The sequence below is a fragment of the Eucyclogobius newberryi genome, unplaced genomic scaffold, assembly GCF_026437365.1.
Source record: "Eucyclogobius newberryi isolate DKJ021-1_F unplaced genomic scaffold, fEucNew1.0.hap1 SCAF_292, whole genome shotgun sequence".
NCBI lineage: Eukaryota > Metazoa > Chordata > Actinopteri > Gobiiformes > Gobiidae > Eucyclogobius > Eucyclogobius newberryi.
This window is the reverse complement of record NW_027315937.1, coordinates 32,501-97,217: the sequence shown is the minus strand read 5'-3', so window position 1 is coordinate 97,217 and position 64,717 is coordinate 32,501. Positions and strand designations below refer to the sequence as shown.

At 49.7% G+C, this 64,717-nt stretch overlaps 1 protein-coding gene across 1 annotated transcript; it reads left to right on the top strand.

Moving 5' to 3' along the window:
• Positions 1–8,608: 8,608 nt before the first annotated feature.
• On the top strand, positions 8,609–55,157 carry LOC140373435 (uncharacterized). Its single transcript, XM_072459903.1, has 16 exons — positions 8,609–8,938; positions 13,165–13,500; positions 20,953–20,990; positions 21,078–21,219; positions 21,256–21,318; positions 21,448–21,537; positions 34,414–34,533; positions 34,798–34,939; positions 35,481–35,653; positions 37,920–38,100; positions 38,615–38,775; positions 40,267–41,843; positions 43,500–43,681; positions 46,847–47,022; positions 47,105–47,244; positions 54,959–55,157. The coding sequence occupies exons 1-16, from the start codon at positions 8,609–8,611 to the stop codon at positions 55,059–55,061; spliced, it is 3,954 nt and encodes a 1,317-aa protein (XP_072316004.1). The 3' UTR covers positions 55,062–55,157.
• Positions 55,158–64,717: the final 9,560 nt, after the last annotated feature.

Below are 64,717 nucleotides of genomic sequence, written 5' to 3'. Positions count from 1 at the left end.
GGGCACGGGGCCAGTGCAGACATCCAGCACAATCCTCTCACTTTGAGTTTCAAAGCTCTTTTACGGTTACTGGTTGAGTGACCAATAGGAGGAGAGGGTTGGTCACAGTGAGGGGATTGACTCTATATAAACCTGATCTTACAGTTAATGTGTCGTTTGTCTTAAGACGCATGCAGCACCGAGGGAAGCCAGTTGTCATGGAGATAAGTGCGGTAGTCAGCTGATGCCTGTCACATGGCTCATCCTGCCGGGTTTGGGGAGAAGGAAGAGGCCCGACATGTGGCCCGACCCAAAAGTGAAGCAACCAGAACTAAGTCCAGTGCGCACAGGGGCCGGCACAGGGGCCGGCACAGGGGCCGGCACAGAAGGGGACACTGTGGACCTGAGCTGACCTCGTAGATGGACGTGTGGCCGAGCGGTGCATCTTGGACAAAGCAGATGAGACGAGAGAACTAAGAACAGAGGCGGGAAAACTGTAGGTGGAGAACGAGGCTATGAAGAAAAAGCTTTGAGATTTGGAATCCAGATCTCACAGAAACAATCGAAGACTCGTGGGGATCCCTGAGGTGGAGAAGGACATTGAAGGCTTCCTTGGGGCGGTTGTCCAAGTGATACACAAAGATAAAACGTGAAATCATTGATCTGACCTCACAGAAATAAACTAAAAATGCAAGTGGAAACAAGCTGAAAGAACATAAAAAAAAGAAGAAATATAAAGTCATTTTAAACTCTGTTCCAAGGCCACGCCCCTCTGATGCTTGTATGAGGAATTGTAAAGTCAAGTACACTGTTGATATTTTAAGTTATTTTATTGGGTTTCTTGTAGGTAGATAATATCTATTTCTTCTTTTCTCATCTTTGTTAGTATCTTTGACCGCTTCATTGGACTCGAAACTCTGGTCGAGCCCAATACGAGAACATAATGAAACGGAAAAGGAAGGTAGTTAGTAGAACATTTTCACCCAGGTATTTAGAAGCTAAAGGGGAACCTCAGCCTACATTGGGCAAATACTCAGATGTCTCGGTCCATGTCCCTTCAGTTGAAGAGAGGACATAAGGGGATGAATGTCATATTGTTCATGGGTCTGTTAAAGATGCTTCCTCCAATGTTGCAGGATTAATCAGAGCATAATCCACTGTCTTCTCTCTCAGGAAGTTGATCCAATGCTTTGGGCTTCTTCTCTGAGTCGTTGAAGAATGAGACGTGGGATGGGTCCACAGTGAGAATGGGGTGGGTCCACAGTGAGAATGGGGTGGGTCCACAGTGAGAATGGGGTGGGTCCACAGTGAGAATGGGGTGGGTCCACAGTGAGAATGGGGTGGGTCCACAGTGAGAATGGGGTGGGTCCACAGTGAGAATGGGGTGGGTCCACAGTGAGAATGGGGTGGGTCCACAGTGAGACGTTTAGAAGCCGCCATGACATGCTGTTTATCACTGAAGTTGTGTAACTTTAGTATAATAGGTCTTGGACATTAGTTCGGAGCTGGTTTGAGATGCACATGGTAAATCTGTATTTTCGAGGATCCAAGTCTCTGTAAATCTGACCCGTTCTTTCCCTTCAGAGTCCCCTTTAAGGCCGACCATCAGCAAATGACCTCTGTGATTACAATTATCCACGTCGTCCGCTTGATCGATCACAACACTGACCTTGCCCGTGAAATTTGCCATGTTAATCTGTAAATGCATGATCAGGGAGTATTGTGACGGCGCAGCACCTCCTGGGGTCATCTGGGGTCATCTGGGGTCATCTGGGGTCATGGTATTTGCAAATAAGAAGTTATTATAATCAAAAAATGATATTCCTCTGACTGACTGTAAATTCATATAAATAAGAACTTTCAAGGGGAAGAATATCTAAATTGTTTAAAAGTATTGACAATTTGGACAGCCACTCTACTATTTAGAGAACCCTGTATTTGGGCCTCAAAACTCCTGTGATGTACACAATACATGGATACCTCTATATTCTTCAAGCCAGAGCGAAAAAGACCATCACAAAAAAATGATGACAAACTTCTGCATATTTAGGACTTGAAATAGTTTGAACTCTCTCTGTGTCTGTGCCTCGCTCAGGCTTTTCTCTTCCTTCAGGAAACACTCTGTAACATTTATACTTCACTTGTAGTAGATCCTGGCAGCGCAAATAAATAATAACGATTCAGCCTCAGAATAATACAAAACAAATGCATTTATGTATTTGACATTGGCACATTTGAACAGTTACTCCCGCTTCAGTGTAACTGGGACAAACTGTCAAAGATAAAAGTCTGTATCATCATTTTGAGGTAAAACCACATGTCAACGGTCACGACGTGACGAGGAAGCAGAACGGACCGAGCCAGAGCTGTTTCCTGAACCATTATCTCCGACCGCAAGAACTGTCAACGCAGTACTCTGACAATAATGCAGTATTCTTACACAATAATGCAGTATTCTTACACAATAATGCAGTATTCTTACACAATAATGCAGTATTCTTACACAATAATGAAGTATTCTCACAATAATGCTGTATTCTTACACAATAATGCAGTATTCTTACACAATAATGCAGTACTCTCACAATAATGCAGTATTCTTACACAATAATGCAGTATTCTTACACAATAATGCAGTATTCTTACACAATAATGCAGTATTCTTACACAATAATGCAGTACTCTCACAATAATGCTGTATTCTTACACAATAATGCAGTACTCTCACAATAATGCAGTATTCTTACACAATAATGCAGTATTCTTACACAATAATGCAGTATTCTTACACAATAATGCAATATTCTTACACAATAATGAAGTATTCTTACACAATAATGCAGTACTCTTACACAATAATGCTGTTCTCTTACACAATAATGCTGTTCTCTTACACAATAATGCTGTTCTCTTACACAATAATGCAGTACTCTTACACAATAATGCTGTTCTCTTACACAATAATGCAGTATTCTTACACAATAATGCAGTATTCTTACACAATAATGCAGTACTCTTACACAATAATGCTGTTCTCTTACACAATAATGCTGTTCTCTTACACAATAATGCAGTATTCTTACACAATAATGCTGTTCTCTTACACATTATGCAGTATTCTTACACATAATGCAGTACTCTTACACAATAATGCTGTTCTCTTACACAATAATGCTGTTCTCTTACACAATAATGCAGTATTCTTACACAATAATGCAGTACTCTTACACAATAATGCTGTTCTCTTACACAATAATGCAGTATTCTTACACAATAATGCAGTATTCTTACACAATAATGCAGTACTCTTACACAATAATGCCGTATTCTTACACAATAATGCAGTACTCTTACACAATAATGCAGTACTCTTACACAATAATGCTGTTCTCTTACACAATAATGCTGTTCTCTTACACAATAATGCAGTATTCTTACACAATAATGCAGTATTCTTACACAATAATGCAGTACTCTTACACAATAATGCTGTTCTCTTACACAATAATGCTGTTCTCTTACACAATAATGCAGTATTCTTACATAATAATGCAGTATTCTTACACAACAATGCTGTTCTCCTACACAATAATGCTGTTCTCTTACACAATAATGCAGTACTCTCACAATAATGCTGTATTCTTACACAATAATGCAGTATTCTTACACAATAATGCAGTACTCTCACAATAATGCAGTATTCTTACACTATAATGCAGTATTCTTACACTATAATGCAGTACTCTTACACAATAATGCTGTTCTCTTACACAATAATGCTGTTCTCTTACACAATAATGCAGTATTCTTACACAATAATGCAGTATTCTTACACAATAATGCAGTACTCTTACACAATAATGCTGTTTTCTTACACAATAATGCAGTATTCTTACACAATAATGCAGTATTCTTACACAATAATGCAGTATTCTTACACAATAATGCAGTACTCTTACACAATAATGCTGTTCTCTTACACAATAATGCTGTTCTCTTACACAATAATGCAGTATTCTTACACAATAATGCAGTATTCTTACACATAATGCAGTACTCTTACACAATAATGCTGTTCTCTTACACAATAATGCTGTTCTCTTACCCAATAATGCAGTACTCTTACACAATAATGCAGTATTCTTACACAATAATGCAGTACTCTTACACAATAATGCTGTTCTCTTACACAATAATGCAGTATTCTTACACAATAATGCAGTATTCTTACACAATAATGCAGTACTCTTACACAATAATGCTGTTCTCTTACACAACAATGCTGTTCTCCTACACAATAAAGCAGTATTCTTACACAATAATGCAGTATTCTTACACAATAATGCAGTATTCTTACACAATAATGCTGTTCTCCTACACAATAATGCTGTTCTCTTACACAATAATGCTGTTCTCTTACACAATAATGCAGTATTCTTACACAATAATGCTGTTCTCTTACACAATAATGCTGTTCTCTTACACAATAATGCAGTATTCTTACACAATAATGCAGTACTCTTACACAATAATGCAGTACTCTTACACAATAATGCAGTACTCTTACACAATAATGCTGTTCTCTTACACAATAATGCTGTTCTCTTACCCAATAATGCAGTATTCTTACACAATAATGCAGTACTCTTACACAACAATGCTGTTCTCCTACACAATAATGCAGTATTCTTACACAATAATGCAGTATTCTTACACAATAATGCAGTACTCTTACACAATAATGCTGTTCTCTTGCACAATAATGCAGTATTCTTACACAATAATGCAGTATTCTTACACAATAATGCTGTTCTCTTACACAATAATGCAGTATTCTTACACAATAATGCAGTTCTCTTACACAATAATGCTGTTCTCTTACACAATAATGCTGTTCTCTTACACAATAATGCTGTTCTCTTACACAATAATGTTGTTCTCCTACACAATAATGCTGTTCTCTTACACAATAATGCAGTATTCTTACACAATAATGCAGTATTCTTACACAATAATGCAGTACTCTTACACAATAATGCTGTTCTCTTACACAATAATGCTGTTCTCTTACACAATAATGCAGTATTCTTACACAATAATAATGTTCTCTTACACTATAATGCTGTTCTCTTACACAATAATGCAGTATTCTTACACAATAATGCAGTATTCTTACACAATAATGCAGTACTCTTACACAACAATGCTGTTCTCCTACACAATAATGCAGTATTCTTACACAATAATGCAGTATTCTTACACAATAATGCAGTACTCTTACACAATAATGCTGTTCTCTTACACAATAATGCTGTTCTCTTACACAATAATGCAGTACTCTTACACAATAATGCTGTTCTCTTACACAATAATGCAGTACTCTTACACAATAATGCAGTATTCTTACACAACAATGCTGTTCTCCTACACAATAATGCAGTATTCTTACACAATAATGCAGTATTCTTACACATAATGCAGTACTCTTACACAATAATGCTGTTCTCTTACACAATAATGCAGTATTCTTACACAATAATGCTGTTCTCTTACACAATAATGCTGTTCTCTTACACAATAATGCAGTATTCTTACACAATAATGCAGTATTCTTACACAACAATGCTGTTCTCCTACACAATAATGCAGTATTCTTACACAATAATGCAGTATTCTTACACATAATGCAGTACTCTTACACAATAATGCTGTTCTCTTACACAATAATGCTGTTCTCTTACACAATAATGCAGTATTCTTACACAATAATGCAGTACTCTTACACAATAATGCAGTACTCTTACACAATAATGCAGTATTCTTACACAATAATGTTGTTCTCCTACACAATAATGCTGTTCTCTTACACAATAATGCTGTTCTCTTACACAATAATGCAGTATTCTTACACAATAATGCAGTACTCTTACACAATAATGCTGTTCTCTTACACAATAATGCAGTATTCTTACACAATAATGCTGTTCTCTTACACAATAATGCAGTATTCTTACACAATAATGCAGTATTCTTACACAATAATGCAGTACTCTTACACAATAATGCTGTTCTCTTACACTATAATGCTGTTCTCTTACACAATAATGCAGTATTCTTACACAATAATGCAGTACTCTTACACAACAATGCTGTTCTCCTACACAATAATGCAGTATTCTTACACAATAATGCAGTATTCTTACACAATAATGCAGTACTCTTACACAATAATGCTGTTCTCTTACACAATAATGCTGTTCTCTTACACAATAATGCAGTACTCTTACACAACAATGCTGTTCTCCTACACAATAATGCAGTATTCTTACACAATAATGCAGTATTCTTACACAATAATGCAGTACTCTTACACAATAATGCTGTTCTCTTACACTATAATGCTGTTCTCTTACACAATAATGCTGTTCTCTTACACAATAATGCTGTTCTCTTACACAATAATGCAGTACTCTTACACAATAATGCTGTTCTCTTACACAATAATGCTGTTCTCTTACACAATAATGCTGTTCTCTTACACAATAATGCTGTTCTCTTACACAATAATGCTGTTCTCTTACACAATAATGCTGTTCTCTTACACAATAATGCAGTACTCTTACACTATAATGCTGTTCTCTTACACAATAATGCAGTATTCTTACACAATAATGCAGTATTCTTACACAATAATGCAGTATTCTTACACAATAATGCTGTTCTCTTACACAATAATGCTGTTCTCTTACACAATAATGCTGTTCTCTTACACAATAATGCAGTATTCTTACACAATAATGCAGTATTCTTACACAATAATGCAGTATTCTTACACAATAATGCTGTTCTCTTACACAATAATGCTGTTCTCTTACACAATAATGCTGTTCTCTTACACAATAATGCTGTTCTCCTACACAATAATGCTGTTCTCTTACACAATAATGCTGTTCTCTTACACAATAATGCTGGTTGGTGATCTATCTTGGATTAACACATTCCCACCCTATTGGACTGTGAAGTAGCTTCTGGAATTTTAATCAAATTATCAATACTTAATTAGAGTTGAGTTGGTTTTAAAAAGAGAAAATCAGGGTTCAGTCTGCAACGCACCTTTAAAGTCAAGTAAAGCCACAGTTTCAGTCCTGGTTTAGTCCTGGTTTAGTCCCATGTTCTAGATTTTGATTTTTTACATTGAAATTTAAGTATTTTCTGACTCACTTTGAGTAAAAAATGTATATTAATTCTTCTTCAAATTTGTTTATAAAGTTATAAAGGAGATAAAACATGTCCAAATGCTCTCTCCACACGGGCTCTCAACAAAGTTAAAAGAGAGATAGAGAAGGTTTATAGCCATTAACAAAATTCACAAACAGAGGAACTTGGTCCGACATAAAACAATGAACAATGATAAAACAACGTTATAAACTATTTGAATCTACTATCTGATCAAAATAAAAATAGGCTTAATATGTACACAAAATGTACAGTTGAATTTACATATGTAGTGTACAAAGTGAACAGTGAGAGATTCAATGAGTTAAAGTGACAGTGTTTAAGAAGTGTTCATGATCCAACAGCGGAGGGAAAGAAACTGTTCTAGTGGAGGAGGTTCTGGAGCCTCCTGCCTGAGGGGAGTGGCCTCCTGCCTGAGGGGAGTGGCCTCCTGCCTGAGGGGAGTGGCCTCCTGCCTGAGGGGAGTGGCCTCCTGCCTGAGGGGAGTGGCCTCCTGCCTGAGGGGAGTGGCCTCCTGCTCTGGAGACGTACAGGTCCTGCAGAGATGGTCTGCAGCCGATCACCTTCTCAGGTCATCCTCTGCTGGACCTTCTGGAGCTGATGGTGGCTCCTCCCACTTGAGGTCCTGGTGATGGTGGTGCAGTTATATTATATACAATATAATATACTTTAGTAGAAAAAGCTTCAGTTGTAGTCATCTGGACTCAGTTTGAAAAATTAGACGTTTCGACTCTCATCCAAGAGTCATTGTCAATAACAGAATTTAGATCGAGAACTCCGATATTTATACTGTTCTGTGGTAAGACCCGCCCATTGGGAGGAGCCTTCCTGAAGTAGAAAGAGTTGTTTGTTTCAACAGAAACTCCCCCTTGTATCTACCGAGCCTATTCAGAATCTTAATGGGCTATTAGAATCCTCTTTGTCTTTGTGAGACCCTGGCTCAACCACCCTGAGTACCTACCCAAATAATATACTGAATATTCTAATATTGCAGCTCTCCAAAACAACAATTGCCATATTTGGATATTTTTCCCACCTCTAAATTCTTTATTTTCTATATAATTTAACTTTATCTCCAAATTGTATTTCTCTACTGCCTCTACTGACAAATATGTGAACAAAAACTAGAAAGTGTTATATTGTGCATACTAACTTTAATTTAATATTGAGGAATGAAATGTCCTCATGCAGTGTCTAATACTTATTGTGGTACTGTAGTAAAACACATGATATTGTAGAAAAGTCCTACTTCTCTAAAACTGTCCTGACCTGCTCCTACAGTTTGGTCTGTTTCAAATACACAAATGCCTTGTTTTTTCATGAAATCAGAGCGTGAAGACATGAGATGTTGTGTTGTTACTTGAACACATTTGGAAAAGCCGTTGTCAGTGCCATGTTCACACGTGCGCCCTGTTCTCTGCTGCAGGACTTTGTCATCTATCTCCTGACCAGTACCAACGTCTCAGTGGGTCAAACGTGTGACCTGACCCAGGAGACAAAAGTTGACGTCGTGCTTTCTGCTGGAGACATCCTCCCGACACACTGCCATTTTCATCGACATCAGAGCGACTGCCTGACAACCCTGCGCCCGAGTCCAGGCGCCGTGGTGACGAGGAACGGGGAAACGCTGAGTAAAGAAGTGACTCTCCTCTCTGGAGACGTGATCGGCCTGGGACACAGCTACATGTTCATGTTTAAAGACCCGACAGGACAAAGTCATCAGGTAAAGAGAGTAAAAGCACACTACTGTGTATTTACCTGTCACCATGGAGATGTTATTGCTTTTCCTGGAATATTTTACAGTATGACATTCAACTTGTCCATCTCCACCCGAGACAAACATGTGACACCCCCAGGCCCAGGTAAAGGTCAGCTCTATGGAGGGGCGAGTGGATACGTCACATTCTTAAAGAGGCGTACGTGGTGGACCCTCCCTAGAGCTGACCTTTACTTAGTGCAGTGAATATGATCACATGTTTTTCATTAGTTCAGCTTTGATCTCATTAATCACAATTAAGCTTTTCAATTATTTTTTTCTTTATTTTTTCCAAAAGCAAACAGAATGTAATAAAAGGTGTCGAACATGTTGGATATAAACACATATTCTTCCATTCTTCATCAGACAAAACATAAATAGCCTCTCTTAACCATTTATCTTTTTGCAGTTGGGTTCATTGATCAATCATTGGCTCCAAACTCTGGTCAAATATAACAAACAAACAAACAAACAAACAAACAAACAAACAAACAAACAGACAAACAAACAAACAAACAAACAAACAAACAAACAAACAAACAAACAAACAAACCACAAACACATAAAACAGAATAACATAGAAAACAAAAGGGTTCATGCTCAAAACAAAGTGCACCGAACCCAAAACCCGATCGTGAACATGACTGAGAAGCTCCTGGCTCCAAACCCCCAAACACTGCCTCCCCTGACCACCACGTCCCCCTTGCTGCCCTGACCACCACGTCCCCCTTGCTGCCCTCCACCACGTTCCCCTCGCTGCCCTGACCACCACGTCCCCCTTGCTGCCCTCCACCACGTCCCCCTCACTGCCCTCCACCACGTCCCCCTCACTGCCCTCCACCACGTCCCCCTCGCTGCCCTCCACCACGTCCCCCTCGCTGCCCTCCACCACGTCCCCCTCACTGCCCTCCACCACGTCCCCCTCGCTGCCCTCCACCACGTCCCCCTCACTGCCCTGACCACCACGTCCCCCTCGCTGCCCTCCACCACGTCCCCCTCGCTGCCCTCCACCACGTCCACCTCGCTGCCCTCCACCACGTCCCCCTTGCTGCCCTGACCACCACGTTCCCCTCACTGCCCTCCACCACGTCCCCCTCACTGCCCTCCACCACGTCCACCACGTCCCCATCGCTGCCCTCCACCACGTCCCCCTCGCTGCCCTCCACCACGTCCACCACGTCCACCTCGCTGCCCTCCACCACGTTCCCCTCGCTGCCCTGACCACCACGTCCCCCTCGCTGCCCTCCACCACGTCCCCCTCGCTGCCCTCCACCACGTCCCCCTCGCTGCCCTCCACCACTGCCCTCCACCACGTCCCCTCGCTGCCCTGAACACCACGTCCACCTCGCTGCCCTCCACCACGTCCCCCTCGCTGCCCTCCACCACGTCCCCCTCGCTGCCCTCCACCACTGCCCTCCACCACGTCCCCCTCGCTGCCCTCCACCACGTCCCCCTCGCTGCCCTCCACCACTGCCCTCCACCACGTCCCCTCGCTGCCCTGAACACCACGTCCACCTCGCTGCCCTCCACCACGTCCCCCTCGCTGCCCTCCACCACGTCCCCCTCGCTGCCCTCCACCACGTTCCCCTCGCTGCCCTCCACCACGTCCCCCTTGCTGCCCTCCACCACTGCCCTCCACCACGTCCCCTCGCTGCCCTGAACACCACGTCCACCTCGCTGCCCTCCACCACGTCCCCCTCGCTGCCCTCCACCACGTCCCCCTTGCTGCCCTGACCACCACGTTCCCCTCACTGCCCTCCACCACGTCCCCCTCACTGCCCTCCACCACGTCCCCCTCGCTGCCCTCCACCACGTCCCCCTCACTGCCCTCCACCACGTCTCCCTCGCTGCCCTCCACCACGTCCCCCTCGCTGCCCTCCACCACGTCCCCCTCGCTGCCCTCCACCACGTCCCCCTCGCTGCCCTCCACCACTGCCCTCCACCACGTCCCCCTCGCTGCCCTCCACCACGTTCCCCTCGCTGCCCTGACCACCACGTCCACCTCGCTGCCCTCCACCACGTCCCCCTCGCTGCCCTCCACCACGTCCCCCTTGCTGCCCTGACCACCACGTTCCCCTCACTGCCCTCCACCACGTCCCCCTCACTGCCCTCCACCACGTCCCCCTCGCTGCCCTCCACCACGTCCCCCTCGCTGCCCTCCACCACGTCCCCCTCGCTGCCCTCCACCACGTCCCCCTCACTGCCCTGACCACCTGTCCCCCTCGCTGCCCTGACCACCACGTCCCCCTCGCTGCCCTCCACCACGTCCCCCTCGCTGCCCTCCACCACGTCCACCTCGCTGCCCTCCACCACGTCCACCACGTCCCCATCGCTGCCCTCCACCACGTCCCCCTCGCTGCCCTGACCACCACGTCCACCTCGCTGCCCTCCACCACGTCCACCACGTCCCCATCGCTGCCCTCCACCACGTCCCCCTCGCTGCCCTGACCACCACGTCCACCTCGCTGCCCTCCACCACGTCCACCACGTCCCCCTCGCTGCCCTCCACCACTGTCCTCCACCACGTCCCCCTCGCTGCCCTCCACCACGTCCCCCTCGCTGCCCTCCACCACGTCCCCCTCGCTGCCCTCCACCACGTCCCCCTCGCTGCCCTCCACCACGTCCCCCTCGCTGCCCTCCACCACTGCCCTCCACCACGTCCCCCTCGCTGCCCTGACCACCACGTCCACCTCGCTGCCCTCCACCACGTCCCCCTTGCTGCCCTCCACCACTGCCCTCCACCACGTCCCCTCGCTGCCCTGAACACCACGTCCACCTCGCTGCCCTCCACCACGTCCCCCTCGCTGCCCTCCACCACGTCCCCTCGCTGCCCTGAACACCACGTCCACCTCGCTGCCCTCCACCACGTCCCCCTCGCTGCCCTCCACCACGTCCCCCTCGCTGCCCTGACCACCACGTCCCCCTCGCTGCCCTCCACCACGTCCCCCTCGCTGCCCTGACCACCACGTCCCCCTCGCTGCCCTCCACCACGTCCCCCTCGCTGCCCTCCACCACGTCCCCCTCGCTGCCCTCCACCACGTCCACCTCGCTGCCCTCCACGAATGTGCAAGACACAGAGTCCATGTGCTAAGGCAGACGCTCTCGTCTCGTCTTCCTCTGTCGTCCTTCGGTCACTTTTGTCCTTGGCGGTCCAAAGCTGGAGCTACACTGAAGGAACTCGCCGTTAGCTTCACTGAACACACAGCAGCATATCAACCACACATGTGCAGCCAGGGAAACATGCTGCTATGGGAACCAGGCTGCAGGTGTGCAGTAGCACGCAGGGAATGATTGACATGTGGGATAACTACTGTCCACGCCACCAGGAAATGAGACTCAGATTGAGCGCCAAAAATCCTCTCATTTCAAATAGCCTCATGATTACATTGAGAAAGGTTTGGGTTTGGGGGGAAAGTGGCGCTTCACTGGACACGGCGCTGACCCCTCTTGAGCTCTGACCCCTCATGAGCTCTGACCCCTCATGAGCTCTGACCCCTCATGAGCTCTGACCCCTCATGGGCTCTGACCTCATGAGCGCTGACCCCTCATGAGCTCTGACCCCTCATGAGCTCTGACCCCTCATGAGCTCTGACCTCATGAGCTCTGACCCCTCATGAGCTCTGACCCCTCATGAGCTCTGACCCCTCATGAGCTCTGACCCCTCATGAGCTCTGACCTCATGAGCTCTGACCCCTCATGAGCTCTGACCCCTCATGAGCTCTGACCCCTCATGAGCTCTGACCTCATGAGCTCTGACCTCATGAGCTCTGACCCCTCATGAGCTCTGACCTCATGAGCTCTGACCTCATGAGCTCTGACCTCATGAGCTCTGACCTCATGAGCTCTGACCTCATGAGCTCTGACCCCTCATGAGCTCTGACCTCATGAGCTCTGACCCCTCATGAGCTCTGACCCCTGAATGTTGTTCATTTGGATGGTCAGAATATATAAAAGTCAAGTACAGAGGATTAAAACTCATCCCATTTATAAGACACATTTTAGGCATTAGAGATATTTCAAGCTTGTTGCAGCACGTGTTCACCTGTCCCCTGTCCCCGCCCACATCCCTGTCCCCTGTCCCCGCCCACATCCCTGTCCTCTGAGACATGCTCAGGCTTCAAAACTCTACACATTAAACACACATTATTAACATCTGCTGCTCGCTGTTGTCGCTTGTGTTCTTCTGTGTTCAGGATTCCTTCACAGCTGAGCGCCGGCTGCTGACCAGTCCAGAGGGAGTGACCGCCAGCGCCTGCCTCTCCACGGCGACCGCTCACGCTCCACCTCCACGCTTCAGAAGCCCAGACGGACACGAGCTCACCGTCCACTTCTCCGCACACACTTTGGACATTGTGGCGAGGGAGATCGTGGCCATGGGACAACACGGCGCTGACCGCACAGATCGACCACCACTGACGGTGGCCTTTCTGCTCAGCACGTGTGTCCAGCACTGTGCCACAAGCCTGCAGGCCTCACAGCTGCGCAGGCTGCTTCTGCTCACAGCCGGTCATCTTCAGAGCAGCGTGTGGGTAAGATCAGGAACAGATCATGGTTTGAACCAAATGTCCAGCACTGACAGAGACAAACATGGGAGGCTTTACAACTGTGTGTTACTGAAGAGAGAAGCTGTTTAAAATGAATCGTACTTGTAATGACTTAATTTACTATCGAAATAATCGTTGCTGACTCGTTGATACTGAAATGAGTTCCATCGCTGTTTCCAGTGTCGTCACGTGTCTTTGACCTGCTCCACAAACACCTCAGTATTTACAACCTTCAACCCTCACAGCAACGGTTTATAGCCTTATTTACACTGCCAGCGTCACCAGCAGAGTCTCATGCACTGCAGAGTTTCACAAAGCCAGGATAAACTGTACAATGATATTTAATTCATCTTTTCTGATAGAATATGGAGCAAAATGTATAACGACCTGAAAAGGCTGAAGCACATTGTTTCAGGACTGATGCCTCAGTGTCAGAAGGAGACCGCTGTGTGCAGGAAGCCATGTTGTTTGTGTCCTAAACTAAACTAAACTAATCCTGCTCCTGTCGTCAGTGGAGTGGCACAGACACATCCTGCTCCTGTCGTCAGTGGAGTGGCACAGACACATCCTGCTCCTGTCAGTGGAGTGGCACAGACACATCCTGCTCCTGTCGTCAGCGGAGTGGCACAGACACATCCTGCTCCTGTCGTCAGCGGAGTGGCACAGACACATCCTGCTCCTGTCGTCAGTGAAGTGGCACAGACACATCCTGCTCCTGTCGTCAGTGGAGTGGCACAGACACATCCTGCTCCTGTCGTCAGTGGAGTGGCACAGACACATCCTGCTCCTGTCAGTGGAGTGGCACAGACACATCCTGCTCCTGTCGTCAGTGGAGTGGCACAGACACATCCTGCTCCTGTCGTCAGCGGAGTGGCACAGACACATCCTGCTCCTGTCGTCAGTGGAGTGGCACAGACACATCCTGCTCCTGTCAGTGGAGTGGCACAGACACATCCTGCTCCTGTCGTCAGTGAAGTGGCACAGACACATCCTGCTCCTGTCGTCAGTGGAGTGGCACAGACACATCCTGCTCCTGTCAGTGGAGTGGCACAGACACATCCTGCTCCTGTCGTCAGCGGAGTGGCACAGACACATCCTGCTCCTGTCGTCAGTGGAGTGGCACAGACACATCCTGCTCCTGTCGTCAGCGGAGTGGCACAGACACATCCTGCTCCTGTCAGTGGAGTGGCACAGACACATCCTGCTCCTGTCGTCAGTGGAGTGGCACAGACACATCCTGCTCCTGTCAGTGGAGTGGCACAGACACATCCTGCTCCTGTCGTCAGCGGAGTGGCACAGACACATCCTGCTCCTGTCGTCAGTGGAGTGGCACAGACACACCCTGCTCCTGTCGTCAGTGGAGTGGCACAGACACATCCTGCTCCTGTCAGTGGAGTGGCACAGACACATCCTGCTCCTGTCGTCAGTGGAGTGGCACAGACACATCCTGCTCCTGTCGTCAGCGGAGTGGCACAGACACATCCTGCTCCTGTCGTCAGTGGAGTGGCACAGACACATCCTGCTCCTGTCAGTGGAGTGGCACAGACACATCCTGCTCCTGTCAGTGGAGTGGCACAGACACATCCTGCTCCTGTCGTCAGTGGAGTGGCACAGACACATCCTGCTCCTGTCGTCAGCGGAGTGGCACAGACACATCCTGCTCCTGTCGTCAGTGAAGTGGCACAGACACATCCTGCTCCTGTCGTCAGTGGAGTGGCACAGACACATCCTGCTCCTGTCGTCAGTGGAGTGGCACAGACACATCCTGCTCCTGTCGTCAGTGGAGTGGCACAGACACATCCTGCTCCTGTCGTCAGTGGAGTGGCACAGACACATCCTGCTCCTGTCGTCAGTGGAGTGGCACAGACACATCCTGCTCCTGTCAGTGGAGTGGCACAGACACATCCTGCTCCTGTCGTCAGTGAAGTGGCACAGACACATCCTGCTCCTGTCGTCAGTGAAGTGGCACAGACACATCCTGCTCCTGTCAGTGGAGTGGCACAGACACATCCTGCTCCTGTCGTCAGCGGAGTGGCACAGACACATCCTGCTCCTGTTGTCAGTGGAGTGGCACAGACACATCCTGCTCCTGTCAGTGGAGTGGCACAGACACATCCTGCTCCTGTCAGTGGAGTGGCACAGACACATCCTGCTCCTGTCGTCAGCGGAGTGGCACAGACACATCCTGCTCCTGTCGTCAGTGGAGTGGCACAGACACATCCTGCTCCTGTCGTCAGCGGAGTGGCACAGACACATCCTGCTCCTGTCAGTGGAGTGGCACAGACACATCCTGCTCCTGTCGTCAGTGCAGTGGCACAGACACATCCTGCTCCTGTCAGTGGAGTGGCACAGACATATCCTGCTCCTGTCGTCAGCGGAGTGGCACAGACACATCCTGCTCCTGTCGTCAGTGGAGTGGCACAGACACACCCTGCTCCTGTCGTCAGTGGAGTGGCACAGACACATCCTGCTCCTGTCAGTGGAGTGGCACAGACACATCCTGCTCCTGTCGTCAGTGGAGTGGCACAGACACATCCTGCTCCTGTCGTCAGCGGAGTGGCACAGACACATCCTGCTCCTGTCGTCAGTGGAGTGGCACAGACACATCCTGCTCCTGTCAGTGGAGTGGCACAGACACATCCTGCTCCTGTCAGTGGAGTGGCACAGACACATCCTGCTCCTGTCGTCAGTGGAGTGGCACAGACACATCCTGCTCCTGTCGTCAGCGGAGTGGCACAGACACATCCTGCTCCTGTCGTCAGTGAAGTGGCACAGACACATCCTGCTCCTGTCGTCAGTGGAGTGGCACAGACACATCCTGCTCCTGTGGTCAGTGGAGTGGCACAGACACATCCTGCTCCTGTCGTCAGTGGAGTGGCACAGACACATCCTGCTCCTGTCGTCAGTGGAGTGGCACAGACACATCCTGCTCCTGTCGTCAGTGGAGTGGCACAGACACATCCTGCTCCTGTCAGTGGAGTGGCACAGACACATCCTGCTCCTGTCGTCAGTGAAGTGGCACAGACACATCCTGCTCCTGTCGTCAGTGAAGTGGCACAGACACATCCTGCTCCTGTCAGTGGAGTGGCACAGACACATCCTGCTCCTGTCGTCAGCGGAGTGGCACAGACACATCCTGCTCCTGTTGTCAGTGGAGTGGCACAGACACATCCTGCTCCTGTCAGTGGAGTGGCACAGACACATCCTGCTCCTGTCAGTGGAGTGGCACAGACACATCCTGTTCCTGTCGTCAGTGAAGTGGCACAGACACATCCTGCTCCTGTCGTCAGTGGAGTGGCACAGACACATCCTGCTCCTGTCGTCAGTGGAGTGGCACAGACACATCCTGCTCCTGTCGACAGTGGAGTGGCACAGACACATCCTGCTCCTGTCGTCAGTGGAGTGGCACAGACACATCCTGCTCCTGTCGTCAGTGGAGTGGCACAGACACATCCTGCTCCTGTCAGTGGAATGGCACAGACACATCCTGCTCCTGTCGTCAGTGAAGTGGCACAGACACATCCTGCTCCTGTCGTCAGTGGAGTGGCACAGACACATCCTGCTCCTGTCGTCAGTGGAGTGGCACAGACACATCCTGCTCCTGTCGTCAGTGGAGTGGCACAGACACATCCTGCTCCTGTCGTCAGTGGAGTGGCACAGACACATCCTGCTCCTGTCGTCAGTGGAGTGGTACAGACACATCCTGCTCCTGTCAGTGGAGTGGCACAGACACATCCTGCTTCTGTCGTCAGTGAAGTGGCACAGACACATCCTGCTCCTGTCGTCAGTGAAGTGGCACAGACACATCCTGCTCCTGTCAGTGGAGTGGCACAGACACATCCTGCTCCTGTCGTCAGCGGAGTGGCACAGACACATCCTGCTCCTGTCGTCAGTGGAGTGGCACAGACACATCCTGCTCCTGTCAGTGGAGTGGCACAGACACATCCTGCTCCTGTCAGTGGAGTGGCACAGACACATCCTGTTCCTGTCGTCAGTGAAGTGGCACAGACACATCCTGCTCCTGTCGTCAGTGGAGTGGCACAGACACATCCTGCTCCTGTCGTCAGTGGAGTGGCACAGACACATCCTGCTCCTGTCGTCAGTGGAGTGGCACAGACACATCCTGCTCCTGTCGTCAGTGGAGTGGCACAGACACATCCTGCTCCTGTCGTCAGTGGAGTGGCACAGACACATCCTGCTCCTGTCAGTGGAGTGGCACAGACACATCCTGCTCCTGTCGTCAGTGAAGTGGCACAGACACATCCTGCTCCTGTCGTCAGTGAAGTGGCACAGACACATCCTGCTCCTGTCAGTGGAGTGGCACAGACACATCCTGCTCCTGTCGTCAGTGGAGTGGCACAGACACATCCTGCTCCTGTCAGTGGAGTGGCACAGACACATCCTGCTCCTGTCAGTGGAGTGGAACAGACACATCCTGCTCCTGTCGTCAGTGGAGTGGCACAGACACATCCTGCTCCTGTCGTCAGCGGAGTGGCACAGACACATCCTGCTCCTGTCGTCAGTGAAGTGGCACAGACACATCCTGCTCCTGTCGTCAGTGGAGTGGCACAGACACATCCTGCTCCTGTCGTCAGTGGAGTGGCACAGACACATCCTGCTCCTGTCGTCAGTGGAGTGGCACAGACACATCCTGCTCCTGTCGTCAGTGGAGTGGCACAGACACATCCTGCTCCTGTCGTCAGTGGAGTGGCACAGACACATCCTGCTCCTGTCAGTGGAGTGGCACAGACACATCCTGCTCCTGTCGTCAGTGAAGTGGCACAGACACATCCTGCTCCTGTCGTCAGTGAAGTGGCACAGACACATCCTGCTCCTGTCAGTGGAGTGGCACAGACACATCCTGCTCCTGTCGTCAGCGGAGTGGCACATACACATCCTGCTCCTGTCGTCAGTGGAGTGGCACAGACACATCCTGCTCCTGTCAGTGGAGTGGCACAGACACATCCTGCTCCTGTCAGTGGAGTGGCACAGACACATCCTGCTCCTGTCGTCAGTGGAGTGGCACAGACACATCCTGCTCCTGTCGTCAGCGGAGTGGCACAGACACATCCTGCTCCTGTCGTCAGTGAAGTGGCACAGACACATCCTGCTCCTGTCGTCAGTGGAGTGGCACAGACACATCCTGCTCCTGTCGTCAGTGGAGTGGCACAGACACATCCTGCTCCTGTCGTCAGTGGAGTGGCACAGACACATCCTGCTCCTGTCGTCAGTGGAGTGGCACAGACACATCCTGCTCCTGTCGTCAGTGGAGTGGCACAGACACATCCTGCTCCTGTCAGTGGAGTGGCACAGACACATCCTGCTCCTGTCGTCAGTGAAGTGGCACAGACACATCCTGCTCCTGTCGTCAGTGAAGTGGCACAGACACATCCTGCTCCTGTCGTCAGCGGAGTGGCACAGACACATCCTGCTCCTGTCGTCAGCGGAGTGGCACAGACACATCCTGCTCCTGTCGTCAGTGGAGTGGCACAGACACATCCTGCTCCTGTCGTCAGCGGAGTGGCACAGACACATCCTGCTCCTGTCGTCAGTGGAGTGGCACAGACACATCCTGCTCCTGTCAGTGGAGTGGCACAGACACATCCTGCTCCTGTCAGTGGAGTGGCACAGACACATCCTGCTCCTGTCGTCAGTGGAGTGGCACAGACACATCCTGCTCCTGTCGTCAGTGAAGTGGCACAGACACATCCTGCTCCTGTCGTCAGTGAAGTGGCACAGACACATCCTGCTCCTGTCGTCAGCGGAGTGGCACAGACACATCCTGCTCCTGTCGTCAGTGGAGTGGCACAGACACATCCTGCTCCTGTCGTCAGTGGAGTGGCACAGACACATCCTGCTCCTGTCGTCAGTGGAGTGGCACAGACACATCCTGCTCCTGTCGTCAGTGGAGTGGCACAGACACACCCTGCTCCTGTCGTCAGTGGAGTGGCACAGACACACCCTGCTCCTGTCGTCAGTGGAGTGGCACAGACACATCCTGCTCCTGTCGTCAGTGGAGTGGCACAGACACATCCTGCTCCTATCATCAGTGAAGTGGCACAGACACATCCTGCTCCTGTCGTCAGCGGAGTGGCACAGACACATCCTGCTCCTGTCGTCAGTGGAGTGGCACAGACACATCCTGCTCCTATCATCAGTGAAGTGGCACAGACACATCCTGCTCCTGTCGTCAGCGGAGTGGCACAGACACATCCTGCTCCTGTCGTCAGCGGAGTGGCACAGACACATCCTGCTCCTGTCGTCAGTGGAGTGGCACAGACACATCCTGCTCCTGTCAGTGGAGTGGCACAGACACATCCTGCTCCTGTCGTCAGTGGAGTGGCACAGACACATCCTGCTCCTGTCAGTGGAGTGGCACAGACACATCCTGCTCCTGTCGTCAGTGGAGTGGTACAGACACATCCTGCTCCTGTCGTCAGTGGAGTGGCACAGACACATCCTGCTCCTGTCGTCAGTGGAGTGGCACAGACACATCCTGCTCCTGTCGTCAGTGGAGTGGCACAGACACATCCTGCTCCTGTCGTCAGTGGAGTGGCACAGACACATCCTGCTCCTGTCGTCAGTGGAGTGGCACAGACACATCCTGCTCCTGTCGTCAGTGGAGTGGCACAGACACATCCTGCTCCTGTCGTCAGTGGAGTGGCACAGACACATCCTGCTCCTGTCGTCAGTGGAGTGGCACAGACACATCCTGCTCCTGTCGTCAGTGGGGCGAGGAGGAGGGGGAAGGCATCCAGTTTTAGTCTTGGTGCATTGTGGGAGTCAGTGCTTTTTCACAGTTGTAAAGGTGCCACAGGGGCAAATGTTTGGTGCTGATGCTTGACCAGCGCCTCACAAAAGCACAGAATCCTCACAGTGACACACCGCGTGTAATTACACATGTACTTGGAGAAACTGTACCGTGTACAAGCCACTGCTGTACCGTGTACAAGCCGCTGCTGTACCGTGTACAAGCCGCTGCTGTACCGTGTACAAGCCGCTGCTGTACCGTGTACAAGCCGCTGCGTGTACTCTAGGACAACATACACGTCCTTCATAAGCGCCGCAGTGCGAGTCCAGCGTAGGTCTCCCACAGCGGCTCAGATGAAGCCAAACTCGCTCTCACTCGTAACACGTTCTAATAAAAGGTCCTAAATGTCGGCTGCAGTGCAGGATCTCCCACTGGAGTGACGGGCTCGGGTGGCACGTGCCACGGGGCTTTAGGCTCGTCTCTAAAGTGCATTTTTATAAAACAGCAGTGATACATGAGTCTGAGTGAGTCTGACAGATTGTTGAATCCACATTGTGAAATCATGATTCATTAAATAGATATCTTTAAAGTTAAGATTTAAATGTTCCTAAAATGATTTCTTGACATAATTGTGCTTTTAATTAATTAATTGTACATTTAATCATTTCCTTGTTTGTGGTGCTCAGGAGCTCACGAAGGATCTCGCTGCTGTCCAACCTGAAGAGTAAGTCTGAGCCACGCCCGTCCACGCCCGAGCCACGCCCGAGCCTCTGGGAATACTCCTGTCGTTTAACGTCTTCTTCTGTCACAGTTTGGAATCAGAGTCTCTCCACCTGGAGGCTGTGATCTCAGGCCTGCGCCCCCTGGTGGTGTGGATGGCCAACAGCCTGGAGCTCCTGCACTTCATCCAGTTCCAGATGCCCGTGCTTCTGGACTGGAGGAGCGGTCAGGAGGCAGGGAGCGGTCAGGAGGCGGGGAGCGGTCAGGAGGCGGGGCATGTGGAAGGCACTGAACACAACTTGGGTAATACAAGTTTAAAAGTTATTATTTATGTTGATAATGATAATAATGCTGCAGATGTGTCTTGTTTGTGTTCAGCCGTGGAGGAGACGATGGAGGAGACGATGGAGGAGACGATGGAGGAGACGACGGAGGAGACGACGGAGGAGACAACGGAGGAGACGATGGAGGAGACGATGGAGGAGACGATGGCGGTCCTGGAGGAGGTCGTCATGATGGCGTTTCAACAGACGGTTTATTATGTCACTAAGGTACGTTTCACCACGTTTCAACCAGAAATGAGCAAAATTTCAAAACATGAAGATCTTGATTGTATTTTCATTGTGCTTGGGCGTGTGTAATGAGGCCGTGTTTGAGAAGATAAAATATCCAAATCTAACAATACAATATTGTCGCAATAATATTCCTTTCCTATATTATAACGTTGTAGAAATGACATGTTTTCTTTTTCTCCAGTCGTGTTCCAAAGAAGTACAATCTAAACGTGCTCAGTAACGTGCTCAGTAACGTGCTCTGTAACGTGCTCAGTAACGTGCTCAGTAACGTGCTCAATAACGTGCTCAGTAACGTGCTCAGTAACGTGCTCTGTAACGTGCTCTGTAACGTGCTCAGTAACGTGCTCAGTAACGTGCTCAGTAACGTGCTCAGTAACGTGCTCTGTAACGTGCTCTGTAACGTGCTCAGTAACGTGCTAAGTAACGTGCTCTGTAACGTGCTCTGTAACGTGCTCAGTAACGTGCTCTGTAACGTGCTCTGTAACGTGCTCAGTAACGTGCTCAGTAACGTGCTCTGTAACGTGCTCAGTAACGTGCTCAGTAACGTGCTCTGTAACGTGCTCAGTAACGTGCTCAGTAACGTGCTCAGTAACGTGCTCAGTAACGTGCTCTGTAACGTGCTCTGTAACGTGCTCAGTAACGTGCTCAGTAACGTGCTCTGTAACGTGCTCTGTAACGTGCTCAGTAACGTGCTAAGTAACGTGCTCTGTAACGTGCTCTGTAACGTGCTCAGTAACGTGCTCTGTAACGTGCTCTGTAACGTGCTCAGTAACGTGCTCAGTAACATGCTCAGTAACGTGCTCAGTAACGTGCTCTGTAACGTGCTCTGTAACGTGCTCAGTAACGTGCTCTGTAACGTGCTCAGTAACGTGCTCAGTAACGTGCTCTTTAACGTGCTCTGTAACGTGCTCAGTAACGTGCTCAGTAACGTGCTCAGTAACGTGCTCTGTAACGTGCTCAGTAACGTGCTCAGTAACGTGCTCAGTAACGTGCTCTGTAACGTGCTCTGTAACGTGCTCAGTAACGTGCTAAGTAACGTGCTCTGTAACGTGCTCTGTAACGTGCTCAGTAACGTGCTCTGTAACGTGCTCTGTAACGTGCTCAGTAACATGCTCTGTAACGTGCTCTGTAACGTGCTCAGTAACGTGCTAAGTAACGTGCTCTGTAACGTGCTCTGTAACGTGCTCAGTAAAGTGCTCTGTAACGTGCTCTGTAACGTGCTCAGTAACGTGCTAAGTAACGTGCTCAGTAACGTGCTCTGTAACGTGCTCAGTAACGTGCTCAGTAACGTGCTCAGTAACGTGCTCTGTAACGTGCTCTGTAACGTGCTCAGTAACGTGCTAAGTAACGTGCTCTGTAACATGCTCTGTAACGTGCTCAGTAACGTGCTCTGTAACGTGCTCTGTAACGTGCTCAGTAACATGCTCTGTAACGTGCTCTGTAACGTGCTCAGTAACGTGCTAAGTAACGTGCTCTGTAACGTGCTCTGTAACGTGCTCAGTAAAGTGCTCTGTAACGTGCTCTGTAACGTGCTCAGTAACGTGCTAAGTAACGTGCTCAGTAACATGCTCTGTAACGTGCTCAGTAACATGCTCAGTAACGTGCTCTGTAACGTGCTCAGTAACGTGCTCTGTAACGTGCTCAGTAATGTGCTCTGTAACGTGCTCAGTAACATGCTCAGTAACGTGCTCTGTAACGTGCTCAGTAACGTGCTCTGTAACGTGCTCAGTAATGTGCTCTGTAACGTGCTCAGTAACATGCTCAGTAACGTGCTCTGTAACGTGCTCAGTAACGTGCTCTGTAACGTGCTCAGTAATGTGCTCTGTAACGTGCTCAACACATTTGTTTCCCAGGAAACCTTTTTGACAAAGTAACAGAGTAACTTTACTTTACAGATTACACATGGATTCTTATTTTCAATCTGCTCTTTTTACTAACTGGAAATTCCAATGTTGTTTCTTTCTCCAAACGATTAGAATATTATACATTTTTACCTCCAGTTTCAACTTTCTGTGTGAGATGATGCTTCAAGTGGAATTAGAACTGCATATGAAATATAAAAGTGTGTTGGAAACTGTGTTTCGCTGCTGCATCTGGGCTCCTGCTGCATCTGGGCCCCTGCTGCATCTGGGCCCCTGCTGCATCTGGGCCCCTGCTGCATCTGGGCCCCTGCTGCATCTGGACCCCTGCTGCATCTGGGTCTCTGCAGCATTTGGGCCCCTGCAGCATCTGGGCCCCCGCTGCATCTGGGCCCCTGCTGCCTCTGGGCCCCTGCTGCATCTTGGCCCCTGCTGCATCTTGGCCCCTGCTGCATCTTGGCCCCTGCTGCATCTGGGCCCCTGTTGCTGGTTATGTACATAAAGAAAAGAAAATAATCCGAGACCAGCCGAGGACAAGGGGCCTATAGGACTCTAATGGGCCGACCACAGTGGGCCATTCTGACACCAGAGGGGGGCCCTCTGTCGGGGCCCTTAATGGTTGCCAGGATCACATTTTTAGCTGTTGGTGGAAGGAATTAGCGCAGATGTTTTACAAGAGACAATTAAGGTGTTGCCCCAAAACGAAGCAGTAAAGACGAGATCGTGCAGAGCGGAGCAAAAGTGTCCTCAATGACCTCGTAGTGGAGACATGAGAAAAGTGTCCTCAATGACCTCGTAGTGGAGACATGAGAAAAGTGTCCTCAATGACCTCGTAGTGGAGACATGAGAAAAGTGTCCTCAATGACCTCGTAGTGGAGACATGAGAACAGTGTCCTCAATGACCTCGTAGTGGAGACATGAGAACAGTGTCCTCAATGACCTCGTAGTGGAGACATGAGAAAAGTGTCCTCAATGACCTCGTAGTGGAGACATGAGAACAGTGTCCTCAATGACCTCGTAGTGGAGACATGAGAAAAGTGTCCTCAATGACCTCGTAGTGGAGACATGAGAAAAGTGTCCTCAATGACCTCATAATGGAGACATGAGAAAAGTGTCCTCAATGACCTCGTAGTGGAGACATGAGAAAAGTGTCCTCAATGACCTCGTAGTGGAGACATGAGAAAAGTGTCCTCAATGACCTCGTAGTGGAGACATGAGAAAAGTGTCCTCAATGACCTCGTAGTGGAGACATGAGAAAAGTGTCCTCAATGACCTCGTTGTGGAGACATGAGAAAAGTGTCCTCAATGACCTCGTAGTGGAGACATGAGAAAAGTGTCCTCAATGACCTCGTAGTGGAGACATGAGAAAAGTGTCCTCAATGACCTCGTAGTGGAGACATGAGAAAAGTGTTCTCAATGACCTCGTAGTGGAGACATGAGAAAAGTGTCCTCAATGACCTCGTAGTGGAGACATGAGAAAAGTGTCCTCAATGACCTCGTAGTGGAGACATGAGAAAAGTGTCCTCAATGACCTCGTAGTGGAGACATGAGAAAAGTGTCCTCAATGACCTCGTAGTGGAGACATGAGAAAAGTGTCCTCAATGACCTCGTAGTGGAGACATGAGAAAAGTGTCCTCAATGACCTCGTAGTGGAGACATGAGAAAAGTGTCCTCAATGACCTCGTAGTGGAGACATGAGAAAAGTGTCCTCAATGACCTCGTTGTGGAGACATGAGAAAAGTGTCCTCAATGACCTCGTAGTGGAGACATGAGAAAAGTGTCCTCAATGACCTCGTAGTGGAGACATGAGAAAAGTGTCCTCAATGACCTCGTAGTGGAGACATGAGAAAAGTGTCCTCAATGACCTCGTAGTGGAGACATGAGAAAAGTGTCCTCAATGACCTCGTAGTGGAGACATGAGAAAAGTGTCCTCAATGACCTCGTAGTGGAGACATGAGAAAAGTGTCCTCAATGACCTCGTAGTGGAGACATGAGAAAAGTGTCCTCAATGACCTCGTAGTGGAGACATGAGAACAGTGTCCTCAATGACCTCGTAGTGGAGACATGAGAAAAGTGTCCTCAATGACCTCGTAGTGGAGACATGAGAACAGTGTCCTCAATGACCTCGTAGTGGAGACATGAGAAAAGTGTCCTCAATGACCTCGTAGTGGAGACATGAGAAAAGTGTCCTCAATGACCTCGTTGTGGAGACATGAGAAAAGTGTCCTCAATGACCTCGTAGTGGAGACATGAGAAAAGTGTCCTCAATGACCTCGTAGTGGAGACATGAGAAAAGTGTCCTCAATGACCTCGTAGTGGAGACATGAGAAAAGTGTCCTCAATGACCTCGTAGTGGAGACATGAGAAAAGTGTCCTCAATGACCTCGTAGTGGAGACATGAGAAAAGTGTCCTCAATGACCTCGTAGTGGAGACATGAGAAAAGTGTCCTCAATGACCTCGTAGTGGAGACATGAGAACAGTGTCCTCAATGACCTCGTAGTGGAGACATGAGAAAAGTGTCCTCAATGACCTCGTAGTGGAGACATGAGAAAAGTGTCCTCAATGACCTCGTAGTGGAGACATGAGAAAAGTGTCCTCAATGACCTCGTAGTGGAGACATGAGAACAGTGTCCTCAATGACCTCGTAGTGGAGACATGAGAAAAGTGTCCTCAATGACCTCGTAGTGGAGACATGAGAAAAGTGTCCTCAATGACCTCGTAGTGGAGACATGAGAAAAGTGTCCTCAATGACCTCGTAGTGGAGACATGAGAAAAGTGTCCTCAATGACCTCGTAGTGGAGACATGAGAAAAGTGTCCTCAATGACCTCGTAGTGGAGACATGAGAAAAGTGTCCTCAATGACCTTGTAGTGGAGACATGAGAACAGTGTCCTCAATGACCTCGTAGTGGAGACATGAGAAAAGTGTCCTCAATGACCTCGTAGTGGAGACATGAGAAAAGTGTCCTCAATGACCTCGTAGTGGAGACATGAGAAAAGTGTCCTCAATGACCTCGTAGTGGAGACATGAGAAAAGTGTCCTCAATGACCTCGTAGTGGAGACAAGAGAAAAGTGTCCTCAATGACCTCGTAGTGGAGACATGAGAAAAGTGTCCTCAATGACCTCGTAGTGGAGACATGAGAAAAGTGTCCTCAATGACCTCGTAGTGGAGACATGAGAAAAGTGTCCTCAATGACCTCGTAGTGGAGACATGAGAACAGTGTCCCAATGACCTCGTAGTGGAGACATGAGAAAAGTGTCCTCAATGACCTCGTAGTGGAGACATGAGAAAAGTGTCCTCAATGACCTCGTAGTGGAGACATGAGAAAAGTGTCCTCAATGACCTCGTAGTGGAGACATGAGAAAAGTGTCCTCAATGACCTCGTAGTGGAGACATGAGAAAAGTGTCCTCAATGACCTCGTAGTGGAGACATGAGAAAAGTGCAAATCCAGATGGAAAACTGTGTCCTAACCCAGAGACGTTTCAGCGCGACTCACAACATGTGTTTCTCATTTGTCTCTGTTCTTGTTTCACTCAAATTGACTTTCTACTGTAAAATATAAGGGAAAGTAGTTTGGGTTAGCTTGTTTGGCAATGACATGGGGAGATAAAGGACACTTCAACTCTTCTCAAAGCAACAAAGAAACAGCTTCTTCAAAGAGAGAACGAGAAAGTTTGTGTCAGTGACAAATGTGATGCTCCTTCACCTTTTCCTCCCTCATCGTCGTCACGTCTGGAGCAGTGAAGGGCCCGGTGAAGGGCCCGGTGAAGGGCCCGGTGAAGGGCCCGCGGTGAAGGTGAAGGGCCCGGTGAAGGGCCGAGAAGGGCCCGGTGAAGGGCCTGGTGAAGGGCCCGGTGAAGGGCCTGGTGAAGGGCCCGGTGAAGGGCCTGGTGAAGAGCCCGGGGCCCGTCCCCAGATCTTCAACTATATTATATATTCCTGCATTTTCACATTGGTGGTTGAGTTTCTATTTCCCCCAAAGTAAAATGAATAAGTATTTGACTGCGGACAGCAAAAGGCGCCGCACCCTTGGCATGGGCCGGTGGCGTGTGGGCGTGGCATGTGGGCGTGTGGGCGTGGCATGTGGGCGTGTGTCAAAACTGTGTCCAAACTTTCAGTCTTAATGAAGCGAGGGCCCTATTTTTACTCCTAAGTGACATGTCCCCTCCAGGGCCCCGAGCGCTGACGAACACAGCCAATCAGAACACAGTATAATGTGACACGCGGTGGCAGAGGAGTCAGATCCTCACATGTGCTGCCAGTCCAGTGGAAGGTCAGGGACGGTCAGAGGAAACTCACAGAACTCCTGAGCAGTTGCTGTAGCTGCGGTGATTAAAGCACTTCCAGATGTCGCTCCCTCAAATACTTCGATACAGGATAATTACTGTAGTAACAAGACAGAAAACAGATCTTTATTGTGTTTGGGGTTTTGCAGAACACAAATATTTGTACATGGCTGAGGTTAGGATGGTTTTCCCCCTTCGGGCGAGACATGTCTCCACAGAACTGACTCATACATGCAGCGAAGGCTCAGGAGCTGCTGCTGTTCGCCTTCACACACACGTCATCCTCCTGCGGAGTGAGCCGCAGAGTGAGCCGCAGAGTGAGCCGCAGAGTGAGCCGCAGAGTGAGCCTTAGAGTGAGCCTTAAAGTGAGCCGTAGAGTGAGCCTTAGAGTGAGCCGCAGAGTGAACCGCAGAGTGAGCCGCAGAGTGAGCCGCAGAGTGAGCCGCAGAGTGAGCCGCAGAGTGAGCCGCAGAGTGAGCCGCAGAGTGAGCCGCAGAGTGAGCCTTAAAGTGAGCCGTAGAGTGAGCCTTAGAGTGAGCCGCAGAGTGAACCGCAGAGTGAGCCGCAGAGTGAGCCGCAGAGTGAGCCGCAGAGTGAACCGCAGAGTGAGCCTTAGAGTGAGCCTTAGAGTGAGCCGCAGAGTGAGCCGCAGAGTGAACCGCAGAGTGAGCCTTAGAGTGAGCCTTAGAGTGAGCCTTAGAGTGAGCCTTAGAGTGAGCCGTAGAGTGAGCCTTAGAGTGAGCCTTAGAGTGAGCCGCAGAGTGAGCCGCAGAGTGAGCCTTAGAGTGAGCCTTAGAGTGAGCCTTAGAGTGAGCCGCAGAGTGAGCCGCAGAGTGAGCCGCAGAGTGAGCCGCAGAGTGAGCCGCAGAGTGAACCGCAGAGTGAGCCGCAGAGTGAGCCTTAGAGTGAGCCTTAGAGTGAGCCGCAGAGTGAGCCGCAGAGTGAGCCGCAGAGTGAGCCGCAGAGTGAGCCGCAGAGTGAGCCGCAGAGTGAGCCGCAGAGTGAGCCTTAAAGTGAGCCGTAGAGTGAGCCTTAGAGTGAGCCGCAGAGTGAACCGCAGAGTGAGCCGCAGAGTGAGCCGCAGAGTGAACCGCAGAGTGAGCCGCAGAGTGAGCCTTAGAGTGAGCCGCAGAGTGAGCCGCAGAGTGAGCCGCAGAGTGAGCCGCAGAGTGAGCCGCAGAGTGAGCCGCAGAGTGAGCCGCAGAGTGAGCCTTAGAGTGAGCCTTAGAGTGAACCGCAGAGTGAGCCGCAGAGTGAGCCTTAGAGTGAGCCGCAGAGTGAGCCGCAGAGTGAGCCGCAGAGTGAGCCGCAGAGTGAGCCGCAGAGTGAGCCGCAGAGTGAGCCGTAGAGTGAGCCGCAGAGTGAGCCGCAGAGTGAGCCGCAGAGTGAGCCGTAGAGTGAGCCGCAGAGTGAGCCGCAGAGTGAGCCTTAGAGTGAGCCTTAAAGTGAGCCGTAGAGTGAGCCTTTGAGTGAGCCGCAGAGTGAACCGCAGAGTGAGCCGCAGAGTGAGCCGCAGAGTGAGCCTTAGAGTGAGCCGCAGAGTGAGCCTTAAAGTGAGCCGTAGAGTGAGCCTTAGAGTGAGCCGCAGAGTGAACCGCAGAGTGAGCCTTAGAGTGAGCCTTAGAGTGAGCCTTAGAGTGAGCCGCAGAGTGAGCCGCAGAGTGAGCCGCAGAGTGAACCGCAGAGTGAGCCTTAGAGTGAGCCGCAGAGTGAACCGCAGAGTGAGCCTTAGAGTGAGCCGCAGAGTGAACCGCAGAGTGAGCCTTAGAGTGAGCCTTAGAGTGAGCCTTAGAGTGAGCCTTAGAGTGAGCCTTAGAGTGAGCCTTAGAGTGAGCCTTAGAGTGAGCCTTAGAGTGAGCCTTAGAGTGAGCCTTAGAGTGAGCCTTAGAGTGAGCCTTAGAGTGAGCCTTAGAGTGAGCCTTAGAGTGAGCCTTAGAGTGAGCCTTAGAGTGAGCCGCAGAGTGAGCCTTAGAGTGAGCCTTAGAGTGAGCCTTAGAGTGAGCCGCAGAGTGAGCCGCAGAGTGAGCCGCAGAGTGAACCGCAGAGTGAGCCGCAGAGTGAGCCGCAGAGTGAGCCGCAGAGTGAGCCGCAGAGTGAGCCGCAGAGTGAGCCGCAGAGTGAGCCGCAGAGTGAGCCGCAGAGTGAGCCTTAAAGTGAGCCGTAGAGTGAGCCTTAGAGTGAACCGCAGAGTGAGCCTTAGAGTGAGCCGCAGAGTGAGCCGCAGAGTGAGCCGCAGAGTGAGCCGCAGAGTGAACCGCAGAGTGAGCCTTAGAGTGAGCCTTAGAGTGAGCCTTAGAGTGAGCCTTAGAGTGAGCCGCAGAGTGAGCCGCAGAGTGAGCCGCAGAGTGAGCCGCAGAGTGAACCGCAGAGTGAGCCGCAGAGTGAGCCTTAGAGTGAGCCGCAGAGTGAGCCGCAGAGTGAGCCGCAGAGTGAGCCGCAGAGTGAGCCGCAGAGTGAGCCGCAGAGTGAGCCGCAGAGTGAGCCGTAGAGTGAGCCGCAGAGTGAGCCGCAGAGTGAGCCGCAGAGTGAGCCGTAGAGTGAGCCGCAGAGTGAGCCGCAGAGTGAGCCGCAGAGTGAGCCGCAGAGTGAGCCGCAGAGTGAGCCTTAGAGTGAGCCTTAAAGTGAGCCGTAGAGTGAGCCTTAGAGTGAGCCGCAGAGTGAACCGCAGAGTGAGCCTTAGAGTGAGCCTTAGAGTGAGCCGCAGAGTGAGCCGCAGAGTGAGCCGCAGAGTGAGCCGCAGAGTGAACCGCAGAGTGAGCCTTAGAGTGAGCCTTAGAGTGAGCCTTAGAGTGAGCCTTAGAGTGAGCCTTAGAGTGAGCCTTAGAGTGAGCCGCAGAGTGAGCCGTAGAGTGAGCCGCAGAGTGAGCCGCAGAGTGAGCCGCAGAGTGAGCCTTAGAGTGAGCCTTAGAGTGAGCCTTAGAGTGAGCCGTAGAGTGAGCCGCAGAGTGAGCCGCAGAGTGAGCCGCAGAGTGAGCCTTAGAGTGAACCGCAGAGTGAGCCTTAGAGTGAGCCTTAGAGTGAGCCTTAGAGTGAGCCGTAGAGTGAGCCGCAGAGTGAGCCGCAGAGTGAGCCGCAGAGTGAGCCGCAGAGTGAGCCGCAGAGTGAGCCTTAGAGTGAGCCTTAAAGTGAGCCGTAGAGTGAGCCGCAGAGTGAGCCGCAGAGTGAGCCGCAGAGTGAGCCGCAGAGTGAGCCGCAGAGTGAGCCGCAGAGTGAGCCGCAGAGTGAACCGCAGAGTGAGCCTTAGAGTGAGCCTTAGAGTGAGCCTTAGAGTGAGCCTTAGAGTGAGCCTTAGAGTGAGCCGCAGAGTGAGCCGCAGAGTGAGCCGCAGAGTGAGCCTTAGAGTGAGCCTTAGAGTGAGCCGCAGAGTGAGCCTTAGAGTGAGCCGCAGAGTGAGCCGCAGAGTGAGCCGCAGAGTGAACCGCAGAGTGAGCCGCAGAGTGAGCCTTAGAGTGAGCCTTAGAGTGAGCCGCAGAGTGAGCCGCAGAGTGAGCCGCAGAGTGAGCCGCAGAGTGAACCGCAGAGTGAGCCGCAGAGTGAGCCTTAGAGTGAGCCGCAGAGTGAGCCGCAGAGTGAGCCGCAGAGTGAGCCGCAGAGTGAGCCGCAGAGTGAGCCGCAGAGTGAGCCGCAGAGTGAGCCTTAGAGTGAGCCTTAGAGTGAACCGCAGAGTGAGCCTTAGAGTGAGCCGCAGAGTGAGCCGCAGAGTGAGCCGCAGAGTGAGCCGCAGAGTGAGCCGCAGAGTGAGCCGCAGAGTGAGCCGCAGAGTGAGCCGTAGAGTGAGCCGCAGAGTGAGCCGCAGAGTGAGCCGCAGAGTGAGCCGTAGAGTGAGCCGCAGAGTGAGCCGCAGAGTGAGCCTTAGAGTTAGCCTTAAAGTGAGCCGTAGAGTGAGCCTTTGAGTGAGCCGCAGAGTGAACCGCAGAGTGAGCCTTAGAGTGAGCCTTAGAGTGAGCCGTAGAGTGAGCCTTAGAGTGAGCCTTAGAGTGAGCCGTAGAGTGAGCCTTAGAGTGAGCCTTAGAGTGAGCCTTAGAGTGAGCCGCAGAGTGAGCCGCAGAGTGAACCGCGGAGTGAGCCTTAGAGTGAGCCTTAGAGTGAGCCTTAGAGTGAGCCGCAGAGTGAGCCGCAGAGTGAGCCTTAGAGTGAGCCGCAGAGTGAGCCGCAGAGTGAGCCTTAGAGTGAGCCGCAGAGTGAACCGCAGAGTGAGCCGCAGAGTGAGCCGCAGAGTGAGCCGCAGAGTGAGCCGCAGAGTGAGCCGCCGAGTGAGCCGCAGAGTGAGCCGTAGAGTGAGCCGCAGAGTGAGCCGCAGAGTGAGCCTTAGAGTGAGCCTTAAAGTGAGCCGTAGAGTGAGCCTTAGAGTGAGCCTTAGAGTGAGCCTTAGAGTGAGCCTTAGAGTGAGCCGCAGAGTGAGCCGCAGAGTGAACCGCAGAGTGAGCCTTAGAGTGAGCCTTAGAGTGAGCCTTAGAGTGAGCCTTAGAGTGAGCCTTAGAGTGAGCCATAGAGTGAGCCGCAGAGTGAGCCGCAGAGTGAGCCGCAGAGTGAGCCGCAGAGTGAGCCGCAGAGTGAGCCGCAGAGTGAGCCGCAGAGTGAGCCTTAGAGTGAGCCTTAGAGTGAGCCTTAGAGTGAGCCTTAGAGTGAGCCGCAGAGTGAGCCGCAGAGTGAACCGCAGAGTGAGCCTTAGAGTGAGCCTTAGAGTGAGCCGCAGAGTGAGCCGCAGAGTGAGCCGCAGAGTGAGCCGCAGAGTGAGCCGCAGAGTGAGCCGCAGAGTGAGCCGTAGAGTGAGCCGCAGAGTGAGCCGCAGAGTGAGCCGCAGAGTGTGCCGCAGAGTGAGCCTTAGAGTGAACCGCAGAGTGAGCCTTAAAGTGAGCCGTAGAGTGAGCCTTTGAGTGAGCCGCAGAGTGAACCGCAGAGTGAGCCTTAGAGTGAGCCTTAGAGTGAGCCGTAGAGTGAGCCTTAGAGTGAGCCTTAGAGTGAGCCGTAGAGTGAGCCTTAGAGTGAGCCTTAGAGTGAGCCGTAGAGTGAACCGCAGAGTGAGCCTTAGAGTGAGCCTTAGAGTGAGCCGTAGAGTGAGCCGTAGAGTGAGCCGCAGAGTGAGCCGCAGAGTGAGCCGCAGAGTGAGCCGCAGAGTGAGCCTTAGAGTGAGCCTTAAAGTGAGCCGTAGAGTGAGCCTTAGAGTGAGCCGCAGAGTGAACCGCAGAGTGAGCCTTAGAGTGAGCCGTAGAGTGAGCCTTAGAGTGAGCCTTAGAGTGAGCCGTAGAGTGAACCGCAGAGTGAGCCTTAGAGTGAGCCTTAGAGTGAGCCTTAGAGTGAGCCTTAGAGTGAGCCGTAGAGTGAGCCTTAGAGTGAGCCTTAAAGTGAGCCTTAAAGTGAGCCGTAGAGTGAGCCTTAGAGTGAGCCTTAGAGTGAGCCGCAGAGTGAACCGCAGAGTGAGCCGCAGAGTGAGCCTTAGAGTGAGCCGCAGAGTGAACCGCAGAGTGAGCCGCAGAGTGAGCCGCAGAGTGAGCCTTAGAGTGAGCCGCAGAGTGAACCGCAGAGTGAGCCGCAGAGTGAGCCGCAGAGTGAGCCGCAGAGTGAACCGCAGAGTGAGCCTTAGAGTGAACCGCAGAGTGAGCCGTAGAGTGAGCCTTAGAGTGAACCGCAGAGTGAGCCGCAGAGTGAACCGCAGAGTGAGCCGTAGAGTGAGCCGCAGAGTGAGCCGCAGAGTGAGCCGCAGAGTGAGCCGTAGAGTGAGCCGCAGAGTGAGCCGCAGAGTGAGCCTTAGAGTGAGCCTTAAAGTGAGCCGTAGAGTGAGCCTTTGAGTGAACCGCAGAGTGAACCGCAGAGTGAGCCTTAGAGTGAGCCTTAGAGTGAGCCGTAGAGTGAGCCTTAGAGTGAGCCTTAGAGTGAGCCTTAGAGTGAGCCGTAGAGTGAGCCTTAGAGTGAGCCTTAGAGTGAGCCGTAGAGTGAGCCGTAGAGTGAGCCTTAGAGTGAGCCTTAAAGTGAGCCTTAAAGTGAGCCGTAGAGTGAGCCTTAGAGTGAGCCTTAAAGTGAGCCTTAAAGTGAGCCGTAGAGTGAGCCTTAGAGTGAGCCTTAGAGTGAGCCGCAGAGTGAACCGCAGAGTGAGCCGCAGAGTGAGCCTTAGAGTGAGCCTTAAAGTGAGCCTTAAAGTGAGCCGTAGAGTGAGCCTTAGAGTGAGCCTTAAAGTGAGCCTTAAAGTGAGCCGTAGAGTGAGCCTTAGAGTGAGCCTTAGAGTGAGCCGCAGAGTGAACCGCAGAGTGAGCCTCAGAGTGAGCCTTAGAGTGAGCCGCAGAGTGAACCGCAGAGTGAGCCTTAGAGTGAACCGCAGAGTGAACCGCAGAGTGAGCCGCAGAGTGAGCCTTAGAGTGAACCGCAGAGTGAGCCGTAGAGTGAGCCTTAGAGTGAACCGCAGAGTGAGCCGTAGAGTGAGCCTTAGAGTGAGCCGCAGAGTGAGCTGTGAAGTTGTACGACTCAAAGAGCCACAGGAAAAGTATTTTCCGTGTATTTTAAAACGACTTCATGTTTTTACTTTTGGGACGAGATGATTTGTTTAAACGATAATCATAATTATTAGTGAGAGTTTTAGAGTTCAGTCTGTGTTTATGTCACCGTCACTTTTACACCGCGTATTTGAATGTAACATTTCAAATCGTGAACAAAGGTTAAATCGTGATGACCAACTCCAGACTTGACTTTTCTTCTTCTCGCTCTGGTCAGGTGTTGTACCCTCTCCTGCCCGCTCTTCTGGACTGTAACCCGTTCAGGGGGAGTGTGGACGCTCCAGTGGTGCTGGACGCTCCTGCTCCTGTCCCACCACCTGCTCCTGTCCCAGAGGAGGTCCAGCAGGTGGTGGAGGCTCCTGTCCCAGAGGAGGTCCAGCAGGTGGTGGAGGCTCCTGTCCCAGAGGAGGTCCAGCAGGTGGTGGAGCAGGTGGTGGAGGCTCCTGTCCCAGAGGAGGTCCAGCAGGTGGTGGAGGCTCCTGTCCCAGAGAAGGTCCAGCAGGTGGTGGAGGCTCCTGTCCCAGAGGAGGTCCAGCAGGTGGTGGAGGCTCCTGTCCCAGAGGAGGTCCAGCAGGTGGTGGAGGCTCCTGTCCCAGAGGAGGTCCAGCAGGTGGTGGAGGTCCTCACACAAACATGGCGCCTGCTGCAGGACGCTCAGCTGCATCCGGAGGTATCGGCTCAGCTCATGGCGTACCTCTTCTACTTCATCAACGCGTCGCTCTTCAACTCGCTCATGGAAAGAGGTTTGTGGAGATATAACGATGTTTCCATGACAACACTAATGCACAATTACAGGTTTGGCTCTGAATAGTTCATTGGCAGAGACATGTCCCACGTGTCTTCTCTCTGTGTGGAGGACATGATTGTGGCTGGACATATTCACAATAACAATAGTGATATTGAGAGAATAAAAGTGCTAAAATGTGTCTGTAAATGTCATAAATGGACCATGAAAGTGTAGAAATATCACTTTATACGTTTGGGAGATGTTTCTGTCTCTTTTTGAGCTCATTTTACATTGAATTACAATCTCACTGTTTCATATTTCAGACACTTTTTAAATTTTTATTTGAATCTGTACTTTTGCAGCATTTTTCTCTGTAATCATATACTTGATATTCAGCTTTCATTCTCAAAACAACATTCTCACTGGGAGTGCAGTTATTCTTGTGGCGATACTGCCCTCCACTGGTGACAAAGGGAACTGCATCCTTCAGGTTTATGGCTCCTGGGGTCACATGGCTCCTGGGGTCACATGCCGGGTCACACGTGTGCTTCTTGTAGGTTCTGAGGCGGGTTTCTACCAGTGGTCCAGAGGGGTGCAGCTCCGGGCCAGTCTGGACCTGATCCTGGACTGGGCTCATGAGAACGGCCTGGGACAAGTGTCCCTGGAGCAGAGCCTGAAGCTGTCCTGTGCCCTCAACCTGCTGGCCACGCCCCCCAAGACTCTGCTCAAGGTCAAACATCTCATGCACCGAGACTTCCACTTCACACGTGACTGTCCCGGGACACGGCTCCTCAACAGACTTTTCAAGTATTTTATATTCAATTTATTTTAGTAACGCCCAAAATCACAACAGCAATCGCCTCGAAGAAATGTAACGTTAATAATACGAACTTGGTGTTATTGTTATACATTTAGTTTGTTGTGATTCTGATTATATGAATAAATCTAACAGAGATTTATTCACCTGAATCTAGACAAAAAACCTACTACATAAATGCTAAATAAGAATTATCTTTAAGCTAACAGTAAAATCCACTGGCAGATGATTTCACTTCATTCAAGGACATTTTGCCTAGTGTATTCCTCTAGTTGTAAGGTGTAATTCTGCAGTGCAGTACCACAGACTGACCACTGGTCAGTGGCAGGTTTGACCTCTGGTGACCTTCAGAATAAAGTCACTTTTGTCAACTTTGCCATTTAATCCAGATAGATGAATATTTTGTATACTTTCAAAACTCAGATCGATGGCGCAGATGCAGTGGAACAAAGAAGATTAGTTTAAGATAAACTGTGTAAACAAATAGATCAAAAGGAGGCTCCGCCCACTGAGAAGGCCTTATTCAGAGGAGGATATAATATATCTTTTTTCACACTAGATCCACAGATTGAGAAGGATATATATATTTTTTTTCTTAAAACAATGTTTAACAAATATTGTTCTACTTCTACTCACCTCACACTCAGTACTTTACACATCTGACAGTTATGTTTACATTATGACAGTTATGTTTACATTATGACAGTTATGTTTACGTTATGACAGTTATGTTTACATTATGACAGTTATGTTTACATTATGACAGTTATGTTTACGTTATGACAGTTATGTTTACATTATGACAGTTATGTTTACATTATGACAGTTATGTTTACGTTATGACAGTTATGTTTACATTATGACAGTTATGTTTACGTTATGACAGTTATGTTTACGTTATGACAGTTATGACATTATGACAGTTATGTTTACATTATGACGGTTATGTTTACATTATGACAGTTATGTTTACGTTATGACAGTTATGTTTACGTTATGACAGTTATGTTTACATTATGACAGTTATGTTTACGTTATGACAGTTATGTTTACATTATGACAGTTATGTTTACGTTATGACAGTTATGTTTACATTATGACAGTTATGTTTACATTATGACAGTTATGTTTACGTTATGACAGTTATGTTTACATTATGACAGTTATGTTTACGTTATGACAGTTATGTTTACATTATGACAGTTATGTTTACATTATGACAGTTATGTTTACGTTATGACAGTTATGTTTACATTATGACAGTTATGTTTACGTTATGACAGTTATGTTTACATTATGACAGTTATGTTTACGTTATGACAGTTATGTTTACGTTATGACAGTTATGTTTACATTATGACAGTTATGTTTACATTATGACAGTTATGTTTACGTTATGACAGTTATGTTTACGTTATGACAGTTATGTTTACATTATGATAAACACATTGCAATAAAAGAGCAAAGTAAACCTCATTAAAAGAAAAAGATGCATCGTACATAGAACAGTTACACATCTCTGACCCGTTGTGTTGTCTTGTGTGTGTCTCATGTGTGTGTCTCATGTGTGTGTCTCATGTGTGTGTCTCGCGTGTGTGTGTGTCTCGTGTGTGTGTGTGTGTCTCGTGTGTGTGTGTGTGTCTCGTGTGTGTGTGTGTGTGTCTCGTGTGTGTGTGTGTGTCTCGTGTGTGTGTGTGTGTCTCGTGTGTGTGTGTCTCGTGTGTGTGTGTCTCGTGTGTGTGTGTGTCTCGTGTGTGTGTGTGTCTCGTGTGTGTGTGTGTGTCTCGTGTGTGTGTGTGTGTCTCGTGTGTGTGTGTCTCGTGTGTGTGTGTGTGTCTCGTGTGTGTGTGTGTGTCTCGTGTGTGTGTGTCTCGTGTGTGTGTGTGTGTGTCTCGTGTGTGTGTGTGTCTCGTGTGTGTGTGTGTGTCTCGTGTGTGTGTGTGTGTCTCGTGTGTGTGTGTCTCGTGTGTGTGTGTGTGTCTCGTGTGTGTGTGTGTGTCTCGTGTGTGTGTGTGTGTCTCGTGTGTGTGTGTCTCGTGTGTGTGTCGCGTGTGTGTGTGTGTCTCGTGTGTGTGTCTCATGTGTGTGTCTCGTGTGTGTGTGTGTGTCTCGCGTGTGTGTCTTGCGTGTGTGTCTTGCGTGTGTGTCTCATGTGTGTGTCTCGTGTGTGTTTGTGCAGACGTGTTGGGCCTCTCTGCGCTCGCTCTTTCCTGCACTACATCCTGCACAGCTGCACCACCTGCTGAGCCTGTATGGGCCCCTGTATGGGCCCCTGCATGGGCCCCTGCATGGACCCCTGTCCCAGCCCCAGAGCATGTGGAGCCCATCGGCCCCTGACCAAGCGGCAGCTCTGCACACGTGTAAGAGCCACATTTCAAATCTCTGAAAAACAACATGACGAGACAGAAGAGATGCTTTAGATTCAGAACTGATATTTTGAATTGTTTCGTGTTCACTTCACTTTCCTGAGGGTCAGAAGGGAAGTGGCCCTCAGGCTGTTATGCTTTAACAACAACCAATACTGAACCTGGATTAAACCAGGACTAGACCAGTCCCAACCGGGTCTGAACCAGGACTAGACCAAACCAAAGCAGTAAACTGGGCACCTGCTGACCCTAAGACAAGGTCAGGGGTTTTTCGAGCAGTTGGATCCTCACTAGGTTTACATCTAGAGCTGTTTGTGCCACCTCAGATTTACCTGGATTACTGCAGCAGGTGAGAAGCCTAACAAGAGACAGAGACCACACATGTTTAGGATCTTAGGGTCTTTAGAGTCTTACCATCATGTTTGCTCTTTGACCTGCTGTAACTGGGACAGTGGGGTTCTGTGCGTTAACGTGATTTTAGTCTCAGTAAACCTGTCTGGCTGCTCAGGTGACGTGTTGGAGAGTTTCGACACCCACCACCCTTTGGTGCTGCCGGACGGGGGCTTCCACTTCCACTTGGACTCACCCGTGGCTGAGTGTGGACTGAGCGAGCAGCTGGACGAGCTCAGACACTTCATTTGGAACATTTGTGAATCCAGCGAGCACCAGGTAAACGGGACAATCCTTCTAAACTCTTCCGAACACGTTTGAGAAGCGCAGGAAGATCTCCACCTCCTGTCCACACGGAACAGTCTGACAGCTGCAGCGACAAGATCAATATTAGGTTGGAAATGATGAGTAATGGGAGTTTGAGCGAGGTGGGAATGTTGTCACAGGTTGACTTTGTTTTTATGAGCCTCAAATAAAAAGATGTTGTGAAGTTAATGTGATTTTCCCACAGTCACACGCAAATCCAGCACCAAAAGAGAATCCAACTGTAACTGTAAAAGGAAAACCTCTGCTTAGTGTGTGCGTTGCTCTGTTCAGACCTCCGTGTCTTTGGCGCCGCTCCAGCCCCTCAGACGGGTGTTTCCTGCCACCTGCAGCCGTGTTTTGCCGCGTCCGTGCCACTTTCACTGGGCTTCAGCGGCACTCGCACCCTACGACTTAAGGCTGGTTCAGAGTCCTCTGTTAATCCTTCTAGTTGATCCTGGAGAGGTCTGCGTGGACTTGACCGAGACGTCTCGTTCTTTTTGTGCTGGGTGTTTTGGTCGGGGAGTGACCACATGACGCTGTTTAACCAATGAAAAATGGTGACCTGTATCAGCCGAGCGGACAGTGTTGTAGCTGTGCACTCATGGTCGTGCGTTCATCGTGAGCAGGCGATCGCAGCTCGTAACCCCCGTACACGGCAGAACTCAGACGTACAGAGGAGCCAAAGTTCAGCACGGTTTCAAAATTGTTGTGCGACTAAAATTTGTGTCAAAATCGACCCAGAAATGGCAGTGAAAACATAACTTTGGAGTTGTAAGAACCAGATGCTGTCACAGCTCCGGGTCTTCCGGGCGGTCAGACAACTGCTGTAACTGTGCCCCGCCCACTGACCAGGGCCGACGGGATTTTAAGACGATCCAAAAGACAATTATAAACCCTTTACCGGACACTGTAAAGTTGCTAGCGTTAGCCGCCTGCCTTAGCTTGAGATCACAGGCCAAAAGTTGAATAATCCAGTCCGTTTGTTGTCATGCGAGATCCGTTTAATAAAATATGTATGATAATTATTAGTCCATAAATATGTGCGTATCAGACAGATTTGACCAATATGTATTACGGAAATCCATTTTGTTATTTTTGGCTTTTTTCACTCTGACACCAGAGTCTTGTGAGCTGCGGCGAGGAGGAAGTAGTGAGTCTGCATAAGTGCGCAGGAGTGTGAACTCAGCTCCACTTCCTGTAATTTTAAACTTTTATAAGTTTCCCTTCTTTATCTAACTTAACTGATGTAAAACTGATAAATATGTAACCCAGGTATTGTCCACCAAATTAAGTAATCTACCAAACTAATTAGATATGCAGGAGAATCTCATATGGACTGCAAAAAATAAATAAAATCTGGTATAAAAATGTCTGGAAATATAGTGTGTATTTGATGAAGTATGAATTGTAGTTTAATTCAGCTTCAGAACACAAGTCATTGGAATATTCTTTGTCTTTTCTTAGGTTCTTCCAGAAGGTCACGTCAGAGCTGACAATAACACTCTGTCGCCCTCTGCTGCTGCTGCTGAGCACTACAACAACACGCTGCAACAAACACGTCAACACCTTGAGCTTCAAACCCAACAAGACGACAGCGAGGCCGGGACACAACCTGCTGTGGGCTCATCGTGTCTGTTCACTCCTCCCAACACGCTTCACACGCCCCTCAACACGCTTCACACTCCCCTCAACACGCCTTCCGACACGCTTCACACGCTTCCCAACACGCTTCACACTCCCCTCAACACGCCTCCCAACACGCCACCCAAAACACTTCCCAACACACTTCACACGCTTCCCAACACCCCTCCCAACACACTTCCCAACACGCTTCACACATTTCCCAACACGCTTCCCAACACGCTTCCCAACACGCTTTACACGCTTCCCAACACACTTCCCAACACGCCTCCCAACACGCTTCCCAACAAGCTTCCCAACACGCCTCCCAACACGCTTCCCAACACGCTTTACACGCTTCCCAACACACTTCCCAACACGCCTCCCAACACGCTTCCCAACAAGCTTCCCAACACGCCTCCCAACACGCCTCCCAACACGCTTTACACGCTTCCCAACACACTTCCCAACACGCCTCCCAACACGCTTCCCAACAAGCTTCCCAACAAGCTTCCCAACACGCCTCCCAACACGCTTCCCAACACGCCACCCAACACGCTTCCCAACAAGCTTCCCAACACGCCTCCCAACACGCTTCCCAACACGCCTCCCAACACGCTTTACACGCTTCCCAACACGCCTCCCAACACGCTTCCCAACACGCCTCCCAACACGCTTCCCAACACGCTTTACACGCTTCCCAACACGCCTCCCAACACGCTTCCCAACACACCTCCCAACACGCTTCCCAACTCGCTTCACATGCTTCCCAACATGGCTCCCAACACACTTCCCAACACGCCTCCCAACACGCCTCCCAACACGCCTCCCAACACGCCTCCCAACACGCTTTACACGCTTCCCAACACACTTCCCAACACGCCTCCCAACACGCTTCCCAACAAGCTTCCCAACAAGCTTCCCAACACGCCTCCCAACACGCTTCCCAACACGCCACCCAACACGCTTCCCAACAAGCTTCCCAACACGCCTCCCAACACGCTTCCCAACACGCCTCCCAACACGCTTTACACGCTTCCCAACACGCCTCCCAACACGCTTCCCAACACGCCTCCCAACACGCTTCCCAACACGCTTTACACGCTTCCCAACACGCCTCCCAACACGCTTCCCAACACGCTTTACACGCCTCCCAACACGCTTCCCAACACGCTTTACACGCTTCCCAACACACCTCCCAACACGCTTCCCAACTCGCTTCACATGCTTCCCAACATGGCTCCCAACACACTTCCCAACACGCCTCCCAACACGCTTCCCAAAAAGCTTCCCAACATGCCTCCCAACAAGCTTCCCAACACGCCTCCCAACACGCTTCCCAACACGCCACCCAACACGCTTCCCAACACGCCTCCCAACATGCTTCACACTCCCCTCAACACGCCTCCCACTCACAACAGGCCTTACACTCAGAACACGCCTCACACTCACAACACGCTTCAAACTCACAACACGCCTCACAACACGCCTCACACTCACAACACGCCTCACACTCACAACACGCCTCACAACACGCCTCACACTCACAACACGCCTCACACTCACAACACGCCTCACAACACGCCTCACACTCACAACACGCCTCACAACACGCCTCACAACACGCCTCACAACACGCCTCACACTCACAACACGCCTCACTCTCACAACACGCCTCACAACACGCCTCACAACACGCCTCACAACACGCCTCACACTCACAACACGCCTCACTCTCACAACACGCCTCACAACACGCCTCACAACACGCCTCACTCTCACAACACGCCTCACAACACGCCTCACTCTCACAACACGCCTCACAACACGCCTCACAACACGCCTCACAACACGCCTCACACTCACAACACGCCTCACTCTCACAACACGCCTCACAACACGCCTCACAACACGCCTCACAACACGCCTCACACTCACAACACGCCTCACTCTCACAACACGCCTCACAACACGCCTCACAACACGCCTCACTCTCACAACACGCCTCACAACACGCCTCACTCTCACAACACGCCTCACAACACGCCTCACAACACGCCTCACACTCACAACATGCCTCACAACATGCCTCACAACACGCCTCACAACACGCTTCCCAACACGCCACCCAACACGCTTCCCAACAAGCTTCCCAACACGCCTCCCAACACGCTTCCCAACACGCCACCCAACACGCTTCCCAACAAGCTTCCCAACACGCCTCCCAACACGCTTCCCAACACGCCTCCCAACACGCTTTACACGCTTCCCAACACGCCTCCCAACACGCTTCCCAACACGCCTCCCAACACGCTTCCCAACACGCTTTACACGCTTCCCAACACGCCTCCCAACACGCTTCCCAACACGCTTTACACGCCTCCCAACACGCTTCCCAACACGCTTTACACGCTTCCCAACACACCTCCCAACACGCTTCCCAACTCGCTTCACATGCTTCCCAACATGGCTCCCAACACACTTCCCAACACGCCTCCCAACACGCTTCCCAAAAAGCTTCCCAACATGCCTCCCAACAAGCTTCCCAACACGCCTCCCAACACGCTTCCCAACACGCCACCCAACACGCTTCCCAACACGCCTCCCAACATGCTTCACACTCCCCTCAACACGCCTCCCACTCACAACAGGCCTTACACTCAGAACACGCCTCACACTCACAACACGCTTCAAACTCACAACACACCTCACAACACGCCTCACACTCACAACACGCCTCACACTCACAACACGCCTCACAACACGCCTCACACTCACAACACGCCTCACACTCACAACACGCCTCACAACACGCCTCACACTCACAACACGCCTCACAACACGCCTCACAACACGCCTCACAACACGCCTCACACTCACAACACGCCTCACTCTCACAACACGCCTCACAACACGCCTCACAACACGCCTCACAACACGCCTCACACTCACAACACGCCTCACTCTCACAACACGCCTCACAACACGCCTCACAACACGCCTCACTCTCACAACACGCCTCACAACACGCCTCACTCTCACAACACGCCTCACAACACGCCTCACAACACGCCTCACACTCACAACATGCCTCACAACATGCCTCACAACACGCCTCACAACACGCCTCACAACACGCCTCACAACACGCCCCACAACACGCCTCACACTCAGAACACGCCTCACACGGCGCGTCAGAACCCATCACCACAACTGAATGAAACTAAACCATGGACATCTAACGGAGACGTCCTAAAAGGTTATTTGAACGTATGTTGGATGGTTGATTGGCCAGTAGAGGGCGGTGCATCGTTTTAGAATGTATAATTGTACATGTTTATAGTGAAATTGCGATTTAACAAATGGCTGACTTTGAGAGCTTTCTGATTGGTTTATTTACTTACTCACTTTAGTTAAAAAAAGAGATGTATAAAATATCTAAATATCTAAATATAAAAAATAACAAAATTCAAGGTGACCTGGGCTAAAGTGAACTGCAGCTCACATCATAAAAACATTTACGCACATTAAAAATTCAAACTGGACCACATTTCCAAGCACAAACAATGTTCATCGGATTTTTGTTTATAGTGAAAATCTTCCTCCAAAAAATTAAAAAACAGCTCAGAAAGTTTCATTTCAAACCAAATAATTCATTCATTGCTTTAAAGGCTAAAGTGCATCATACGATATGAGGTAAGAACCCAAACACAAAATGTTCAGATCAGATTCCATAACTGTTACCAAACAATTGTGTTTGTGAGCAGGACCACACCTCCACAGTCTTCACACCTCTATTGCTAAAGGCTGATTTATTGTCCTCCGTCTAATCTGACCTGAGCTGACCTGCCCGACACAAACTCCGGCCAATAACAAAGCTTGCGGCTCTTTGTCCATGTGCTTCCATGTGCTTTGTAATTGGCTGCTGTGTGGGTCGGGCAGGTCAGCGTGGATTTGAGGGAGGACTATAAATCAGCCTTCACGCCTCAGTCACCGGTTGATCTTGATCTGTCGAAAGACAGAGAGACAGGCTACAAAAGTCTGTTAGTTAATGTCACAAGCTCTAGTATCACCCCAGAAGACGGAATTTTTGGGGATCTGCTGAGCGTTGATGATTCCAGTGTCCTGTGAGCCAGAGGATTCCCCAACTGCGCGTGCCTACCTATCCACCCAGCCACCTTCTTCCACTTATCCAGGGCGGGGTCGCTGGGCAGCAATCTAAGCAGGGACTCAGGGATTCTGGGGCGTCCAGGAGCATCCGGAACAGATGCCCGAGCCACCTGAGCTCTACGCCGAGCTCCTCCCCATGTGACTGAGCTCCCCACCCTATCTAAGAGAGCGCCCAGCCACCCGGCGGAGGAAACTTATTTCAACCGCTTGTATCTGCAATCTTGTCCTTTTGGTCATTACCTTTGGTGAGAGAAAAAATGTAGATTGAGCGACTCAGCTCCTTCTTCACCAGAACCGTCCAAAACAGCGACCACCTCACTCAACATGCTGCACCAAGCAGTCGCTACGGCGCTCCATCCTTCCCTCACTCGTGAACAAGACCTAAATACTTGAACTCCTCCACTTGGGGCAAGGACTCCCCACCCACCTGGAGAGGTCAAGGCTTTTTCCAGTTGAGAACCATGGCCTCGGATTTGGAGCTGATTCTCATCCCAGACGCTTCACACTCGGCTGCAAACCGTCCCAGTGCAGCTGCAGGAAAACATCGTCATCGTCAAACAGCAGAGATGAGATCCTGTGGTCCCCAAACCGGACACAACCCTGACCACACCCTCCGACCCCTGACTGCGCCTAGAAATTCTGTCCATGAAAACAATGAACAGAACCGGTGACAAAGGGCAGCCGTGAGGAGTCCCACACGCACTGGGAACAGGTCTGACTTACTGTCGGCAATGAACACAGCTCCTGCTCCGGTCATACAGGGACCGGACAGCCCTGAGCAAAGGGCCCCGGACCCCGTACTCCCGGAGCACTCCCCAAAGAACACCCCGAGGGACACGGTCGAAAGCCTTCTCCAGATCCACAAAGCACATGTGGATTTGCCTCAACGACCCCTGCTGACCTCTACCTCCAGGGCATGTACCTGCGGCCGCCCTCAACTCCTCCATCATCAGTGGTATTCCTGCTCTCCACCTCGCTCGCCTTCTACTCCTCGTTCACCCAGAACCCTACGCCATTGGATCTAAAACTTAGGGTTGGGTAACGGGAGATTTTTGATGGACCACATGAACGAGCGTTCATGCCGCTGCTCCTCATTGCAGTGCAGAGGAGGTACTTATTCTCAAAACTGTTGTGTGACTGTTAAAATACTTTTTTGAGTGACACTTTGGCCATAGTAACGGTTTATTGAGAGTAATCTGCACTTCCTTGATCCGCGTTTCTGACGTAATCAAAGCAACTCAAGCAACTCCTCTCCCCATTCTTCAGAGCTATCGGCTCCCAATGACCTCCTTCAATGTCCTTAGCATCTGCACTTTTGTTAACCACTCACTCCTTGCGAAACAACAGCATCGTTGTTATGGAAAGGGTTTATGCAAGCCCAAAGTCTGCCTCTAACATCTAACCTTCTCAAACGCTGCATACATACTACACTCCGCACAGGTTACATCTCTCATGCTCAACCTACCAATTGTGTGCATGTTCTTGCTCGCCTTCTTGAGTGTTTGTAATTCCCTCCAAATTCGAGCTAATTCGACCCATCCATTAATCCCAGGTTTAAAGGACCTTATTACTCACACTCGAAAAGCAATGGGCATTGGTCAAATGCAGCCCTCCGTTGCTGGTCCTATCGGACTACTTCAGGCACAACCTCAGTGGAGTCTGTAGTGCTCACTCATCCTTAACACATGTGGTGGTCTTGAATTGGCTGAGCTGATCAACGACACGGAGCCCCACCCTGAGTCTCTTGTCCCAGCAGCCATGGATCATCTGCGTCCATCCTACATGAATAAATAGCTGTTCTTTGCACAGTGTGTGGTGGCGTGGTCCTTGCTAATGAACTATATAATAAACAAAGACCAACACTCGTCTAATTTACACAATAGTTAGTTATTGTGGTCACTTAATTTAGTTAAATGACTGTAAAGCCCAGTGCACACCCATCCGCTAAACTGTTTTTGTGTAAATTATCCACTGACCAAAATTGTAATTGGCATTAAAATGTGTGTTGATGACATAGATATTATTTTCTATTTTTTTTTTCTTGGCAAACTTCTTTTACTGGTGTACAACTGTGAGTGATATTTACCGCAGATATGCTACCAAATATCTGGACTCTAAACACAACTTCTTGATTTTGTTGGGGTACCTAACCTTTTTTTTTGTTTGAAAATCAGATACTTAAGCTTCAAAGAAACATTTCTCATGTGACAGAAAACTCAAAAAGACTGACTTTGTCCCTTGGTGTTTGTTGTAGGTGTGTCCGTGTGTCAGCGTCTGGCTGTGGTCAATGCTGACGACTCCAGTCTGAAAAAAGCAGCTCCAGTGCAGCTGAAGGAGGAAAAGGAGGAACACGAGAAGGAGGAGAAGGTTTTCAGCCTGGATCTGGAGCGAGGAGAGATGGGCATCGGGCTGGCTCTTGTCCACACATGGGTGACGTATTTTATTGTTGTACTATTTATGCTACAACTGATATTTCACATTCTGTATGTCTAAAGTGGTCTGTACGTTTCAGGACACAGCGGTGCAGGCGAATGGCCTCTTCATCAGCGCCGTGCTCCCAGACTCCCCGGCCGCTCGGACTGAGAAGCTGGCCCCAGGAGACAGGATCCTGGCCGTCAACGGAGTCAGTCTGCTGGGAATGGACTACCAGGGGTCAGTAAGGGACAGCCGGACAAGTTGGACACATTCACGTCCATCATTTCAATTTATTTTATTTACCTTTATTTAACCAGGTAAGAACCATTGAGGTGAAGACCTCTTTTTTAAGGCTGATCTGACAATTGCCACACACAGTAGATTTTTTTTTACACATCTACACTAAAGTTTTATAGTTCGATGGCTGCTTCTTGAATAAATCACTTAATGTAATATGTATTTAATTTACGTGCAGAGGGTTTTATATGTGTGTTACCCTGTACATTCTCGACATAATAGAATGTGGAGGATGTTGGAATGGAATTAATCTACACAACAATCAGGACTAGTGTTGATAACGTTTCAATCTCTATTTGCAGTATGGAAACGTCTGATACTGTATTTGGTTCCATAATCATAAGAGAAACATCAATTTAGTTTATATTTTTTTAAATGTTCGAAAATGAGACTGCTGCTTGCTGCCTGCATGTAATAATATAGTATTTTATCGCTCATAATTCAATTCAATTTATTAACGTGCAAAAGTGAAGAACGGATTAACCAATGTTCATAGGGACGAGGGGCGATGTCCCAGGGTCCTCTGTCCTTAGACAAATGTCCCAGAGTCCTCTGTCCTTAGACCCTCCTACTAGGCCAAGAAAAACTACGAAAAACCTTCTTGGGAAAAAGTAGAAACCTGGAGGAGTTCCAGAGTGAAGGAGAGATCTGACTCCCACAGATGGACAGGAGGACGCGAGAGAGACAGTGGAGCTGGAGCCACTCAGGAGGAGAACCAGTTCTTCAGGAGGAGAACCAGTCCTTCAGGAGGAGAACCAGTTCTTCAGGAGGAGAACCAGTCCTTCAGGAGGAGAACCAGTTCTTCAGGAGGAGAACCAGTCCTTCAGGAGGAGAACCAGTTCTTCAGGAGGAGAACCAGTTCTTCAGGAGGAGAACCAGTTCTTCCAGGCAGATGAAGAACCGTTCTATGGGGTAGAGACCGTTTCTCCAGGAGAGGATCATCTGGATCCACAGGTCATTGATGTGTCTGTTCCACTCCCGGCAGGAAGTGAGAGAAGAAGAAGAAAAAGCAATGAAAAGTTTGCAAGTGAAATTAAATATTAAATATGGTTTTATGAATAAGTAGTCTTTATGAGAGGATAGTGCTCAAGCTGCCATACTTCCCCTAGAGTTGCTCCTAGGGCAGCGGAGCTGAAACTGTAGCTTCATATTTCTGTTCCTAACTGGTCTGACCATAAGTCATTTCAAAGAGGAACGTTTAAGCCTGGACTTAAATGAAGAGACTGTGTCGCCTCTTTAACATGGACAGGAGCTCTACCTCCTACTGTGCTTTTAGAGACTCTTGGGACCACCAGAAGGCTCTACCTCCTACTGTGCTTTTAGAGACTCTTGGCACCACCAGAAGGCCAGCATTTGAGAGTGAAGAGCTCTGATTGGATTCTATAGCATCTTTGAGGTGGGAGGGGCCATGTCATTTATGGTTTTGTAAATCAGTAGGAGGAGTTTAAATGTGATTGTCAAGAAATGAGACATACACCAGATGCTATTCCGTAACACATAGAGAACACAATTCAACTTAGAATATGAAACGACACAGAAATGTCAGACATTTGTGTGGCATGCATGGGAGAAAACGCGGGGACTGTGTCAGCCAGGCCGTTGTAAGGAGCCTGGCTGACCCTCCTGCATCTCACCCCTGCGTCTCACCCTGTTTTTTCCCATGCTGGTTGGTTTTATTAGATATTCTGGAATAGGCGGGTCACATTTCTCATTGGTCAGCCTCACATCAAGGCACTTGATATTTTTCCGTAGAGATCAAGCCTTGGGTAAACATTACCCAGACTCCTCTGGGCTGTCACCCCCCCTCGGGTAAACATCCTTTAGCCCATCTTTACGACCCCTTCACAAATGCAGTTTGTCACACACCCGTTCTTCTCTTAGACAAATGATGCAGATAAAATATCACTATTATGCAGATAAAATACATCACAGAAATATAATCATATATTCACATTTTATCACATTTCCCTCCTGTTTATCAAAGCATTAGTCTACTGTCTCATATGCCAAACACATTATTCTTTTCAGTTTTCAACATGTCTTTCATATTGGTGTTAAAATGACACTTTTACACACAAAAAGTGATGCACATTTCTCAACATTGAACAAAATTCTTTTCTCTCGGCCCACAACATTTCTACAGCATTACTGTCCTAAATTTTGAGTCAGATTGGTTAATCTCTGTAATTTGACAAACAGACAATTTATCTTGTCTATAATTTGGTGCGGTGTGATGGGAAATATAGAAGTACAAGCGGAAAGCCCTTAAACCCGCTGCTCTCTGGTCAGTCACTTTGACTCGTCAGGGACCTCTCTGGACACCCCAATAGAATCAAATACGTAGTATCAGGTGCTACTGGGACCAGACTGTCCACTAACCTCTCGACCTTGACCCTGCGGTATGGTTCTGGGTGATGCTGATCACAAAAGGGATACATAGGCACATCGTCCTACACCCTTTGCCTCCAAGTGCTTTCTCAGCACTGTGTCCCCACACCACCATACGTCCTCTCTTGGTTTCTTAAGAAACCTCCTCCCGCTGCTCGCTTCGGTCACACCTATGACACATATGAACTGGTACATTTCCCATCTCAATTCATAATCTTATTAACATTACATGTAGTTATGTTGTAGCAGATAAAAAAGCTCTCTTAGTTAGTGCAAACAATAGTGGCAACAATATGCCATTGTGTTTCTTCAGCTACTGTCATGTCAATTGTACATTATACATTTCACATTACACATTTCATAACCTTTCAAGTTGATCACTTATTTTCTTCCCTCTATTCCAGGTCTGTGTATGTTGATCGATTGTACCGATTGTCCCAATTGTCCCGTGCATAATTCAGGTGTTCAGCACCCATATTACCGTCATCGCTGTGATGATGATAACTGTTGATTCTTTTTCGCAGAGTATGGTACTCTGCGCACCGTAGCCTCTGGCTCTCGTTCATCGTAGCAGAGTATCGTACTCTACCGTAGACTCTGGACAAAACTCATACAAACGAAGTCCTGCGTCTGCGATGTTATGGATCTGCCACTGTGTTGTCCAGACATTTCTCTCACTTTCCCATGAGAGCACCCATGTTCTTGTCCCTCCAATGGTCGGTGAGCGGACGACACGGTGTGGCTCCGTCCACTTTTGCATCAATTGCCTTAGTTAATGACACACAGTCATGTCTTTCCTGGGAGGGCATTGGACGTCACTATTTAACTTATTCCCTCACTCACGTCTACATGCAATACGAGGTTTCCTCATGATAATACAAATAAATAAGTTACTGATATAACTTTTACTATCACTTTACTTACTACTCATTCTACTCCTATGTCCAAAAACATCAGTCGTCACCCATTTGCCCACATTATCACTTCCAGGCCTGTGCCTGCATTTGATTCTAAATTTAAAAACACTTCTGTCTTTTCGTCCTGTACTTTCATCTAGTCATGCATTATGGTTACATAATAAGTCCAAAAAGATAATTTTGTCAAGTCCAAAAATAAAACAAAACAAAACGTGGCTTTGTTTGGTGCACACAAAAAACACGATACCGTAAAAACACAACTTTTGTCTTCTATGTCGGGGACAGGAAGTGTCCTGTCTGTGATCACATTCCCCAAAAAATTGGCCATCTATAAAGATCTGAAATAATCTTCATCTCTTATCAAGTTTAATACAATCTTTATAATTGATTGTTGTCAATCAAAACAAAAACCCTTAAATTTGTTGAAATACTAAAATTTAAAACCAGCTGAGTTTAGTTTTACTTATTTCATCAGTTCAGAGCGTCCTCTGAACTGCTTTCCCCTCTCCTGCCTTGTTGACCCCCATTATCTCCCCCTCTCTGCCACGTCATCTGAGCACACTGGAAGTCTCCCTCCAAAATCCTCTTATGACTTTTCCTTTGTCTTTTTACAGTTTGGGGTGATCATTCTGGCATTATGTGGTCTCGGTCGTCTGAGAGAAATGCTACTTGCTTTACAGTCACGGTCAATGTCAAGCTTCTAGAGAAAATTCCTTATTAGATTCCTCCGGACATAAACGTGGTGTTTAAGATTCACCCGTGACTGCAAATTTTAGATCTCTCAGAATAACACCTTGTGACCCTTGTATGATTAATTGTGATTCACACTTGTTAGTTAATCACTTATTAATCCTCATTCACACATTCACACTTTCTCTCCCTTACTTCCTTCGCTCGTGCACAGCTTACATTCACACATCTTTATGTCAGTAACAACTCGGCATGAGGCTTCATAACTTTCTTTCGGTGAGAAACTTAACTCGTGGTGAGCAATTTAAACTCCCTTATGTGTGTATCTACACAAAGCCAACCAATATTTTTCTTTTTTAATGAGTAAATATTAAACTCCTGTATTTTTGACTGAGAAATATTAAACTCCTGTATTTTTTGTCAATGAGAAATATTAAACTCCTCTTTATGCAAGTAACTACACTCCTGCATAAAGCCTATGCATAAAAACGTTTCATGGCTAACTCTTTCACACACAATGTTTTTGTCTAACCTTCTTTGTCGCCTGTGTTCTCCTGCTGCTTTCAAACGACGCGCTCTCCTCGCGGAGAATGAGGTGCGATGGGCGGCCACGGGAAAAGTGGACTTCCTTTAGCTGTGCACAGACTTCACCGATTCACCCGACAATCTCCGCGAAGGGCAGCTGGTCGTCAGGCTCGATAGGACCAGAAAATGTCAGGAAATGAGACATACACCAGATGCTATTCCTTAACACATAGAGAACACAATTCAACTTAGAATATGAAACGACACAGAAACATCAGACATTTGTGTGGCATGCATGGGAGAAAACGCGGGGACTGTGTCAGCCAGGCCGTTGTAAGGAGCCTGGCTGACCCTCCTGCGTCTCACCCCTGCGTCTCACCCTGTTTTTTCCCATGCTGGTTGGTTTTATTAGATATTCTGGAATAGGCGGGTCACATTTCTCATTGGTCAGCCTCACATCAAGGCACTTGATATTTTTCCGTAGAGATCAAGCCTTGGGTAAACATTACCCAGACTTCTCTGGGCTGTCACCCCCCCTCGGGTAAACATCCTTTAGCCCATCTTTACGACCCCTTCACAAATGCAGTTTGTCACACACCCGTTCTTCTCTTAGACTAATGATGCAGATAAAATATCACTATTATGCAGATAAAATACATCAGAAATATAATCATATATTCACATTTTATCACAGTGATTCTAAAATGTACAGGAGCCAGTGAAGCGACTCCAGCACCGGCGTAATGTGCTCTCTTCTTTTAGGTCCTGTTATAATCTTGCTGCTGCATTTTGGACAAGTTAAAGCTTTTTATGGAGCTTTTAGGACCAGCTGTGAGCAGGAGTTACAGGAGAATCGAGACGTTACAAATGCAGGAGACGTTTCAGCTTCACTTTTAGGCAGAATTCTTCTGATTTGATCTTTATTACGCAGACGGAAATAGTCTGTTTTACAGGCTTGATTTATATGAGCTTTAAATGAGAGCTCCTGGTCCAATCAGACTCTGAGGTTTCTTACAGTAGAACTGGAGGCTACACTGACATTGTCCAGTGTGACTATCTGCTCAGATAAAGCGTCTCGTAGATGTTTAGGACCAGCACAATGACCTCCAGCGCAATGACCTCCAACACAATGACCTCCAGCACAATGACCTCCAGCACAATGACCTCCAGCACAATGACCTCCAGCACAATGACCTCGTTTTTTTCAGGGTTAAGAAGCAGATCATTAAGTGTCCTCCAGGTTTTTATCTCCTTCACACGAGCTCTAAGTCTGTCTACTTGATCGCTCTGATCAGGTTCATTGATAAATACAGCTGAGTGTCGTCTGCAGAGCAGTGGAAGTTAATGCCATGTGACCTGATCATGTGACCTAACGGCAGCATGTAAAGAGTAAACAGAACTGGACCCAGTACCGACCCCTGAGGTCTGTACATTCTAACCTCTGCAGTAGAATGTTGTGGTTGATGGTCAAACGCTGAGGTCAGAACTAGGATTGAGACCAGTCCATCATCTGCAGCTGATAACACATCATTTGTGACTTTAACTAGTGCAGTTTCAGTGCTGTGGTGGGCTCTGAACCCTGCTGTGGTGGGCTCTGAACCCTGCTGTGGTGGGCTCTGGACCCTGTTGTGGTGGGCTCTGAACCCTGCAGTGGTGGGCTCTGGACCCTGTTGTGGTGGGCTCTGAACCCTGCTGTGGTGGGCTCTGAACCCTGCTGTGGTGGGCTCTGAACCCTGCTGTGGTGGGCTCTGAACCCTGCTGTGGTGGGCTCTGAACCCTGCTGTGGTGGGCTCTGAACACTGCTGTGGTGGGCTCTGGACCCGGCTGTGGTGGGCTCTGAACCCTGCTGTGGTGGGCTCTGAACCCTGCTGTGGTGGGCTCTGGACCCTGCTGTGGTGGGCTCTGGACCCTGCAGTGGTGGGCTCTGGACCCTGCTGTGGTGGGCTCTGGACCCTGCTGTGGTGGGCGACAAAGCTGTTTTACAACAACTTTTTTCAAGGATTTTAGAGACGAAGGGAAGATTATAAATAGGTCTGTAGTTTAACAATAGGTCGGGATCTAGATGAGTCTTTTTCAGAAGAGGTTTAATGACGTCATGTTTGAAGGACGTGGAACATAAGCACTTTCTACTGAAGTATTTATTATATTCAGAAAAGAGTCTATAATTAGGGGGAGAATGTCTTTGAGGAGCTTGGAATGGGGTCTAGGACACAAGTGGATTTATATGGGACGTTAGATTTACAGCTTGGGCTAGTTCAGGGCGAAAAGTGGGAGTCATTTCATCTCATTTATCTCTGATTGTTTTTATTTTATTGTTAAAAAATAGGAGGAAATCATCAGAGCTGAGAGAAGCTGGGAGTGAGGGCTCTACTGCTGTGACAGTGTGTTACCATGGTTACAGCGCTGAAAAAAACTGTAGTGTTACTTTTGTTGACTTCTATTAGATGTGAATAGTCTGTGGTTTGGGCCTCACACAGAGCTGCTGATAGGACAGGAGTTTTTAGGGATTCTTCTGTGTGGGAGGGGCCAAATGTTCCTTCTAACTTTCTAAGGGATCTTCTCAAAATAGGTTGAAGCTAAAAAAAAAATCGTCTCTCTGGACTCCCTCCCCCCCTCAAAAGACAAAAATCCCATTCAACCCAAACTGTGAGAGGACCACATTGAGATGGTCTCAAGAGGACGAGAGAGAGAGAAACTCATGTTTCTTGTCAAAACCTGTAATTGTCAGTTGCCTGAGTTTAGACCTCAGACATGTCAGAGTGACAGGAGCAGGACACGCCCTTTTGTCTCAGTGAGAATCTCACGTCTTCTGTGATTGGTCGAAACCTCATGTGGGTTTGTGTTGGTCGTTCTTCCGGTCAGTGCGCAGCACGTCACTAGAGCCAAATCTCTTGATCATTTGCTGCGCCGCGTCTTGCAGCAAAACAGCTTTTCCAACTTTTCTGCACCAGCCGCGCTGGCGACGCCCGCCCCGCCCTCTGCACAGGCCACGGCGCGCCGTGCTCCCCCGCACGGACCCGCCGCTAGTCCACTAGTTCAAATATAGAGCAAGCCCATTCTCAAACTATATTCTAAGGTCCAGATTTGCCCTGTGCTTCTGTAATGTATTAAATATAAAATACTGTGTTTTTCAGTGGGAAGGAGCTGATCCAGTCGTCAGGAGACAGAGTGACACTGCTGGTGACACGACCACACCCACTGCTGACCACACCCACTGCTGACCACACCCACTGCTGACCACACCCACTGCTGACCACACTCTCCGCTGACCACACCCACTTCTGACCACACCCACTTCTGACCACACCCACTGCTGACCACACTCACTGCTGACCACACCCACTGCTGACCACACCCACATCTGACCACACTCACTGCTGACCACACCCACTTCTGACCACACTCACTGCTGACCACACTCACTGCTGACCACACCCACTGCTGACCACACTCACTGCTGACCACACCCACTGCTGACCACACCCACTGCTGACCACACTCACTGCTGACCACACCCACTTCTGACCACACCCACTCCTGACCACACTCACTGCTGACCACACCCACTTCTGACCACACCCACTGCTGACCACACTCACTGCTGACCACACCCACTGCTGACCACACCCACTGCTGACCACACTCACTGCTGACCACACCCACTTCTGACCACACCCACTCCTGACCACACTCACTGCTGACCACACCCACTTCTGACCACACCCACTGCTGACCACACCCACTGCTGACCACACTCACTGCTGACCACACCCACTTCTGACCACACCCACTGCTGACCACACTCACTGCTGACCACACCCACTGCTGACCACACTCACTGCTGACCACACCCACTGCTGACCACACTCACTGCTGACCACACCCACTTCTGACCACACCCACTGCTGACCACACTCACTGCTGACCACACCCACTGCTGACCACACTCAAGAGTGACAGGCAGCTGTGAGACACAACTGACTAATGTCTCTATTATGAATGTTAATAAATGTATGTTTTTGCACATGTGTGTGTGGATTAATCACATTGTGTTCACACTCACATCATGAACCAACGCAAATCCTGTATTATCAGAACAACATGGTCTAAAGTTTAGATATGGGTTAAGATGTTTAGGTTAGGTTTTTTGTTTAAGTTAGTCTTCTTAATTAGAACGGTTTGTAGTTTCTTCTAAATCAGACATTATACTATTACATACTGTATCTATTGCCTGATTATATTTGCTTTATTCATTTAACCAGGCTCCCCTCTGCAAGGCTATACTCAAAATATCAATAAAGCAAAATATTGCGATATACTTTGAACCACATCACTGATAAAGAGGATCAGGATTATCTGTTTTCTGAAATTAAAGGCATTGAGAACCTGAACGTCCAATGCATTTTGTTATTTTACATAATAACTTTTAACATCGGTGATATCCATGTAATAATGATAATGATAATAATATATTAATATTATTATTATTATTATTTTTAATATTTTTTATCAACAACGTCATTGTTATTTTAAAAAAAGTTCACACATTTGTTTAAGAATAAATGGCGGGTATGAAAAGTAAATATATATATATATATATATATATATATATATATATATATATATATATATATATATGTATTAAAAAAACACCCTAAAAATAACAAAGATCCAATATGAAGCCACATCAGTGAATGCAGAAATTATAACGTAAAGCCTAAAATTAAATATTAGTGTCCAAGACCAAAAGAAGGAGAGAAATGTTGAAAAAGCCTTTCAGTTAACCAATTTACAAAACAATTTTACAAAATAAAGAGACAAAAGATGCGTTAGCAAACTAATGTGGAAACAGCTGATCTATGAAGCGTGTGTTGAGCTGTTTCTTGCACAGACTCAGAGGTCTGATGTTCCATTCCTGAGCCGCTCCAACACAAAACACACTCTGGATGCACTTCTGGGAGTGGACGGACACGGTCCCCGCGGCGACCTCTGGTTTCCCGACATCTGCGTCTGACAAACTGATGACCTTGTATATCAGAGACTGGACTCTTTATAAGATGTTTGTGTAAAATAGTGCAATAGAAATCTGGGGGTAATAATGGACTCAGACCTGATCAAATCAATAACATCAGCAGCTTTTTACCTCAAAAATATTGTGTCTAAACCAAACTTGGAGAGACTTATCCATGTGTTTGTCTCCAGTAGATTAGACTGTAACGGCCTCCTGCTGGTGTCAGAGTCAGGACTAAACATGGACCGGCCTCCTGCTGGTGCCAGAGTCAGGACTAAACATGGACCGGCCTCCTGCTGGTGCCAGAGTCAGGACTAAACATGGAGCGGCCTCCTGCTGGTGCCAGAGTCAGGACTAAACATGGACCGGCCTCCTGCTGGTGTCAGAGTCAGGACTAAACATGGACCGGCCTCCTGCTGGTGCCAGAGTCAGGACTAAACATGGACCGGCCTCCTGCTGGTGCCAGAGTCAGGACTAAACATGGACCGGCCTCCTGCTGGTGCCAGAGTCAGGACTAAACATGGAGCGGCCTCCTGCTGGTGTCAGAGTCAGGACTAAACATGGACCGGCCTCCTGCTGGTGCCAGAGTCAGGACTAAACATGGACCGGCCTCCTGCTGGTGCCAGAGTCAGGACTAAACATGGACCAGCCTCCTGCTGGTGTCAGAGTCAGGACTAAACATGGACCGGCCTCCTGCTGGTGCCAGAGTCAGGACTAAACATGGACCGGCCTCCTGCTGGTGCCAGAGTCAGGACTAAACATGGAGCAGCCTCCTGCTGGTGCCAGAGTCAGGACTAAACATGGACCGGCCTCCTGCTGGTGCCAGAGTCAGGACTAAACATGGAGCGGCCTCCTGCTGGTGCCAGAGTCAGGACTAAACATGGACCAGCCTCCTGCTGGTGTCAGAGTCAGGACTAAACATGGACCGGCCTCCTGCTGGTGCCAGAGTCAGGACTAAACATGGACCGGCCTCCTGCTGGTGCCAGAGTCAGGACTAAACATGGAGCAGCCTCCTGCTGGTGCCAGAGTCAGGACTAAACATGGACCGGCCTCCTGCTGGTGCCAGAGTCAGGACTAAACATGGAGCGGCCTCCTGCTGGTGCCAGAGTCAGGACTAAACATGGACCGGCCTCCTGCTGGTGCCAGAGTCAGGACTAAACATGGACTGGCCTCCTGCTGGTGCCAGAGTCAGAACTAAACATGGAGCGGCCTCCTGCTGGTGCCAGAGTCAGGACTAAACATGGACCGGCCTCCTGCTGGTGCCAGAGTCAGGACTAAACATGGAGCGGCCTCCTGCTGGTGCCAGAGTCAGGACTAAACATGGAGCGGCCTCCTGCTGGTGCCAGAGTCAGGACTAAGCATGGACCGGCCTCCTGCTGGTGCCAGAGTCAGGACTAAACATGGACTGGCCTCCTGCTGGTGCCAGAGTCAGGACTAAACATGGAGCGGCCTCCTGCTGGTGCCAGAGTCAGGACTAAACATGGAGCGGCCTCCTGCTGGTGCCAGAGTCAGGACTAAACATGGAGCAGCCTCCTGCTGGTGCCAGAGTCAGGACTAAACATGGACCGGCCTCCTGCTGGTGCCAGAGTCAGGACTAAACATGGACCGGCCTCCTGCTGGTGCCAGAGTCAGGACTAAACATGGACCGGCCTCCTGCTGGTGCCAGAGTCAGGACTAAACATGGACCGGCCTCCTGCTGGTGCCAGAGTCAGGACTAAACATGGACCGGCCTCCTGATGGTGCCACAGTCAGGACTAAACATGGACCGGCCTCCTGCTGGTGCCAGAGTCAGGACTAAACATGGACCGGCCTCCTGCTGGTGCCAGAGTCAGGACTAAACATGGAGCGGCCTCCTGCTGGTGCCAGAGTCAGGACTAAACATGGAGCGGCCTCCTGCTGGTGCCAGAGTCAGGACTAAACATGGAGCGGCCTCCTGCTGGTGCCAGAGTCAGGACTAAACATGGAGCAGCCTCCTGCTGGTGCCAGAGTCAGGACTAAACATGGAGCGGCCTCCTGCTGGTGCCAGAGTCAGGACTAAACATGGAGCGGCCTCCTGCTGGTGCCAGAGTCAGGACTAAACATGGAGCGGCCTCGTGCTGGTGCCAGAGTCAGGACTAAACATGGACCGGCCTCCTGCTGGTGCCACAGTCAGGACTAAACATGGACCGGCATCCTGCTGGTTCCAGAGTCAGGACTAAACATGGACCGGCCTCCTGCTGGTTCCAGAGTCAGGACTAAACATGGACCGGCCTCCTGCTGGTGCCAGAGTCAGGACTAAACATGGACCAGCCTCCTGCTGGTTCCAGAGTCAGGACTAAACATGGACCGGCCTCCTGCTGGTTCCAGAGTCAGGACTAAACATGGACTGGCCTCCTGCTGGTGCCAGAGTCAGGACTAAACATGGAGCGGCCTCCTGCTGGTTCCAGAGTCAGGACTAAACATGGACCGGCCTCCTGCTGGTGCCAGAGTCAGGACTAAACATGGACCGGCCTCCTGCTGGTGCCAGAGTCAGGACTAAACATGGAGCGGCCTCCTGCTGGTGCCAGAGTCAGGACTAAACATGGACCGGCCTCCTGCTGGTGCCAGAGTCAGGACTAAACATGGACCGGCCTCCTGCTGGTTCCAGAGTCAGGACTAAACATGGAGCGGCCTCCTGCTGGTTCCAGAGTCAGGACTAAACATGGACCGGCCTCCTGCTGGTTCCAGAGTCAGGACTAAACATGGACTGGCCTCCTGCTGGTGCCAGAGTCAGGACTAAACATGGACCGGCCTCCTGCTGGTTCCAGAGTCAGGACTAAACATGGACCGGCCTCCTGCTGGTGCCAGAGTCAGGACTAAACATGGACCGGCCTCCTGCTGGTGCCAGAGTCAGGACTAAACATGGACCGGCCTCCTGATGGTGCCACAGTCAGGACTAAACATGGACCGGCCTCCTGCTGGTGCCAGAGTCAGGACTAAACATGGACCGGCCTCCTGCTGGTGCCAGAGTCAGGACTAAACATGGAGCGGCCTCCTGCTGGTGCCAGAGTCAGGACTAAACATGGAGCGGCCTCCTGCTGGTGCCAGAGTCAGGACTAAACATGGAGCGGCCTCCTGCTGGTGCCAGAGTCAGGACTAAACATGGAGCAGCCTCCTGCTGGTGCCAGAGTCAGGACTAAACATGGAGCGGCCTCCTGCTGGTGCCAGAGTCAGGACTAAACATGGAGCGGCCTCCTGCTGGTGCCAGAGTCAGGACTAAACATGGAGCGGCCTCGTGCTGGTGCCAGAGTCAGGACTAAACATGGACCGGCCTCCTGCTGGTGCCACAGTCAGGACTAAACATGGACCGGCATCCTGCTGGTTCCAGAGTCAGGACTAAACATGAACCGGCCTCCTGCTGGTTCCAGAGTCAGGACTAAACATGGACCGGCCTCCTGCTGGTGCCAGAGTCAGGACTAAACATGGACCAGCCTCCTGCTGGTTCCAGAGTCAGGACTAAACATGGACCGGCCTCCTGCTGGTTCCAGAGTCAGGACTAAACATGGACTGGCCTCCTGCTGGTGCCAGAGTCAGGACTAAACATGGAGCGGCCTCCTGCTGGTTCCAGAGTCAGGACTAAACATGGACCGGCCTCCTGCTGGTTCCAGAGTCAGGACTAAACATGGACCGGCCTCCTGCTGGTGCCAGAGTCAGGACTAAACATGGACCGGCCTCCTGCTGGTGCCAGAGTCAGGACTAAACATGGAGCGGCCTCCTGCTGGTGCCAGAGTCAGGACTAAACATGGACCGGCCTCCTGCTGGTGCCAGAGTCAGGACTAAACATGGACCGGCCTCCTGCTGGTTCCAGAGTCAGGACTAAACATGGAGCGGCCTCCTGCTGGTTCCAGAGTCAGGACTAAACATGGACCGGCCTCCTGCTGGTTCCAGAGTCAGGACTAAACATGGACTGGCCTCCTGCTGGTGCCAGAGTCAGGACTAAACATGGACCGGCCTCCTGCTGGTTCCAGAGTCAGGACTAAACATGGACCGGCCTCCTGCTGGTGCCAGAGTCAGGACTAAACATGGACCGGCCTCCTGCTGGTGCTAGAGTCAGGACTAAACATGGACCGGCCTCCTGCTGGTGCCAGAGTCAGGACTAAACATGGACCGGCCTCCTGCTGGTGCCAGAGTCAGGACAAAATATGGACCGGCCTCGTGCTGGTGCCAGAGTCAGGACTAAACATGGACCGGCCTCCTGCTGGTGCCACAGTCAGGACTAAACATGGACCGGCATCCTGCTGGTTCCAGAGTCAGGACTAAACATGGACCGGCCTCCTGCTGGTTCCAGAGTCAGGACTAAACATGGACCGGCCTCCTGCTGGTGCCAGAGTCAGGACTAAACATGGACCAGCCTCCTGCTGGTTCCAGAGTCAGGACTAAACATGGACCGGCCTCCTGCTGGTTCCAGAGTCAGGACTAAACATGGACTGGCCTCCTGCTGGTGCCAGAGTCAGGACTAAACATGGAGCGGCCTCCTGCTGGTGCCAGAGTCAGGACATATGGCTGAAAGGATTTTCTTTGCACGCTTCTCTTAAACTGTTTTGTGATTTCTGTCATGTCTTTGTGATTTGAATGCATGTTTTTTCCTGCTGTGAAGCACTTTGAATTGCCTCGTGTATGAAATGGTGATATCTTAGTGTTTTTTTTAATCCAATATCTTTACTGTTCGTTTGTATAATAACCCTATTGTTTTTAGCGAGGTACTTTGCCTGTGACCCTGTGGTTATATGGGACATGGGAATGCATGGATAATCAGGCTGGTGTATTACAATTTCTCATGTTAATTTGTTGTTTTTACTGTTATGTTTTATACTATATTAGTGAATAGCATTGAAAAGTATGAAAAACATTAATTGTTTGAGAAAAAAATAACATAAATCAATATTGTCGGTGTCGTCCCTCATTCGTCCTGGAGTGTTCCATTGTAGAACAAGATTCAGTTGCATCATACAACTGACTCTTTTTATCCAACTAAATCAATATTGTGACCCACAGAACATTGTTGTCTATTAAATAATAATTCACTCTATCTCTGTAGGGCATTGTAGGGTTATTCCATACTAAAAGACAGTAGCCTACAGCCTAAAGGCTTTAGTTTAGTGCAAGTTATTATATCAATAATACTGTGAAGAGGTTTGTAGGTGATGAGGAGGACGCTGTTGGATGGGGAGCCAGTGAAGTTGTTGGAGGACGTCAGTGATATGGTCACGTGAGCGGGTGTGGGTGAGGAGTGTTGTGGAAACTATTCTGTAACAAAGACAGAGAAATGAGGCAAAATAGAACCAAGTTGTCTTGTCCAAAAGTGAATCTTTATTTTAGCCGTGCACAGTCAAAATGCTCTCCCTGAGCGTTGTCTCTCCCTGAGCGCTGTCTCTCCCTGAGCGCTGTCTCTCCCTGAGCGTTGTCTCTCCCTGAGCGCTGTCTCTCCCTGAGCGTTGTCTCTCCCTGAGCGTTGTCTCTCCCTGAGCGCTGTCTCTCCCTGAGCATTGTCTCTCCCTGAGCGCTGTCTCTCCCTGAGCGTTGTCTCTCCCTGAGCGCTGTCTCTCCCTGAGCGTTGTCTCTCCCTGAGCGTTGTCTCTCCCTGAGCGTTGTCTCTCCCTGAGCGTTGTCTCTCCCTGAGCGCTGTCTCTCCCTGAGCGCTGTCTCTCCCTGAGCGCTGTCTCTCCCTGAGCGTTGTCTCTCCCTGAGCGTTGTCTCTCCCTGAGCGTTGTCTCTCCCTGAGCGTTGTCTCTCCCTGAGCGTTGTCTCTCCCTGAGCGCTGTCTCTCCCTGAGCGCTGTCTCTCCCTGAGCGCTGTCTCTCCCTGAGCGTTGTCTCTCCCTGAGCGCTGTCTCTCCCTGAGCGCTGTCTCTCCCTGAGCGTTGTCTCTCCCTGAGCGCTGTCTCTCCCTGAGCGCTGTCTCTCCCTGAGCGCTGTCTCTCCCTGAGCGTTGTCTCTCCCTGAGCGCTGTCTCTCCCTGAGCGTTGTCTCTCCCTGAGCGTTGTCTCTCCCTGAGCGTTGTCTCTCCCTGAGCGCTGTCTCTCCCTGAGCGTTGTCTCTCCCTGAGCGTTGTCTCTCCCTGAGCGTTGTCTCTCCCTGAGCGCTGTCTCTCCCTGAGCGTTGTCTCTCCCTGAGCGCTGTCTCTCCCTGAGCGCTGTCTCTCCCTGAGCGTTGTCTCTCCCTGAGCGTTGTCTCTCCCTGAGCGTTGTCTCTCCCTGAGCGCTGTCTCTCCCTGAGCGCTGTCTCTCCCTGAGCGTTGTCTCTCCCTGAGCGTTGTCTCTCCCTGAGCGCTGTCTCTCCCTGAGCGTTGTCTCTCCCTGAGCGTTGTCTCTCCCTGAGCGCTGTCTCTCCCTGAGCGCTGTCTCTCCCTGAGCGCTGTCTCTCCCTGAGCGCTGTCTCTCCCTGAGCGCTGTCTCTCCCTGAGCGTTGTCTCTCCCTGAGCGCTGTCTCTCCCTGAGCGCTGTCTCTCCCTGAGCGCTGTCTCTCCCTGAGCGTTGTCTCTCCCTGAGCGCTGTCTCTCCCTGAGCGTTGTCTCTCCCTGAGCGCTGTCTCTCCCTGAGCGTTGTCTCTCCCTGAGCGCTGTCTCTCCCTGAGCGTTGTCTCTCCCTGAGCGCTGTCTCTCCCTGAGCGCTGTCTCTCCCTGAGCGTTGTCTCTCCCTGAGCGTTGTCTCTCCCTGAGCGTTGTCTCTCCCTGAGCGCTGTCTCTCCCTGAGCGCTGTCTCTCCCTGAGCGTTGTCTCTCCCTGAGCGTTGTCTCTCCCTGAGCGCTGTCTCTCCCTGAGCGTTGTCTCTCCCTGAGCGTTGTCTCTCCCTGAGCGCTGTCTCTCCCTGAGCGCTGTCTCTCCCTGAGCGTTGTCTCTCCCTGAGCGCTGTCTCTCCCTGAGCGCTGTCTCTCCCTGAGCGCTGTCTCTCCCTGAGCGTTGTCTCTCCCTGAGCGCTGTCTCTCCCTGAGCGCTGTCTCTCCCTGAGCGCTGTCTCTCCCTGAGCGTTGTCTCTCCCTGAGCGTTGTCTCTCCCTGAGCGCTGTCTCTCCCTGAGCGCTGTCTCTCCCTGAGCGCTGTCTCTCCCTGAGCGCTGTCTCTCCCTGAGCGCTGTCTCTCCTTGGATCTCCAGCTGTCAGTCTGTTTACCCAGGGACGTCTGCAGAGCCACAAGAAGTGTGACCCGGATGTTACACACATAAGAGCTAAGTTTTATTGCATCAGGCAAAGACTTGACATTTTCCATCACAATTTCCCCCTTCAGATTAGAATCAAACCCCTGTTTTACTATTAATCATACCATTAGCAAAAATGTCAACAAGGTGGAGTGATCGTGTTAGGTCCTGTCATTGCGATGGACACAAATTGGGCAGAAACCATCGTACTAATCATTCTATGTAAGCATGTAAATTTAAAGCCAGGTTTAATGTGGACTGGTCCAAAGAGTAGTCTCAGTTCTACATTTTCAGAAGGTTGGATGTTAATTTAGTGTTCAGAATAGTGTGTAATGTGTGTAACGTGTGGCTCAATTGGGGTGTGTCATGATTATGTAGAGTGCGAGTATTACGGTCTGAACTTTGTTCTTTTGGACTTATTATATATTATGTATTAACCATGCTAAGGCTACTGACAACAACAACAAAAGAAACATGATTCTACAATTCAAAGACCTGCCGGTGCTCCTGTCCTGTGATCGGGTTAGAGCTCTTGGGCTCCGGGGGGCTCCTCTCCCAAAGAGGAGCAGGGTGTGGCCTGGGAACCATGAGGAAAATGAAGACAGTGTCTGTGTAGGTGTGATTACCAAACGCTGCAGAGAAAAGTGGAGCTTTAAACTGCTTGGAGCACCCGATGAAATCGCTCTGGTGGTGCGGGTTGAGCCTTACGACCTGCTCTGGCCCCTGCTCTCTT

Excerpts from the sequence above, each read along its gene's own strand:
- LOC140373435 (XM_072459903.1), top strand. The coding sequence starts at position 8,609 with ATGTTCACACGTGCGCCCTGTTCTCTGCTGCAGGACTTTGTCATCTAT. Across the intron at positions 34,534-34,797 it reads CTGCTCCTGTCCCAGAGGAG|GTCCAGCAGGTGGTGGAGGT; the intron begins GTCCAGCAGGTG and ends GTCCCAGAGGAG. Across the intron at positions 43,682-46,846 it reads TAACGGAGACGTCCTAAAAG|GTGTGTCCGTGTGTCAGCGT; the intron begins GTTATTTGAACG and ends TGTTTGTTGTAG.